This window comes from Gymnoscopelus braueri (genome assembly GCF_963280865.1).
Source record: "Gymnoscopelus braueri genome assembly, chromosome: 6".
NCBI classification, from domain to species: domain Eukaryota; kingdom Metazoa; phylum Chordata; class Actinopteri; order Myctophiformes; family Myctophidae; genus Gymnoscopelus; species Gymnoscopelus braueri.
This window is the reverse complement of record NC_137607.1, coordinates 49,716,174-49,787,772: the sequence shown is the minus strand read 5'-3', so window position 1 is coordinate 49,787,772 and position 71,599 is coordinate 49,716,174. Positions and strand designations below refer to the sequence as shown.

Below are 71,599 nucleotides of genomic sequence, written 5' to 3'. Positions count from 1 at the left end.
GCGCATAGCATATCCTTTCAAACATACCTGGTATTCAGAATGTGTACATTGTAAAATTGTGAGTGTTAATTTAACATTTGTATACTCTTATAGATTAACACTGGAGATTTTACCGTGTGGTCTTGCTATGGTGTAATTAATGTGTAATAACTGAAAGCATTGTAAATCCAAAGAAATTTCATGAGCCAAGCAATGACATCACACCTGATTATATTATCCAAAAAAAAATCTAAACATATATATTGTACAAAGAACAAAATACCCACATAAAATAAAGCATCATCCACACATTCCTAAGATATAGCAATCATGACCTCACTTCCAAAACAACAGCACACACACAAACAACAGCAACAAAACGCACGCACACACACGCACATGTACGCACGTGCGCGCGTGCACACACACACACACACACACACACACACACACACACACACACACACACACACACACACACACACACACACACACACACACACACACACACACACACACTCTCTCACACACACACACACACACACACACACACACACACACACACACACACACACACACACACACACACACACACACACACACTAACCAAAGACAGGGAGGTCTTATGCCTGCCTTTAAGTGGCCAAATCTCAGGAGCTGCACGCCGTTATCAATAAGTAGTAGCCTACTTTGAAATTGATTGGGGGGGGGGCAGAACAAAACAATTACAATACAATACAAAACGATATAAATACCTATCAACTGTACAACTATTACAAAAGGAAAATATAACACCAGGCTTGACAAGGAAACCATGTATTTCAATCCATTTTGACCAAGTCTAGACCCAGACGCAGACTTCCTGCAATCTTTTTTTTGAGAATCTAGCAAAGCGAGCATTACAGGAGGGGATCTGGAGGGAGATAGCTTGAACCTCTGCACATTATGCCCTCCAGGTGTAACCCATTGCTGCCAGGTGAAAAGAAGCTTGCCTTGTGAGTCTTCTACACACCTTTAGCACTAGCCTAGACCCCGCCCACTCCACTGAGTGGACTGCTTGCTATATAGTCTGATATTATCAGGCAACTTTTTCACTACAAGATGGCAAAGTCAGCCCGGGGTTTGATGGATATTAATCTCTCAAGACAGATTCAATTTAGCAGCTGAATCTGCAAATTCAAACCGTCTTCTCCTAAACTGGTGGCGAGCATGTTTAAGGGCGAGCCTTCTGGTTACATTTTGCCATGCAGACCACGTCCGTTCCCCTGTTTCCTGAGAGGTAAAGGTGGGGTCTGAAAGAACTCTGTCCAGCTAAACTGGACAGAAAAAAAAAAAAAAAGCTAATATTTTCCTGATGCTGCACGGCCGCACCAGTATCCACTATCTTGTCAATGCTATGGGTTATGCCTGGGAAAGAAAAGACTGAGTATTAGACCAATACACCATTACTCAGCAATTCACTTGCGACACATTGTGAGCTTGTAGATCTGCTATTTTTGAAAGATTTTTAAACATTTGAGTAATCCTTCCACCACTGAGTAAATGTACAATATTTGCCTTTGAGATGTAATGGAGTAGAAGTAGAAGTATTGACAATACTCCTGTAAATCTCACAATTGCACATGTAGGCCTACTTAGTACTTTCCATCACTTTGGACTTAATACAGAAAATGGTGCCTATAAAGTTTCCAACTACTGTAGTTTCTCAAACAGTGCTGAATCATGACAACAGCTCCTCTTTAATTAGTTGAATTAAGTTTGAGAAAATACCACAGTATGCTTATGGCATGATGAAACCAACCACTTCCACTTCATATATTTATTTCAACAAACACCACTTAATTAAATACAAAAACACATGCGCTGTGAACAATTTAGGCTAACAAAGTTTTTTTTACTACAGTATTGTATAACTTTTTATGACATTGTATTGTATGACTTCATATACTATACCCATGCCAAAGTAGGAACTGAAAGAGACAACAAGCTGCACTCCTTTCTGCATCAACTCCAGGCCATGTGATGTAGTTGGCAGGATTTCCCTGAAAAGGAGAAATGAAAGCAACAATTAGAAAAATAAGCATACAGTAATATGAAATGAATGAATAAAAATAAAACATAATAGTACAAACCAAGTTAAAGCTGCACTATGTAACTTACCTCTTCTACCCGGATTTGAACCCTGGTCTCTGCGCAAGAGCTGAAACTTTTACCTTTGAGCTACCTTATAGCCTGCATTTTCAAACTTACTTTGCTGAGAAAGTGATTCTGATTCTGATTCTGATTCTATTCCCCTGATTCTGAATCTACTTCAGGTCTATTTCAGATTGTGACTCAAGTAATGAGTATAGGCCTACTGACATCAATTAATGGTCAATACACTGAAGTTGAAGCCATTGTTAAGAGAACAAACCAATCTTGTCTTGAATGAACCCCAGATGTTTGTTTTCCCTGCTGAAAAAACCAGCTTAGACCAGCCTAAGCTGGACCAGCTGGTTTTAGCTGGTCTTGGTGGTTGACCACCTTAAGGTGTGTTTTGGACGTCCAAAACACACCTTAAGCTGGTCTTGGTGGTTGACCAGCTTAAGGTGGTAGGTTTTGCTGGTTTAAACTGGTAGCTGGTTTAAGCTGGTAGCTGGTATTTTTGATGGTTTAGCTGGTTTAAGCTGGTAGCTGGTTTAAGCTGGTAGCTGGTATTTATGATGGTTTAGCTGGTTTAAGCTGGTAGCTGGTTTAAGCTGGTTTAAGCTGCTATCTGGTATTTATGTGTATTCAAGTGTATTCTGATATGCAGTGACCAACTTTGCTGGAGAGGATGCATGATCATGGTGAATTTCAGCCAGGTGCCCACAGCACGTGGTATATTTAAAAAACAGTAGCCTATATAAAAGTGAGCAAAATCCACAAAGGAATAAATAATCATGAATCAATTTAATAAATAACAATAATTTATTAAACTCTTATAAAAAACCTAAAAAACATTCAAATAACAAATAATTATGTAAATAAACAAATACATTCATAAACTTCAACCTGAGGAACACACACACTGTGTTGTGTACCGATTTGTGTGATGTTTGGAAAACATCTGCAAAACAATTTTGCAAAAATCGGCCTGCTGGTGGCGCTATAACGCATTACCCCCATATCACCCCCCCCATACACAGACACACAATTTCTTGTCCTTTCTATTGATGTCCTGGATTTTTTTCTGAAATGTATCTCCCCATGGCCTTCTTCCTCTTTGTGAGATCTTCCCCATTAATGATCTGCCCCTCCAGCCACCAATGGAAACAGTCTGAAAGAAAACAAACAAGAACCCCCACCAATAAAACAAATATAATTAGCTTAGACATGCATGGGGTGAGTTGTATGAATTGTGATGTTTTGAGAATAACTTAAAGGGTCTACACCATGAAAATCACCTTTTTCTTGTTTTTTTGTATTTTTTGGGGTCCCCAGTGTCTCTTGTACCCCAAAAAATGTTTTTTTTTTAAATTCAGTCATTCCTTCTCATTTCATGGATTTCCAGAATGGGCGTGTCTGAACAGGCGATCTCAGAATGGAAATGTTTCTGATGTCACAAACATTAATGATGGCAAACCCAATGTTAAATGAAAAGTGCCCGAATCGCTCCGAAACTTTTTCTACCCCCCCTAAGTGGGGGTCTACGAACAAATACTTCGGGCTCGGATTTTGGCTCCGCCCCCCGGAAGTGGGTGAAACAGGCACCTCAAACACTTGGTGGAATTGTTCAAAAATGTTCAAAGTGTTTTTTTTTCGATTTTGTATTTTTCTTAGATGCTTCTTTTTATGCAGAATTTTTCCTTTTTTTGGTGTTTTTTTTTTTAATTTTTTTTTTTATTAACAGACAGAATTGCTCAGTAGCCCCCCCCCTGCCCAAGAGGACGTTTTGGTATTGCAGCTGAAAGTGCTGTATAAGCCAGAGACAATTGACTTGGGATGAGTATATCTGAGTGATGATTTAGGCTCAGAGGGACATACACCATATGATATTAAATATCAAATATTTTTTTTAAATTCATGGTGTAGATCCTTTAATGTAACTTAAACTTCACCCATTTTCAACCTTATCTTCATATAACTGGTCCTCGCTAATGTTCATTATACAATGGCAATATTTCTGTCTACTCGTTCAGAAACCTGCCTACCAGTGACATCACCAATGGAAATTCCAAGCTAATAGAAACTACAGTTTGTCTCTGCCTGGAAAGTTTGCATGCCAGAAGTAGAAGCCATTGTTCTTGCATTAACACATCGACCGCCAGAGGTTAATCTCATAATGTACTCACCAGTGCCAAGGTGTTTTTGTTGTTTTTTAGTTTTTTTCATGTCGCCATAGATCTTGTTAAAATCCTTAAGATTGAGCCGTACAAGGTCTGTTTACATCCGCGACATCCCACTGTATCTCCCAGTGAAGACCACGTGTCAAACGGGGTATCCATGTTGTAGTTAGAGCGGATTACGTTAAACAGTGAAATGCGAGGAGAAAAAACTACAGGAAGAGAATTGAGTTTCAGTTTCGTCTGTAGAACGAGAGCGGACGTGATCGTCAAAACCGGATCCCAAATAATTCTATTTCCGGTCATCAAACCGGAAACGGAAGTGGATCAAAAAAATTCCGAAAGTGAACCCGGAAGTGAATAGCGCGAAAAGACCGTGGACCGTAGGGCTACGGTCTCGGCGCTTAACAGTTGGATTTAACGGACCGTAGGACTACGTTCTTGGCGGTTAATGTGTTAATAATTAACAAATAAAAAAGTTAAAAATGTTGTTCAAAATGACCAAACCTGCCTACCGATGATGTCAAAGGTAGGCAGGTTTCTAAACTGTCCACGAACCATCAATGAAACACAGAGTGAGTAGACATAAATGGTGCCATCTTAAAATGTGTATTAGTGAGGACCACTTATATGAAGATGAATTGAAAATGGGGTGAAGTGGTTTTTTAAACCCCTGTTTCAGTTATGGAAAATGCATTTGAATGGAAAAGGTGGGTGGGCAGTGGGCAGGCAATAAGCCAGATGGCTACAATGGACAACAACAATTGGGGGGAAAAAGCTACCCCTGCCACACATGCATGTAGGGCTGCCACTATCAATTATTCTACACGATTATTCTATTGATAACTTTTTTGATCTACAAGCTCACAACGCGTCCAACAAGTTGCAAGCTTGTAGATCGGCATTTTTTTCAGCCCTAAAATCGATTATTTTATTACAATAGAGTATTTTCTTTTATGATTGATTAATAAGCTTAATAAGGCTTGCATAATAAACTAATAAGACTTGCATAATAAACTAATAATAGGCTTCTGTGCATGACTGTAGTTCTCTTTTCCAGAAGGTGACATTCCCATTTCCCGTTCAGTTTTTCATAGCTTCAGTTGATTGGCTCGGCAGCAGATATACATTGGAAACACCCAACATCTCTATATGTGTTTCTGGTTGAAATTGATGCCACTGAGACAACCAAATGAAGGTATGAACAGTAACGCTAACAGGAATTCCACCTTCTGGAAAAGAGAACTACAGTCATGCACAGAGCCAAAACAGATTGAATTATGAGATCAAGTCATAATGAAACCCCCCCCACCCCCACCCCTCAGTAAACATACCTCTGAGTCCTAGGGTCAGGAGGGTTTGACCTCGCCCTTGCTAGTGGGGCATTCTTTGTTTGTAAGGCTCGTGGTCTTCAGGTTCTTGTTCCCCAAATGGCAACAGCAAGCTCCTTCATGAACAGGGAGTCCTTGGTGTTTGCTGCCACCATCTTCCAGATCTCCTTTTGGAGCCACACACCAGAGCCAATGTGGACCTGAAACAGAAGAAAACAAGACATGTTTTAGAAATTAAAACACATTTTACCATGACATTTCCCAGACTTTCATTTTGGACAAAAGCAGGCACACTTCAAACAGAGTTTACTGTAAAGAAATGACATTTTCATGTCAAGGACCCCCAAATGTTGACCCCATTTGTAAAAGAGTTGGTGCCATGGACCTCCAATAGAGAAGATGTTAATTGTTGGATTAGATTTAGTACAGAATTCTACAACTGTCTATACTGTAGGTGGGGAGAGTTACATTAATTATTATACAGTACATTGTCATTGGATTACATTCTAGCTGGTAATAACCCTTTATGCCTGGCATCCCTATTTTGTGCATGCCATAGGCAAAACTGTTCAAAAATAGTTCAGAAATAGCTAAACATAGCTGATCTACAAGCTCACGATGCATCATGACACGTTGCCTATTTTTGAAATAGTGCTTTTGTGCTTAACTGTTTCTTATTTAGCTGGGGACACTGTGGAACCCCCTGGGGACCCTATTTTTAAGAACCACTGTCCTACACAGTATGTTTCTTCAATACCTCGTCACCGTTGGTGTCAAACATCCCAGGTGTCGATGCCAAATCGTCTGACTCAGGGGAAGAGGAAACGGAGGGAGTTGCAACTGAAAATGTAGAGAATCATATTTAAGCTCCTTTTGGCAGTATCACAGTACTTATATTGTACACATTGTCACCATTTTCCATAGAACAGTATCACTGTCTAAACACACCTATGCTGTCACTGGTTTGCTTATCTGCAGCAGGGATGTCAGGCTTTGCTGCAGAGCTATATTGGGGCCCTTCCTCCAGTTTCTGTTTTGCAATCTCTAATTTGTTGCATCTTAAAGCATGAACAGGGTACGGAAAAATAAAAAATAAAAACTGAATTGATGTATGCCTTAGTAGGATACCAGTTTAATAATGAACCTAGCATCTGTCCACTCCATATAACATGCTTTCTATATAATGTTTTTTTTTTAACATTTGTGGTCAAGATCTAAGTAAAAAAGAACATGAGAACAAATAACCAACATATAGATATATACAAAAAGAGAAGAGCAAACTCATGCAAATGTTTCGTTAACATTTGTCATTGCTTACTTAGTTTTAAGATGCTGTAGGTCCAGGTCCAACTCTTTGGCCTTCTTCTGGGTACGACTGTACTTGACATTTCGTCGTGGATAGCTTGGGGTACAACAGCATCTCCACCGTATTCAGACGAGTCAGAGTCTAAAGGTAGTGCAAGTGATATATTTTGGATTAAACAAGATGTTTTTTTGTTAGAAAGTTTAAGTGGAATAAAATGTAATTTTATGCAATCTGTATCGTAGAGTATATTAATACAATATAACTTATACAATCTGTATGTTAGAGTATGTTAATACAAATAATACTATATAACTTATACAATTGGGGTGGTTGTATTTCGTCTCCCTGCTCTCACCTAGACACAGACAGGATCTGACATGAATTTTGATCTCATGGTCAAGATTCAATGTATCACCTGAGCAAGCAGGCAGGCTCTATTAGCTCAATGGTAAAAGGTTACAGCACTTGAAGAAGAGGAAAGTTACATAGTGCAGCTTTAACCCATTAAGACCTGAGGCCGATTCTAAAAATGTTCTCTAAATCCTAAAAGTTTTTTTGAACATAAAAGGAAAAAGATTTGAGGTACAAATGTTCGCTTTAAAAAATATGTATTCAAAAATAGCATATCTACAAGCTCATAGCACGCCACTCGGTGTCACGCTATGAGCTTGTAGATCTGCTATTTTTGAATAGCCAAAGAAATCAAAAAAAATTACACAGATGCGTTCCTGGTCTAAATGGGTTAAAGCAGGGGTCTCTCCATCTCTTTAATTAAGTAGACAATTCAGTTTCAAATTGTGTATGCCCACTTCTTTGTGTCATCACTTCCAATTGCACTTATTTATCCTGTATCCTGTATGAGTTCTGATTGGTTAAATTTGGTATTCCTGGACATGCATTTTCGGCTTACTAAATAGGTGGAGAGTCTGGGAGACCCCTGTTACTGAACAAGTAATGATTACTTTAATATTTAACAAAACAATATCACTTTACCTTCAAACTGTTTTCTTCTCTTTGTGGGAGGGGGGTGGCAAAACACATAATGGTTCTTTCTTCCTGGGTTCTTTTTTCTCTCTCTCTCTCTCTCTCTCTCTCACACACACACACACACACACACACACACACACACACACACACACACACACACACACACACACACACACACACACACACACACACACACACACACACACACACACACACACACACAGAGAGATAAGCGAATCATTAATGTTCAGAGTTCACGAGATAGGCTATTAAAACACTCTGTAGCTTCATCACTGAAAGCCTGTGTCCACACACACACACACACACACACACACACACACACACACACACACAGTACAGACAGTAGCCTATATCATAAATTATATTGTATATCCCACTATCATTTCTTGTAATTATTGTCTTAATACCTTTATCAAGACAAATTAAATAACTAAACAATGTGTCCTGACCATAGAGTTGGGTCATGATGACTTGTGATTGACTTCAAAAACATCCAGACATGCAGCCTACGCACTTCAATACAGTAATAGTAGGCTAAAAAGCCTACATAAATAGTATTTCTGTGTGTCAACACTCACCTAAAATGTCCGCCGCTTCTTCTTCTTTCTTTTATCTTCTCTGAAGCCGGTTTATAATTCTTTTGATGAATCCAAAGCAACACAATTTATCTAACTTTCTTTAGACAGTCTTCCCATCTTCCCGCTGCGTCGCGAGCCAATCTCTCGAGCCCTCAGCCAGTGTTGCCAGATTGTGTGAGAGAAATAAGGAGCCAGGTCTATGAAAACAAGTCTGCACTTTAAACCACACATTGGCTCTTTGAAAATAGCCGATCTACAAGCTCACCGTGCGTCGCATTTGCGACACGTTGTGAGCTTGTAGATCTGCCGTTTTCAAAAAGAAAAGGTGAAATATTTGGAATATTATTTGAAACAGATGGGGGTCTGCGGAAAAAAGACATTAATTTGAAAAAAGACCTTGACCTTGACATGCAAATGTTTGAGAACTGGTTTAAACAAATGTTTTAAATGGAAGCAAGCCCAAATAACTACACTTTAGAAACAAGCCCCCCCAAAAAAGCAACCCGCAACTACCAATATTTACAAGCAACTTTACAGAAAAACAAGACCAAAGTCGCTTATAATAAGCAGATATGGCAACACTGCTCATGGCCCAGAATGCATTGCTTGTAAAAAACAAACAACAGATCTACAAGCTCACAACGTGTCGAATTGCGACAAGATGTAGATCTTTAGATCTGTTCATTTTGGTCACCAAGTGTTATTTAGAATCAATCTAGCATATTATTTGCCATTTGCCATATTAAGTAAATAAGTCATTGGATGCATGTTGTCATAATAATAATAATAATAATAATAATAATAATAATAATAATAATAATAATAATAATAATAATTTATTATTATTATTATTATTATTAATATTATTAATATTATTATTATTATTACCCTTTTTAAAACTAATATTAATAATAATAATAATTATTATTATTACATATATTATTTGTGTCACATCACAAGAAAAGGACAAGAAAAAAAATAATAATGATGATAATAATAATAATAATATGCTGTATATATACTGGTTGGGGCAATTGTAACTGAAGAAAATCTTCAAAGTCTAATGTTGGCAGGTATGATGTCTCCCCGGATCCAAACAGTTAAAATAGCAGATCTGAAGGCTCACAACGCGTCCCGGGCTTGTAGATCTGCTATTTTCACTGTGTGTGTTTTTTATTTATTAATTGATGGAATTTCTTCTTTTTTATTTATTAATTAAATTATTTTGAGAAATCTTAAATATATTTTTTTTATTTATGAAGATTTTAGATTTGTGGGTGGGAAATCTTTTGAAAGAATAATATAATATATTTTTGTAGGAAACGGGAAAAAAAGGGACCTTTCCTGGGACAAATAGGTCCCAACCAACTGTTTGGGAAACAGTGATCTAACCCAGTGGTTCTCAACACTTTTCTTTTCTTTTTTTTTAAATATACTTTACTGGAATTATTCAGTGTTTACAAAAAATACACATTTACATGACATGCAAATAAGCATTAAAAAGGTCTTAAAGGTCCTTAAATTATCACTTCACTGTCATCTGGGGACCACCCCCAAATCACGTGGGGACCCCCCTGGGAGTCCCGATCCACATGTTGAGAACCACTGATCTAACCAAACTTGACCAGCTGCTAAGCTGGTCTTTCCTGGTCTGTCCAGTGTCCAGCCATCTGACCAGCTAAGTCTAGCTGGTAAGCTGGTCTTTGCTGGGCAGTCCACCCATTTGACCAGCAAAGACCAGCTACCAGCTTGGCTTTGCTGGTCAGTCCAGCCAGCCAGCTGGCTGACCAGCAAAGACCAGCAGAATCCAGCTTAGTGACCAGCTAACCAACTACACTGGCAAACCAGCCTGACCAGCCTGACCAGCTTGTCCAGCCTGGTATGCCATCTAAACCAGCTTAAGACCAGCTAAGACCAGCTAATACCAGCTAAAACCATCTAAAACCAGCAACCACCATAAGCTGGTTTGTGCTGGTTTTTTCAGCAGGGTTGTAGGCCGCCATGTGGAGTGTTGCATTGTGGGACTGATCGCTGTGTTCTGTTTGGCTTGAATACGATGTTAACAATGTTTTTGTTGTAATGTTCCTGCTCTTTTTTTATTATCAAATTAATAAAGTTGCTGAAACCCCCGGGAGAACGTGTTTACTGTGTGAATTGCCTGGAAGACCTTTTTTTTTTGCAAACTGTTAATAAAGTATTCAATCAATCAATCAATCAATCAATCAATCAATCAATCAATCAATCAATCAATCAATCAATCAATCAATCACTCAATCGTGTACTGTGTATGCACATGTGTGTGTGTGTGTGTGTGTGTGTGTGTGTGTGTGTGTGTGTGTGTGTGTGTGTGTGTGTGTGTGTGTGTGTGTGTGTGTGTGTGTGTGTGTGTGTGTGTGTGTGTGTGTGTATATTTTTATATATTTATAATTTGATTATAATTTTTTTTGTGGGATGAGCAGTTATATGTGGGTTAGGGTCTTATAACTATGGTCGTGCCACACTACGCCTCTCAGCCATTGCAAAAGCTACGGTAAACAGTGACCTCTAGTGGCTTATTGCTTTATACATTTATACCGGTCCCTGGAAAAAAAACCTGCAAAAAAAATGCTTATGATGGTTGCTGGTTGCTGGTTTTTAGCTGCTCAAGGGTGCAGGGTAAAGATTTTCCAACAGATGGTTTTTAAACAATTTCACTGGAGGGTAAGCCCCTTGAGGTCATGCAGCATCTGGTTTTCAAGGGATTCCAAAATTGAACCCTCATAATGAACCCTGATCATGAGTGGATGTATTTGCAGATTCAATCATTCTGTCAAGGTGAGATGTGTTAACTTCAAACATCTATGTTATCAGAAATGCCTGGTGGTGTAAGAGAAAAGCTGAGGTTCCATAACCAAAATATTGTGAGTTTGAATCTTGGTCCCGGTGAATATTTATTTTTGGTCAAAGTAAAAAGTTCAATATTATATTGCACATTTGTGAGTGTTTGAAAATAGCAGATCTACAAGCGACTCGTTGTGAGCTTGTAGATAATAGGCGATGCATGTGCAGGTAGGTTGCTTATAATTGTGGTCTTGTTTTCCTAGACCTGGTTGCTTATTTCTGTCACAAAATATGGCAACACTGACGTCCGAGTCAGACGACGTCGATATGACGTTCACCGTAACCATCAAAAAGACATCCATACAACAACGCCGACACGCCGTTCATACGACGTCTATACGACGTCCAGGGTCAGACCTCAGAAACCACCAAAAAACCCAAAAACCAACCAGACATCTTATACAACGCCGATACGCCGTGCCTACGACGTCTACACGACGTCCTGGTCAGACCTCAGTAAGTGGTCTCATGTTGTTAACTTGTTGCCACGACACCTGCTGGCTGAAAAAAATCAATGCATTGTTTTATGTCAAGGACCCCCGAATTAATGTATTTGGCCGTGGATGTGGACCCCCATACAAGATTTGTGTTTTTAAAATGTTTCTAAACTATTTAAATACAACACTGTTTGAGAAACTAGTTGAAAACTCCATAGCCACCAAATGTTTCTAAAGTGACAATAAAGCCACTGTTCATTCATCTACTTAAACGTTCGGATTTCAAATATAAAGTTTTTGACCCTGGCAAGGGTGGAAGTTGAGTCTGACTTCTATTTGCAATTTTGCTTCACTATTCATAGCTCAGTCGGAAGAGATCTTGACTTCAGACCATCATCATGATCATGATCATGGGATCGAATCCCAGCACAGCAATCTCTGCATTTTTCGCCTTTATCATAAAGGTTGCTGGACAATATATAGAGGATGAAATGCATAATTTATTAAATAATATAAAGGTAATATCAAATACATTGTAAAACATGAGAGACATGACGCTTTATTAGCAAGACAGTCTTTTATTATTATTCCTCATTTTGCTGGTTTCCCCTGAAATCCCTTTACTGTTACAGAGTAGAACTGCGTTAGAATCACCACTGATGATGTGGCCATAGCTGAATGGTTAGAGAGCCTGCCTGGCAAGCCATTAATCCCAGGTTTGATCCCAGGCCTTAGCAACGTGTCAAAGTGTCCCTGAACAAGACACTTCAAAGAATAGTTCACCCATTAATTTTTGTCTCAGACATATTGGTTGGATCGGCGGTGCCACGTAGGTGTGAGGGTAGCGTAGCGGACAGAACCTGAGTCTAGTAGAACATAATCACGATTCAAATAACCACTTTTAGCACTATTTAGCACCATTTTTGTTTAGTGTGACATATGATCTACACATTCTACAGCCTGTAGATCATGTTTACCTGTAGACTACACTCAAAGCAGTTCCTATGAAAGTTCCCACCCACACCCTAACTCTAGTCCATAGCGTTAGGAGTTTTCTAACACTATGGACCAGAGCTAGCCCCACACCCTACCAGTTCCAAGTAGTTGCCTGTGTAAGCACCCCCAATCCATTTGTAAATATATATATATTTTAGTTTCCCCCCATACTTATCTAGACCTGGATATTACTCAAATCAAATTCCATACTGGAACCCTGTTCATAATATGAACTTGATATGAACTTCATATCATGAGAATATAGATGCATTGGTCTAGAATTGATAAAAGAGGGAATATATACTGGTCTATAAATGATAAAAGGGGGGAAAAAACAAGGGACAGGATTTAAGAAGGTCACAACTATGTTGTTTATTTCATGATAACTGATACAGGATAAATGTTATACATTCTTTTTTTTTTTTTAACACTGATATTTTGCTTTTATTTTCAATGTCAGTATGCAAAAAAAGACAACGATCCAAAGTAAAGATTTGGTGAAATCATGAACATGATTCAGATGCTTTAGGTGATGCTTTATAATATTAAACCAATCTTAATTAATTGTGAGGACTTTGCATCACCCTGGTGCTAGTTTTAGATTAGCTATGATGAAAGATGAAGAAAATAAAATGACAAACAATATGAAAACATCAAGAATTGGCTGACAGCAAACACTGTAAAGAACCATGATCTTCAGATGCATCATTCAACATACTCATGTAAATGCATATATAAAATACATAGTCACCATTGTATATATGCACATACTGTAATGTAATTACTACAGTTGTAGAGTCTGTACTGTGCATACAAAAAGACAAAATGAAGAGAGCAGACACATACATACACACATTTATCATACCTCTCTGTATAAACACACAAACCAACCAACAGGCAAAAGGCTCTCTGGCTTTAGAAGCTAAAAACTACAATGGGCTTTAAAAAAAGAAAAGAGACATTCACATTTCTCAAACAAACATGATTTAATAATCTCCCAACTGACCAACTGTGTGTCTGTCCATCAGTCTGATCAGCTTGCAGTGCTGATTGCCACCAGAGAAGCAAGGATGATGATGATGTAGTGCTGAGGATTGATGAATAGCTCCTGGGTGCCACATCAAACCCATCACAGCCCCAATATATCAATTAGGGCCAGGTTCACTCAAGTTCAGGCACACTGTCTCTCTTAGCCCCGTTCCCCACAGCTCTCCTTCTTACTGTGCACTCATTCACCGACAGGCCACACAGTGGACTGGATCATGTGCAGACCACGACGGGGTGAATGAGTGACTGCGTTGTGGAGGTGGGTAGAGAATTGGGACTGCAGCCTTAGACTGTATATTATGTAGTGTAAGAATGTATGTCCATGCATTTATCCATGTGTATATGTCCATCTCTCTCCATCCTCTAAGGTGAGACAGGTGGTTTGCTACTGCTGTAATGAACTTGGTATCTGTTGACTGTTTGCCCTTTGACCTCGGTGGACAAACAGGTGGTCTTGCAGGGGATCATGTCTTCTTCCTCTTCGCCCATTAGCCAATCCTGGACCGAGCGCTCGGCTGACGCGGTCACGTGATTGGCCAACCATCCCTGGTGCCACTTGTCAAAGCGCTCGTGCTGGTTCGCGGCCACTCTGTGCTGTGACTGTGGGGAAAGGGAGAGACAGAAGAAGGGACATGAGACTGTGGTAAGGGAGAGACAGAAGAAGGGACATGACTGTGGTAAGGGAGAGACAGAGGAAGGGACATGAGATTCTAATCCATTAGCCAAATGTACAGAAAGATAAAATACTGGACAGTAGTTTGCTTATTTAGCTAGAACCATAGCCAGGGGTTGAGAATTCTCCATACAAAGACACCCAATTCATTATGAACGACTAAAAGTGATATCCAAAAGCTGTAATGGAAATGAACAGTTTACCCTTTAGAACCCATAGTAGTTGGGAACGGCTGCTCTAAATCCTACTTTAACCCCATATGGTTGACCCTCAGGGCTCTATACTAGTGTCTTTTCTGGTTCCTATAGTGGGGAAAGCTTTGGCTGAGAATAGCCGATCAACAGCGTTGTGAGCTTGTCAATCGGCTATTTTCTGCAAAAGCCTTCCCCACAATACGGATGCTGGGGTTTATGTGGTTAAAGGATAAAGCCCTTTGCACACCAAGCCCATTTTTTCCATCAGAAAATATTGGACACACTAAAAAAAAAAATGCGCTCATGTCATGTTCATTATCACTTACACACAAACTGAAACGTTGTCGTCTGTCAATTATTTGTGGAACATGTTAAATTTACTGTGTTGGTTTGCACCGACCATTAGATATTTGTGAAAAACTAAAACCAATTAGGATTGTATTAGCAATAGGGCAAATACATGTTTTTCTATAGCCAACGTATGGTGGCTTTCTGTTACACTATGATCTGTATTCCTTATCCTCTACCCATCCCTGTGAATGAGTGAGTGAATGAGTGAGAGACAAATCAGGCTGTCGCTCTAATGTCTGACAGGTTCGATTTCTGTCCGGCCAGACCATTTGCTGCATGCATGTCACTCCGCTACTCGAGATCTCCATGTATGGGTGTGTTTTTATTTGGACAGAATTTGGACACAGACTGATATAACTACAGACAACTTGAACTTTAGATAGATCCTGATCAATATTGTTTAAACGTTTGACTACTTGCCATTGAATTAATGCCATGTTTTTTTTACAGAAACAAATACAAAATTGCACGCTTTGAATTAAATTGGAAATGGTCATCATTGCTGTATATACGGTAAATACTTTATGCAACACAGTCAAACAGCATTAATAAAGGACATTTTGAGAGAACAAGATAGAATATGGAAAATGACAATAAACCTGTATAGCATTGGACTTGCTTGCATAATTAAAATATGCCTTTTTGCATATTACATTTTCATGATGGAGCCGGTGTGCAATGGGCTTAAAGCCAGCGTTCTTTTTTTTCTTATTGTTGACAGTCTTACAAATATTGTCTGTATGACAACTTTATGAAGCGATGGCAAAAGCACCAACCTCCATCACTGCGCATGTGCGTTGCCTTGTTTGCCTTCTGAAAGATTTTACTCCTCTACTACCTTATATTTGGTACCATATTAAAGCAACAAAAAACAAAAACTTCCATCTTCAGTTTTGAATTATATTTTGTTTATACTTTAAAATTATCAGTGAGCTGTAGCAACATTTTAAATTTTCATTGGGGTCGCAAGGGTTAATTTATATTTGAAAATATTATATATATATATATATACACATAATTCCCACCTTTCTGGCCTTTACAAGGGCTCCTCGGCGGTACATGTAGTCCTCAGAGTTCATGACAAACACCATCTTGTGGGTGTTGAGTTTAAAGCGACAGTCCAGGCTGCCAGCACTCTCTACGCCCAGCTGACGGTGCCACTCTCTCCTGCAGCGCATGGCCTCCACCTGCCGTACCTGCCAGCGACGGAAACGCCGTAGATTCCTGAATGAAAGCAACAATTGAGACTGTTGAGCCAAACAAACTGCTTATGTACTTCTAGAAAAAAAAATATTTGAGAATGAGAGAACAATGAATAATGAATTGTATACTGTATGTATGCTTAATGTGTCATTCACATGGCACATATGTGTATACAAATGTATTGTACTTATTGTTCTTACAGGATAAGATAAAAGGGAGACCTAAGGTATGAGCAATAATGTGAGGATACAGCAGGCTAGTTAGTACCAACTTAATTTAAGAGGAGTAATTTGTATTCCCAAGAATGACATGCACAGCAAAAGTAGGCGAATAAGCAAACAGCAGTAGCTATAAACTCAGTGTAGTTGTAGTTAAAAATTACACCTCACTGTCCTACATAAATGTTTAACTCCTTCTTACCTGGGCAGGAAAACGGGTTTGAAGAAGTAGCCATCTGCCTGAGAGCACAGACTGGACTCTGTCCCGACAAACTGCTCCATGTAGCTGGACAGGCACTAAGGTAGCAAAAACAACACTTTATGATGCAATAAACATTTACAGTGAAGGGAACCTTTTCTATGGTGTGTGTGTGTGGTAGCACACACATACACACACGGTGGCCTAGGGCACGTGCACAAGTTGGTTGTGAGGGGCCTTCAAATGGCCGGCCTCTCCAAAAGGAGGGCCAAACAATTAGCAAGGTACTGCTCAATATCAGCTATTATAGGAAGCCACTCAATTTGGAGGAGGCGTTGTGTCCTTTACCCATGATTGTTGTCTGCTGTGTTTGACAAGTATGCCAACATTATTGTATGCAACAATGTTCTGCCTTATATGCACTTTGTAACTGGCTGTTTTCCCATTATCTGACTGCACTGGCAGTGTTTATGTCCTTTGTACAAGGTATTCTTCTTCTTCCGTTTATGTGGACATAATTAAATATTTGAAATGTGTTTTACCTGTACATCTAGTGGGTCATCAGCCTGGGCCTCCTCAGTGTCCAGGAGCTCGATGGTCAGTGTCACATGACCCTTGTTCTGGATAAACATCACCTGTTAACATAGATGGCAGCAAAAGTAAACCTCAAGCAAACAATATTGATTGAATATTTTATTAGACAGAAATGTAAAACAGCACGAGTACAGTCAAACACTTTGTTTAAAAGGATAACACCCAAAAAGTCCTTGCCGTCTTGTTTCCATTGGGGTCCTAAGTATTCAATCTCTCATTGGTGGGCTGTCGACAGTTCAGAAACCTGCCTACCAATGACATCATCGATAGGGGATTCCAAGATGTGACCCCATTAATAGAAAATTTAAATAAAAGTTTGAAATCTTGTTTGAAATGACCAAAGCTGCCTACCGATTATGTCACTGGTAGGCAGGTTTCTGAACTGTCCACAGCCCTCCTCTGAGACAGAGGAGTAAATAGAAATGGTGCCATTTTATAATGAGCCTAAGTGAGGACCAATAAGATGATGCAGTGGTCCTTTAAGCATTCTGGAGATCTAAACAATGCATGTTTTTGATGAAAAGTAAAAGGTTTTGACAGTCATCAAGCCAGATTAGGACAAAGAATGTCTTAATCTCTTTACGTAAATAAATAATTAAACAAAATAAACATCCCTTCGAGCCAAATAAGCTCATGCACAAAAAATATCTCTACTGTGAAACATCTGAGAAAAACTATATGAAATGAGTGGAAAATATTTTTGTTTTATATCAGTTATGATTACTGTGGTGTAGTTCTTTGCACTAGGAAGCTCAGTGTTTCCCATAGATATAAGTTATGTCCGGGTGGCTAATATTTGTTCGTGTATGTGAGCGAGTGTTCGTGGCCGTGTCCTGACCCTGCTGTGTGTGTGTCTGCCTCGTCTTGGCTGTCTGTGCGCGCTGTAGCTTCAAGCTTGGTGCAGCAGAGATATTAGATATATTATAGCAGGCCTCATTTGTTTATGTAAACAGAATCTACTTTGTTTGCATTTGTTTTATGTGATTAAAGTGTGATTTTGAGATAAAGATTATAGACAATACTTACAGCAGTTAGAACACTCACAAATGTGTATGTATGCACATATGCGGTAGCGTCCCCCCCTGTAAACTATGTATTTTTGGGCAAATGAACATGACCTGTACTTGCCCAAAGGGAAAGTGCTTTTGAGACCTTCGTGTCAACCCCTGCCTAAGGCAATATGTGAGTTGTACTGAAATAACTGGCCAGATAGTGGACGCCTTCACTTAAGTGAAAGAACTCACACTATGCCAATGTTGATCAAAGGAGACACAGACATTTCAATGACAGAGTGTGAGATTGTGTATGTCAGCACAGCTGAACAAATGTCTTGGACAGCAATATACATTTTGACAGGGAAAAGACATGTTTGACCCGATTCATTGTTAAGGCAGGACATTCTGTGATGTGAATGAGAGAGAGATGGGGTATGAAGGAGGAAGAGGAAGAGAGAGATGAAAGGGCAAGAGTGAGAGCCAGATGATGGAGAAGTGTGAGAGAATGAGATGAAAGAAGAAGAGAGAAGGGAAGGGGTATTTGCCGTGTGGCATTTTGGCTCCCCAAGTCAAATCTACTTCATCACACCTGCTCTACAGTATTAATTTTTGGTTGACACTACAAGTTGTTCAAGAAAAGAGTTCTGGGGCCTGATTCAGCAACATTTTCAAAAGAGTCTTAAGAAGCTGTTTAAGGAGCCGTGTCCATAGAAAGCAGTTTTGAGGGAGGAATGCTCAAAGCACTCTGCCATCATGTCCAGAGTGTGTCTTACTAAGGGCGTGTGTTTTGTATGTCCGCAACGTTATTAGCACAAGTAGCCTAGCTGAAATAATGGGGTAAACATGGACATCTCATGGTTGTGGTAACGATTCAAAGTCAGGTCATAAATGACCGGGTTGTCAGACACATCCAGGTGGATCAAACGTGATATTGATGAGTTGCACTACCCTCCAAAAGTTGAACTATTTTCTGCTTGAAGCCCCCAGGGCGCTCTGCCACAAAACGCTGAGCGTGCTGAAGCGCAAGGCGTGGTGCTGGGAAGAGAAGAGCTTCAGCGGGTCTTACCATAGAATCCCAAGGCAGCCAGCTCAAAAAATGCTTTCTGTGGACACAGCCGCTAAAAAGTCCCTAAGATTAAGCTTAACTGAAATTCTCTCAACATAAAGACAAAAAACATAAGTTCACCCTCATAATATCAGTGCTGCCATTGAAAATTAACAGTTAAGTTCTTTTAGTTTTTTCCAACGTTACTGTGGCTTAAGACCTCTACACACTGCCCGACATTTGAAATGGACGGCGAGTGAACAGATCGTTAAGCATTTCACGAGTTTCTCTCTTGAAATCGGGCTAAACATATCGTTGTGATTCTCGCACGATTGATTGGTCGGCGACAGGGGTTCACTGATTGCAAGATATTTCACCACGATGTGATCCCGACCCAATACATACATTTGTTTTTATTCCAAACGTCTCACGAAAACGTGAAAGGCTCCCGTGATATATGCGCGAGACCGAGACAGGACACTAATGATTGACATTAAATAATTCTCAATTTCTCTGTATTTCTCTCTCTCTCTCTCTCTCTCTCCCTCCCTCTCCGAAACAAACGTTTCAAAAGTCAACCAGAGTCCAATTCAGATCAGAAGCAGTGTTGCCGTGTCCGCTTATTATAAGCGAGTTGCTTGTACAAAATATTGGTGGTTGCGTTTCTTTTTAGCTTATTTCCAAAGTGTAGTTGCTTATTTGGCTTTATTTCTTAATGTTGCTTTTTTTCTTTGAAAATAGTTGCGACGCGTTGTGAGCTTGTAGATCGGCTATTTATTTGTATATAGGTTTAAAGTGCTCATGCACGATTCCCGCAGGGGACGCTGTTGGCGCTGGGGGCGTGTTCTCTCCTCCGCGTCATCAGTGCCCATACCCTAGGTGGGGTTGGCGAAAGGGCCTTTCTGTGTGGAGTTTGCATGTTCTCCCCGTGTTTCCTAGGGTAGTTAATACCCTCACAAAAACATGTAGTAATCCTGGTCACTATACTGCCTCCCCCTAGTCAGCCGGGGCGCCTGATGGAGGGGAAGGGAACTGGTTGGAATAACGTGTTCCTTCCACGCGCTACATCCTACCAGGGAAACTCCCCCCTGTCAGGTGACAAGAAGGTCAGTAGGCTCTCATGCATTGAAGGAGGCATGAGCTCGGCCCTGACCTCCCTAGGTTGGCAGAGGGAAGGTAGTGCCCAGGATTACATAGACAATTGGCACTGGGTGTAAAAAATAGGGTTACAAAAATCGTGGGATAAAACTTTGTTAAAAAAAAAAAAGTGCTCATGCAGCCTATAGTCACTTTTGTTGGGCTTTCATAGACCTGGTTGCTTATTTCTCGCGCAAAACCTGGCAATACTGTTCAGAGAAAAATACGTGCGTGCGACACACACACACACACACACACACACACACACACACACACACACACACACACACACACACACACACACACACACACACACCTCTCTGTCTGCAAGCCCTATTCCTCTCTAATAATAAACAGCCCCATCGTCTAGCAGGCTCGCTCACTCTATCAATTGCTCTGATTGGGTGTAGCACAGCTCTCATCGGATCCGACAAACCCAAATATCCAACATGCTAGAAAAGTAAAAATTATCGGGAACCGCTCGCCGACCGCAATTTATCGGGGTGTTTCTTCTCGGAGTACCTTACACACTGCGCGATCAACACCTCTCCGAGGAACGCCCGATCTGGACTGAGATCGGTGGTTTTCTCGGCGATCACCAAAAAATATCCCAGAGAGCCAAATCGGGTCAAATATCGTACAGTGTGTAGAGGTCTTTACCGAGTGTGTTCAAAATAATAACAGTTCACCCATTAATTACCAAAATGACAGTCAACAAAACGAAAGTCAACAAAATGCAGAACATATATTTATCATCATGAAATAAATCTTTGCGGTTAGCCAGCTATCCATTGGCATCTGTAGGGGGGCCACAGGGCCAAAGAAGTAATGGTGGGGAAAACTGGACAGCCTTTGCGTGCTCACCTTGAAGCAGTTCTCCTCAGCCATGACCCTCTCTCCTTTCCACTGGTAGCTGGTCTCCCAGGCTGCCCTGACACACTGAGAGGACAGGTTGCCCCCCGCTGCCCCCCGTTTCCTTTCAGCCAGGTACAGGTCAGCCACCTGTAGGCACACCTCATCACTGACCAGGTGCTGCAGCTACAGAGAGATTAGGGGAGAGGTTGGAGAAAGCGAGGGAGACAAGGAGACAGTGGTGGGAAAAGTACTCAAATGTATTACTTACTGTAAAAGTATCAATACTGCAATGTAGAAATTCTCTGCTACAAGTAAAAGGCCTGCGTTCAAAATGTTACTTGATTAAAAGTGCAAAAGTATTAGCATCAAAATATACTTAAAGTACCAAAAGTAAAAGTACTAAAATGTTTGAAAATAACTACATGCTCACAACACGTCGCGATGCGACGCGTATAAAATAGGGCTGAAGTGGTTAATGTATGTTTTATAAAATAGTATACTAATTTATATCTGCAAAGTAACTAAAGTTCTCAAATAATTGTAGTGGAGTAAAAGTACAATATTTGCTGCTGATATGTAGTGGAAATACTCCAGTAAAGTAAAAGTACCTAAAGATTGTACTTAAGTACAGTACTTGAGTAAATGTACTTTACTTTAAGACCATTGCAAGGAGATTATAAAAGATGTGGAAATGATATAGACAGGTTATGAATTGGCAACCTGAGTGTTATGTGTTTGAAGGGAAATGTAATGTATGAGCTACCTGTCGAATGATGTTGTGGATAAGCTTGTCGATGGTGAAGCCTATGTAGGCATGGATGGTGAACATCTCTCGCAGAGTGTCTTCGTACTGTGTTGACTCGAGGTTACCATCCAGCAGGCTGCGCACCATGTCTAGGAAGGCTGGGTAGTATTCCTCTAGCTCTACCTCACCTGTAAAAGGCAGGGGAAATAACATTCACTTTGATTTCCTGTCTTTACACACCGTTATCAGTCTATTCTACTCCACTAATGCCATACCATGGCAGGAGGTAACGGTTTACCTCAATGTTATACCAGCAGCACCTATCCAAATCGGTTATCATCATTTTACCCTATTATGACACCTTACAATTTGGTGAAAAGGTAGGGCTCCAGACTAACTTTTTAGATTTGTTGTACTGGTGAGCCTAACTTTTTTCATTTAGGTGCACTAGCACATCATTCAGGTGTACCCAAAGATTTTCAACGCAATAATACGTTTTATATTTAAACTTTTTTTTTTGTCAGCTCTCACACACATTGGTAGTTTTATACACATTAAGTAAATTAGACCGGTGCCCTTTGGGGCGGCCATAGCTGAGTGGTTAGTGAGCCCGCCTAGGGAACGAGCTGGCCCTGGTTGCCCCAGGTTCGATTCCAGGCTATCCCAGCATATGTGCCGATGATATGAAATTTGTCCCTGAGCAAGACTCTTAACCCCAATTGCTCACAGGTTCTCATTGGAAACAAGACCGCAAGGACTTTCATGAACGACCTGTTAAAAGGAATTATCCTTTATCCTTAGCCTACTTGGGGGCCACACAAGTGGGGAACAATGTAATTTGGGAATGCAAACCCCACCCAGATATGCAAGACTTGTTGTACCTGTTGTCAGAGTACTCGCTGTACCCAGTGCGGTATCCGCTACTACCACAGTATTAATAACGTTAGATATAACAATCAATGGGTTATCTATAAATGTGGGAACGATGCAAGTTGGGAATGCAGGTCCTATTTGTACCTGTTGTGCAGTGTGGTGTGGTACCCACTACCATAAACCGATCAATCAAATATGAATATACAGGGATCATCGATGACGTCAAAACCTGCTAACATCGTGTTGATGACGTACTGTATATTGACATTCATGGGAGACAGACGGACCCGCAGACAGACATTTTGTGCACGGAGTAAAAGAATGGAGTTCCACTGTGCACACTACCAACATATTTTTTACTGTAACTGCCAGCAGTCTGTGTTGCGTTTTTCAATATGTTTGGTGTGACGGCATCTGTTTGGTTCGGAATTACCCGTTCAATATCAAATGTATTGGTCACACTGGTGTGACCATAAAGTTTAGTCATACTTCATAGATTTTTGGCTGCACTCTAGAGCCCTGAAATGGAGTGAAATAATAATTACATAATGTAATAATAATAATCCTATAATAAGAAAACAGAGTACCTTCGCAATAAAAATGGTTTCCATCTTTATTGTCCTTCCTGCCTTGATAAACTAACAACTCTGTACTAAAATATCTAAAATAATATATCTCAAATATCTCGCTCAAAACATCATGACTGATTGATCATTTCAGAATTACATCATTTAACCATAACTGTGCTACTTGCTGAACATACTAGGCTGTTTGAGGCGCAGCTCCATGGCAAGGTCACAGGCCTTGTCCCTCCGTCCTTCTGCCAATAGCAGCCTCTCCCTGCTCTGCTCGGCCCTGTGCTCCAGCAGCTGCCGCTCTGCCTGGCGGTACACCCGCAGCAGCCGTGAGCAAAGCGTCTGGTGCAGTCGCAGGAAGAAATACCAGTTGTTGTTTACAAAGAACAGGTTATAGACACCGTCCAGCTCCTTCTGGTGCTCGGCCTCAGGGTCGCGCAGGTCCACCTTCTCTCCGGCTGCTACCGAGCTCGTCTCCATAGGGGTGGGGGTGGTTGCTGAAGCAGCCGCCGGAGGGGCCCCCGGCTGTCCAACGGTGCTGCTGGAGGTGGTGGAGGCTTCTGTGTCTGCAGGCTGAGGAGGGCTGCAGCGTCTCCGTCTGGACTCACCGTTCAGCTGCTGCTGCTGCGGTTGGGGTTGAGACTGGGCCAGGGGTTGTTGGGATTGAGACTGACCACCTGTGGATACCCCTGCTCCCGCTGTGTTATTAGAATTACTACTTCCTCCTCCTGATGAAGATGATGCTGCTCCTCCTCTCTCTCCTCCCTCCTCAGGGTCGACCTCCTCGTCTGTCCACTCCTCGGTGTCGCTGAGCTCACCGCGGCGAGCGAAGAACAGGTCGGGGACAAAGTGCTGGATGATGCGTTTTATGTGGTCCTTGTCGTCCTTGTGGATGGCAGGCTGACGCTTGACGTGGTAGATGATGAGAGACGCGGCGTCCTCCAGGATCTGCTTGTCCTCGTAGGTGAACACCATGTGAGGCTCAGTGGCGGAACCCGTACTGGAGCCGTTACGGCTCTGCTGGCCCACACCGGCCTCCTCTGTGCTCTGCTCCTGCCGCTGGGATAGAGAGATAAATCACTAAAAGGTTAACACACACAACCATGTTATTAACCCGTTAAGACCTGAGGCTGATTCTACAAATGCCTTCTAAACCAGTAGTTCTTTCAAGATTTAAAAAAAATGCTCAAAAATAGCAGATGTACAAGCTCGCAGCGCGGCACGAAGTGACACGCTGTGAGCAAAAATCTAAAATGAAACAGTGGCATTCAGGTGGTGCAGGGGTAAAGAACCTGCCCACCACTGCCGTTCAATCCCTCCATGATGCCTCCGGTTAGGCCGGGGTTGCAAGTTGGAAGGCGGCAGTTGACAGTGTTTTCTGTTGCTACACTAGTAGGAAGGAAAATTGGGGAGGGATAGCATGTCCCTCCACACGAGTTGTGCCCCCCCGATGAAACTCCTTACTGTCAGGTAAAAAGTAGCGGCTGAGAACCCCATGTGTTGGAGAGATCGACAGTGACAGGCACTATTACACATGAGGGGAATTGGCATACAACTAAACTGGGGGGGAATTAAAAAAATAGATACCTTTTTTAAATAGTTGATAAAAAAATATTTTTATAAAGGGTTTTATCTGAGAATTACACTGTTTTTGCACGTTCAACTTTTTTTATGGGGGATGCGAACAGCTGACAAACATTTATTTTTGGCGTTTTGAATGGGATTCATTAGCATTAAGGACAGACATGGAATTGGTTCTGCCCAGCAGCAGAAAAACTAGGTCAAACCTTCAGTTCAAGTAATACATTAAAAACCCTGCAGGATATTTCTACAACAGTAGATCACCAGATCAAAATAACACAGGTAATGTAAAGTGCAAAGACATAATGCAGAAAACTATGCTAATCTGTCACAACATCTTCTGAATGTCTTTCCTGCGGCTGTTATAGCAGGTGTTGTGTAAAGGTGCTTGCATACTGTGTGTTTTTGGCTGTCTTATACATTCAGTACATGTCACACATGAAAAGGGTAGTAAACGTATTATCCACCTCAACAGACTGTGCAAGTTAAATTGAGTCTACCTGTCACATTGTGTGATGTGACTATGACCTACTTCAGTCAACGTATGCTGAGGCGATGTGTTACCTTTTGACAAAACAAAACAAAAAGAACGAGGAAAATTGGACCCTGTCCTGGCTTGCCAGAAGAGGTATGGGTTGGCAATTCCCTAAAGGGAGCTGATAATATCTCAATGACATTTTTCCCAAAGCTGTCTGCACATATATAGTGCAGTGGTTTTCAACGTGAGGGCCAGGGACCCTCAGGGGTCCTTGAGGGGGTTCCAGGGGGTCCAGATTGAAAGTTCAACTTCAACATTATTACAATACAATTGTGTGTACAAGAATAGCTATTTAGAGCAGAGTTTCACTGTCATCTCTATACCTTCAATACATAGACAGTAAAGGAAATCTGGACCAAATTACACCACATCGAACCAAATCATGTCGAACAACAAAAATGTTCTTAGATTAGCGTCTCAAAGATAAGAATCTTATCTTGCCTAAATGCCTAATGACATTTGGCCAAATGCCTATCAAATTGGGGATCCTTGAAATTAAACAAGGTTGACAATCACTGGACTATCGAGTCCCTTTACTTCAACACATGAAACAGGTCAAGTTTCCACTGTAATTGTTGTTCTAACGGTCTGGCATTGACCATTGTAGCACCAATGCAGCTACAATTTTGAACACTGCCAGAACTCCATTGTAGCCTACGAGTGTGGTTCGGCCTACGAGTGTGGTTCGGCTTGTAGGTGGCCGTCCCTGACCCTATCACACTGCGCTATCCAGGACGCTTACATTTAACAGAACAGTTTAACAGTCAACATGGAAACTTTGTCTGGGACAACACCAAGACTGACACTATCGTAGTGTGTCGTCCCTTTAACAGGCCACATGTTCTCACATTTGATATTTACCTCATCATAGACACTCTCAATCTCATTGAGAAGGCTCTTGGAGCGCAGGGCCTTCATGTCATTCTGTTTGAAGTTCACTCCCTGGTGATCCAGGGACTTGAGGTAGGCCTTCTCATACTGCTCCCTCCAGATCTTATTGAAACCCTGCTGGGCTTCCCTCCACTCCTCCTCCTTGGCTTTCAACCTGTACAAGAGGGGGACATGCAGGATGTAAACATCTCACACTCATCATCAACGTACAAGGCAGCCAGCTTGACTGGGAGAACTGAATCAGGTGTCTGCTGGAGTGAGTGTGAGTGCCTGAGCATGCATGTGTTGATTGTTTGCAAACTTGCAATAGATACAAGATTCTGATAAATAATTTTAAAAAATGTACCGAAGACAGCCAGCTTGACTGGGAGAACTGAATCAGGTGTCTGCTGGAGTGAGTGTGAGTGCCTGAGCATGCATGTGTTGATTGTTTGCAAACTTGCAATAGATACAAGATTCTGATAAATAATTTTAAAAAATGTACCGGTGTAACGGTTCACACAATTCACGGTTTGATACGATACAGAGGTGTCACGATTTTATACTGTACAATTTTAGAAATGCCAGACAAATGTCATTTTTCTAACTCTTTTTCTTTGGAACAATGATGGAGCTATACCCGACTCATCTTCTGGGATCATAGCATACAGTATAAAACAAAAACATCTCTGTATAAAAACAATGTTGTGTAGTATTGTAGTACCGTAGTTGTAACAAATAAGCACAATTCTGTTTTTAATGGTCTCATGAAGAAACAGTGTAAGGGCTCAATTAATTTAAGCCGGTTCATAGCGTGTGTTTTGCAGAATTTACTACAGAGTAGGGTCTCATATCTGCAGCAATAAATGTACCAAACGCTGAGGTGATTTATTTTACCCCGTTTGGCTGAATAAACGTTGCAGGGAAGGTTTGCAGCATGTGTGTTGCACCTTGTTTGACACACCGTGGTATGTCAGCTGATGTAACCTACACTTGTGTAGAATATGCGACATACTATTTTCTTTTTAACCACCAGTCTCTCGCCATCACCCTCATAAGTCACAGGGAACGCCCAGACCTGCTGATGTTTCTGTTTCTGCTCTCTCGATCTATGGCATTGTTAGTGTAGCACACCTCTCAGCATGTCTTACTGTAGTAGTGTTTATTTCTGGGGGTGGGAGGGGCAGACAGTATGTTGCAACATGCCTGTCGTTGTTTGGACTGCCTTGTTGAGCGAGGATTGTGTTGTTCGAAGTTAAAAACACACACACACACACAAAAATGTGTAGTAGTATGTACCGGATAGGATAGGATAGATCTATCCCCAGCTGCACGTTCTCACACACCGTTACCCACATGAAGCCCGCCTTTCACTCACACTGCTGCTCTCAGCTCTTGTGAGTCTTGTCACAGTATCAACTTGCTGAAGATGACAAGTGCACAGAGCCACCACAAATGGTTTTGATTGACAAATATGAGACGTGTTCAACTTCTCCCTAGCACATTTTGGCTTTACTTTCGTTCAGAATAGACAGAAAAGCAATACGAGTGCATTTTCAAAATATGTCGCATTTGAGGCAAATGTATAAGGAAGGATACCTGCAACCTCATACGCAAGCATACAGAGCAATTACAAACAAGGCTGCTAAAAGAAAAGTGTTTGTTTCTTCCGGATGAATCCAATGACTGCTTATATGTACTCTCTCTGTACTGTACAATACTGTACGTGTTGAAATCAAACACATCATGGAACATCCCCCAGTCCATGTGATAAAAACAGTCCTGTAATACAGTGTCAGGGTGGGCACCGTTTGCTTCAGCCTATAGGCGAGCAGGAGCAGAATGGAAGAGACATCCAATTTGCCGAATGGAGGACGTAGGAAGGGTTTAAAGGCATTGCAGAGGAAGAGTAGCAGTGGTCGAGTGAGCTATCTCCCCGTTTGTACAAACACACTGTCCTATATACGTTTCTATAATCCTATTTAATTCTGTTGTTGGCAGAATGCAGAGCCAATAGCTGATGTTCCAAATCAAAACACTTTCCCCCCCCATAAAATTATGAAATTCCCGGAAGCCATCTTAGCGAATTTCTATTCCGACACCACCTTGTGAATTAAAGGCTAATTTCGAAAAACAGTCCACCAAATCATACACTGCAATTCACGATTATGTTAATGCTTTGCCCATACAAAAACAAAATATTCAAAAGGACGGCTAATTAAATTGTCAAAAGAGAGTCTGAGGTGAAGCCAACAGAGGAGCTGAAATGCCAATCTTGACATCTCGTCATAGGAGGTGCGTTCTCTTCTTTGAGCATTTGTTTTTAAAAAAAAGGTCACCTCACCTTTTGAGCACCACAGGCACAGCGGTGGCGGGACTCCTCTTCAGCCCCTCGATGATCTCTGGGGCCTTGTCACCATAGATACGGTAAACAGCGCGTCGCTGGATGACCTCAGATGTGCCGCCCAAACAGTCATCCAATCGGAATCGGTCCTGATCCTCTGGAGAAAGACGGGAAAGTTTCTTCTGGACGCTCTCGAGAACCCGGATGGTTGCCAAGTTGGTTTCCAAGACAACGTCCAGCTGGGGAGAGAAAAATCATGGACACAGAGGCATAAAGATCAATTATCTTGAAAAGAGAAAGAAGGGGAAAAAACAGCTGTATTGAGCTTTGCAAACATTATTGACGCTACCACTTTAAGTGTTTGTACTGTGTGGATGTACCTAGTCTACCTACCTCAAACCTTTCATCCTCACAGCGGTGTAACTGTTCCTCATAGGGGGTTTTCTTGGAGCTAACAAAAGTGGAGTCCTCTGACCACGAGGGGAAGGACACCCAGGTGTCATTCAAAACCTAAGTACAAATGCACAGACACACAAATACATAAACACGTATGCACACATACAGTACACAATTTATCAATAGGGGGAGACTATCTCAGGGAACTTTAGTACATGCTTTATAGGGGTGTGCCGAATTTCACCAAACGATACGATACGATATTGGGCTCACAACTTCGATACGATTTCGATACGCACTTTTTTATTATGAAAATATATATAAAGCAAATAATATATATAAAAAAGCAAATGCAAACAAATAATTCTGTTTTTGCATTATTCAGACATGCAAACTTCTAGCTTTTCAGCTACAATAGCCGTTTTGAATCCAAATAGGGCAATAGTGTGACACCTGACCCGAAAAAAACAACATGTTGTCACCCTTTTCACCTCGGGGCTGTTTGCATGCCTGATTATTATTATTGTAAAAAAAAAATAATAATAAAAAAAAATTCAAAACGATTTTTTCCCCCCCCCAAAACGATACATATCGTCACGAAAACGTATCGCGATATATCGCGGGACGATATATCGGCACACCCCTAATGCTTTAGTATTATTTTCATAAAACTAATTAAACACATACGCTGAGTCTATACTAAAGGTTTACCTCCTTGCAGATGGCAGTGCGTCCGCTGCATTTCGGTTGCTGGTAGGTCTTGGGCAGTGCTCTGTAGCTGGACCCCAGACGTTTGCAAGAAGCATAATCCACCTCCCGGCCCCCTCCCCCCTCCATGTAGCGATCTGACAGTCCCGACACTACATGAGAGAGTTCTTTGTCCCCCAGAAACGACTTGAACTGTGTGTACAGTTCCGGAAACTTCCTGAAAGGAGGAAGAAAACATGAAGATGAATGACATGAATGCAAAGCACAATGGACATTGATCACACGTTTCAGCATCTCTGATAAATAAGACAAATCTCAGTAGGGCATCTGTAAAAAATACCACATACTGTGCTAAATAGCATTATATACACTTAAATAGATCTATCAGTATTCAATTTAGATAAATTGTAAGGACTACTCAACTGGGGAATTAAAAAAAAGATTGATTTATGTTTATGAGACATCAGAACGCTTAACAGTTCCCTGCAGCTCTTCCCTGCAGTAATATCTATTATGCACATTTTATGTGCCTAAATGTGAGCGTCGCCGACTATACTGTTAATAGTCCCTTGAACCACAGCATCCTTCCAAACAGTCATCCATTCAGCTCCGCTCATGGAACCTTTAATTGACAAATTCCATCTCTGCATATGACCCATCGGTCCATCCATCTCATTTTTCAGTCGACTCACCCCAGGAAAGGAGTGACTAGCTGCAGCAACTCAGCTCCAGAAACAACTTCCTGGTTAAACAAGGCGATACAGCGCAGGAAGTTCTCATATACTTCTTGGCTTTTGAACAGGCGACGAACCTTAATTTAAAGAAAACAGAGACTGAAACAATCAGCATTTCAGGTGCCACAAGGAGGATGACATTTATGGAGAAGAGATGGCTACAGGATGAGGGAAGGTAGCATCCAACTTGGTTAGAAAGTACCTACCTTATCAAAGAAAGAAAACTCTCGTAAAACTCCATGTTTACCAACTGCAGCAAAAGACTGATCTTTGGTGCATGAATACTTCATCTTTTTCTAAGTTAAAAAAAAACAACTGCAGTTAGATCCCTTTATTTTCAACACAGAAATATGTATAACAAATGAGGCGATCAAATTCTCCAATCAAAAAGGCAATAATATAGTGCACAAAATAGTATAAATTATCGTACAAATGAATCCTGTTGATTTTAACAATACATCTACAATGATTGATCTGAAATGATTCTCAACTCATTGGTAGGTCTAAGCTACACAGTGTGCTCTGTAATGAAGTACCTTAAGTAGAGGGGTCATATGTGGCAGCAGCATGGGCCTGGGTCTCTTCTTGTTCTGTTTGCTCATCATGTCTTCTTCATCTGGCCTCTTCAGCTGCTCTTTCCCCCCAGTCAGAGAACTGCCTGTGAACTGCAGGAGGAAAGAGGACACAGACCATTTATAGACAGATGACATATAGCACTTACAAGGTCCACATTTCAAACTAGCATGTGTGCTATAAAATCTACTTTTGCTTAAAATGTGTCCATATTTCAAGACTATGTGCATTTCCTTAACTTTTACATTAAACATATACAACACAATAAAATCAGTGTAAAAGCAAGAAAAACAGATCATTAGAAATTAAGAAATGTATAAGGGGTTTGTGTCCAATAGAAACCTAGAGTAAATTTGATTGATCTTTACGGTGTTCTTTTCAGCATCATTTTGTGTGGTGCATTTTGAAACAACTGCATAATACACATCATGGTCCATTAGCTACGTTTTTAGTAGGATTTAGTGACTGACCAACGATCTCTTGGCATCAGGCAAAAACTGCCCAAACTCAGCCAGCAGGTCTTCCTGTCCCTTGAAGAGACTGGCAACCTTGGAGAACACCTCATCCTCCGTCATCCCACTGCTGCCTCTGCCTCCCCGGCTCTCCTTCACCTCCAACTGCTCCTTCTGAAAGGTGGTGAAAGAGGAATAAAGTTGCTTTCCCAAGATAAAATAGCTTTACCCCTTTTCTCTCCAATTTAAATCGTTATGCCAATTATTTCCTCCCCACAGACGCACATTTCTGTATGTTGTCACTGCCGTTATATCCTACCGACTCACCTGCCAGTGAGGAGCCCTCACCAGGAGGACGTGGAGCCTCCGTCCTACTCTTCCCGCCCAACATACCCTGCTGACAGGTGCCGCCCCAGCCCGTCGGATTTCGTGCAGTGCCAAATATCACCCTCCCCACTCGGCTACCCTCCCCCTAACACGGGCCATTGTGTTTGTATAGATAGACGCTCGACAAAGCTGGATTCCCCGGGGTGGATCCAAACCCCCAGACTCCGTGGTGGTGGGCAGCTACCTCACCACTGCACCACCCAAGATTTGAAACAAATGTATCACCAATTCACCTTATACATTATATAAGTGTACAACGAACCAAAACTAAAAATGTAAATGTAAGTAGTTAAAATACAAACAATAGGACAATATAGAGCAATACTACCATGGTAAATCAGTACTTAAAAGGGCAAGACCACTTTGGTTGTGTTTTTACTTTTTTATTTTACTATTTGAATATTCGGATCTGCGGATCCAGTATGGGTTTTCTTCGTAATAAATATGGTAAAATCAACAGGGTGTTAACATTCTTATTTAAAAAACAAGCAGTACTGGGTTTTGTGATGTTCTATATCGTCTGAATCAGCTTTGTTTCTGTTGGTTTATGTGCCAAGAGAGTGACTTTGAGAGCAGTTTCAGCATAATGTAAGTCAATGAGGAGCATATTTTGAATTATCAATTCCTAATCAATGGAGCAATTATTTTTGATTTCTTGTCCACCTTTGGAGTTACATCATGGCAAGGTAACTACACGATCCAAACCTCTAGGTGGTCTTGCCCTTTAAAACACAAAGACACTTTGGTAGAGTTTTGGGTTGTGTAGTTACTATGTCATGATGTAACTAGTCCAAATGGCTAAATATCGTTAATTATAAATTGGTAATCCAAAAATAGCCTTCTCATAGACTTACATTGACAACCCAAAAATAGCCTCCTCATTGACTTCTACATTCTACGGTGAAACAGCTCTTAAAATCACTCTTTTAGCACATAAATGAATGCAAACAAGCTGATTCTGCCAATATATATCACCACAAAACCCAGTACGGCATTATTTTTTAAATACAAATGTCAACTTCATGTTGATTTAGCCATTTGTAGTAGGAAGAAGACCCGGACTGGATCCACAGATATATTGGCAGAATCAGCTTTGTTTGCGTTCATTTATGTGCTGAAATAGTGACTTTGAGAGCCGTTTCAATGTACAATGTAAATCAATGAGGAGGCTATTTTTGGATAATCAATTTCTAATCAACGGCGCAACAGAGCAAGATATCTCACCAATTGGACTAGTTACATCATAATAAGATCACTACACAACCCAAACCTCTACCAAAGTGTCCTTGTGCTTTAAGCAACAATATCATGGTAGATCAGTACTTAAGTAATAAGGAAACAGAGTTTGGCTTTTGCGATAAACTCAAATGTAAGATGACAGATATGTTGCAATAATGGTTACACAAAATTATTACATCTTTCAACAACACTCTTGTCCTCTAAGAAATGGACGGTTATGGGGATTATCGATACTGGACAATAATCCTTCATGTCTATGCCCCTTTTCCTTAAAACATAACATACTTGTTTATTCTTCAAAAATGTTAAATGAGGCCCGGACCGCTGGCCTTGCGGCTCCTAGAATGCAATGCGGGTTCGAATCCCGATCCCGACAACCTTTGCTGCAAGTCACTCCCTGACTCTCTCCCCATTTCCTGTCCATCTACTATACACTATCAATGAAGGCAGAAAAAGCCAAATAAATATATATATATTTATTTATTTTTAAGGAAAAAAAAGTTCAACAAATACTCCTCCCAAAAACGATGATTTTTATTATCAATTACTCATCCCGTTTTGAGGACCATTTTTGTATGAATTATTAGTGTGGTTGCCCTAACAGGGCAACCAGACTATAGTACTGGATGGTCTTTATTAATCTTCCGGATAAACAATACTTCAAACTGCTATTTCTCCCACAGTTTTTATTATATTATTATATTGTATTTTGCTAAGAGATTGGTTAAATAGTTTAATTGATATTGATTTATTAGTGCATTAAATTTCCCCATCCGCTTTAATGTAAAAGTGAAAAAACTCAAATTCAAGTATTTCTTTCTCAAAAACCGTAAGAGCTAGAGTTACCACATTTGGAGGGGAGGTTCATAATTTAGTCCAAAATTATTGAAAAAATAATTACACCAATCGGCCACATGGTGGCGCTATAACAGCCCCCTTTACGTTTTGGCCTATAACTCTTGAACCGTAGGTCGTAAAATCAAAATTTCTTTTCCCCTAGATTCCTTGGGTCATGACGCAACTCCTTATATAGGCCACGCCCATTTGCGTCTGGATAGATTTTTTGATATTGATTTATTAGTGCATTAAATTTCCCCATCCACTTTAATGGGAATTGCAAAAACTCCCATTCAAGTATTTTTTTCTCGGAAACCATAAGGGCTACAGTTACATGACTTGGAGGGGAGGTTAATAGTTTATTGCAAAATTATTTAAAAAAAAAATCACACCAGTCGGCCACATGGTGGCGCTATAACAGCCCACTTTACCTTTTGGCCTATAACTCTTGAACCGTAGGTTCAAGAGTTATAGTTCAAACGAAACCGCCAGTCAATCCCAAATTTGAATCACATGTCAAGGGTGGTTTACTCAACGGATCCCCAAAAGCATTTCCACTTTGATCCATAGGGGGGCGCCACAAATGCGCAAAATGTAACCGTTTAATGCAAAAACATTATTTCGGGGTGGATCGATCCTCTCAAAATGAAACGCAAGTGATCTCATGAGAGACGTGACAATGTAATTGGCGCAGCCTCCGACAGTATTCCTCCCAGCGTATTCCTCGAGTCCCGGCGGCCGCAGCCCACGACCGGCGTCGGCGCAACCACACTTTGCAATTGCCCTGAATTGCGACGCGTCTAGTTCCAGTTGTTCTCAAAGTGGGGTCAGGGGGCTCCCAGGGGTGCTTGGGGGGGTTCCAGGGGATCCCCAGCAAAATTAGTAGATATAGAATCATATCTTAACCACTTTAACCCCATTTATACTTTGGCTATTCAAAAATAGCAGATCTACGCGTTGTGAGCTTGTAGATCTGCTATTTTTGATATAATTGAAAAATCTACAGGGAGACAGGGAAAGACATGCAGCAAAGCCGCCACCGGGCTCGGGAATCAAACCCGGGACACGCTGTCAGGCATCAGAGCCTATGTGGCACGCGCCTTAACCACTCGGCACCCCAGATGTGTCCCTTATGTGGGTCTCTGGCACAAAATATTTTCAGAAGGAGTTCGTGGCCAAATACATATCAATTCGGTGGTCCTTAACATGAATTATTCACCCCATTTTGCTGGGAATATGCCTGCATGTTTTCACAGAGATCAGAGAGTACAAAGACCGGGCCTGGACCGCTGGCGTAGCGGTCCGGGCACCTAGGCTCCAAAGTAGCCTGACAGCGAGTTGCGGGTTCGGGGTTCGAGCCCCGATCCCGACGGCCTTTGACGCATGTCACTCCCCATCTCTCTCCCCATTTCTAGTCAACCTACTATCCTATCAGTAAAGGCATGAAAAAGTCCAAAAATAAATAAAAGAAAAAGAAGAGAGGGTACAAAGACTGTATCCATTTCTGATACAATGGATTTTGATCAGACAAAATGTTTTAACATCAAAACATCTATAACAAATTCTCAAACTACTCATGTAGAATAATCCAATTCTCAGATATCTAATTGTTTCTATTTTCACTCAAATATTGCTTAATAAACCATATCTGGCAAATCCTCTGATGCAAACCTCTGCCGATCCGTCCATTGAACTGAAGACCCGCCTCTAGCACGTTGTCGTTCATTGGTCTGCCGGACTCTGGAAGGCTGACTGAGCAGGACTCCTGACCAATGAACGAGCCGGATTGTGGGTATTCAATTCAACAAATGAGCCAGCCAATTGTGTAGTCGTCTTCAATTTGACAGGAATTGTTTATTTAGCAATACTTTAGTGAAAATAGCTGTGATCAGCATACAATTGGACACCTCTGACTTGGATTATACTGCACGAGTAGTTTGAGAATTTCTTATGGAAGTATGTCGTTTTGCTGTTGTTAAAAAGAATCTCTGATCAAATCTATAGTAAATGATACAGAAATTATTATTTGGGGAGTAGAATACCCTCAAGTTTTCAAGCACCGTGAAAACTCAACCGGATTCATAATGTGATTGGAATAACAAAGGTTTTTCCGCCTGATTTTCTGAGAAACCTGAATCCAATCTTTGAGACAACATGAGCCGAGAAAGAAATAGTACAACTATAAGGACAATGAACAAAACCAATGAGGCATGGAATGACTTGTCTAATATCACAGTACTTATCAAGCAATTTCATAATTGGCAGGCTCCTTTTGAATTGCAACCAGCCATTTCATGCATTGTAACACACTGTGCTCGTTAGCTCCATAGTACCTGGTATGTGTGCAGGATCTCCAGGAAGGCTCTATAGATCTCTGGATGGTCGAGGAAACGGTTCTTGATCTTGTTCACATAGCTGATAGCACTGTCAAACTCTACAGGGCTGGGCTCCGAGGCAGGGGGCGATACAGAGGACGTGGGTGCCTGATTCTGGCTCTCCCTGTTAGAGAGGGGAAGGGAAAGTCTACTGGGTGGTTCAGGAGGTCCTGTGGTGGTCGAGGAAGAAAGCGTCTCTGACGTCGCCGCCACAGTTTCACAGCTCGGGGCAGGGCCGGCCTCAGGATGACTAGATGAGGTACTACTTGAAGTGGCTGCCACTGCAGGGGGGGCTTGACTCTTTCCCTGCTGGCCTGGGGACACCTGGGCACCATGCAGAGAGTGATGTTTAACAGTACATACAGAACAGAAAGTAGATAACAATATTTTAGGGCCAACTTCTCTTTGCACACAATACAGATGAGTGTAACTGAAAAGAAAAGATGTAACAGAATTCAAGAGCACTCACTTATGGGACACTTTGGGACAACCCAGAACACAGGGTGAATGTGGTGAAGTACAAGTCTGATGCACCAAATGTTACTATAGAAACAATCTTTGGCTCTGAACATTTTGCTTCTTTAAAATCTGTAATCTGTTAAATCAGTGTCTCACCTGGGTAGAGAACGGAGACTGGAGGAAAACCATTCCATTCTTAGGGATTTCGATTCGATACCCCGGTGGTAAGAAGGCATTGAAGCCTAAGACCAGGTCTGGGTGCCCATGGAAGAGTTGTGATACACGGTTTATAACTCCTGGTGTGTCAATGCTATTTGAGAGAACAGACATATAGTTTTAGTGGCACAGGTTTTGACAGAGGAATTGTGACAGTGCAGGATAAGAGCATCATACGACTTTAGTGCAATTTCCTATTGACAATATTTGCTAAATAGTGAAAGCATGGGAGAATTGTAATGGAAATAATGGATCCCCAGAAAGGGGCAACTTTTTTAAAGAAAGGACCAATTGTAGAGGATATTAGAACGTTAATTTCATTAAGAGACTGGACCACTAAAGTCAATACCCTTTCAAAGCATGGATGGAGGGATCTTTAAAGTGTGTTTTAAATGTATGAGTAAAACTTAGCCAGTGCTAATGGCACTCTTTTAAGCATCTCTGCTAAATCAATGGTGTAAGAGGAAATTGCGATATCTATACCTCTGTGACTTGAACTCTTTCATGATGTCGAGAAACTTGTTGTATATTCCAGGGTCATTTCCAAATCGTATTTTGACTTGGTCCAGGTATGACAAGGCATCTTCAACCTGGGCACACACACAGGGGAAAACAAATCCAATGCAACATCAGATAACATCTCTAAATAATAGTGAAACATCTTACTCTTCATGACGCAAATCCAACACGGATCGTGTGTTTTCTACCACACGTCTAAAGCTGTGATCAACCTGTGTTACTACTAACAGTCATACCCTACAACATAAACATACGAAAAATGAGCACTGCAGGGTTTTTCTCAATGCCATCCGTGCAAAAAAGGGCAAACGTAACGTTAGACAGCTAACGTTAGCGGACTTCACTGACAAGTGCCATATATAAACAAATACAACACGAATCAAATAAATAAATAAATAAATGCAAATAATTCAGTGTATACATTAACAGCGTGCTTCTTTAGCAACCAGATAGCTGTCAAAAAGCCCTCAACGCTGCCACAATAAGGGAAAAACGGGACAATTTGTTCGCACAAAGCATTGTAACAATTAATCCATGACTGCGGTAGCAGCGATTGGTAGCCCTGGCTAACATTAGCCAACAACCGGTGATGTGACAAAACCCACAACTATGCAGGTAACACAAGTCAAATAACACAAATACAACGATAGTAACAGCCACACACACACACACTACAGCTGGCTATTGTTGATGCCACACCGCCTAAACCGTGGCGATAATTACGATGCTGTAGGGAAAACCATCCACTGTCACATAATAATAACGTTACAATGCAACAAAGAATGCTTTTTTCTCCTCCTCTCCTCCTTTCTTTTTTTCAATGAAGAAGCAAGAGCAACCGGACGAGACCGTATTATTAGCGTAAAGGCTAATTTATAGTTCGTCGCGCCACCGTATCACCCAATAGAAAAATGATGTTATTTTCAACCAAAAACACGGTATTTTCAACTGGGAAAAGTGTCGACGGGCGTCGCGTCGACACTTTTTTTCCCAGTTGAAAACAACGTCGTTTATTTTCCGTCGGGCTGAACGGACGGCTCATGCGACAAAGTATAAAGTAGCATTTAAAAAAAAAAAAAGGAACAAGGAGGAACTTCCAACAACAGCCGAGGTCGTTGTTAAGAGCTGCTTTCATTATTGACACTGTTGTGGAACATTCCTCCCTCTTACTATCCACCAACTTACTATCGAAACGTCGCATCAGAGTCGAACCATATAAATCGCCATGTCCATCTATCTTAGACACCACATACTTTTAATAAGGCCAGGGAGCTAAACTAAGCGTTACGATAGCTGGATCGTTACCTTTCACTTTACATTACAGGAGGAAAGCCTCCAAATCTCATGCAATGGGATGACGGAACAAAATGGTTGTGACTGCCTGGGAAGGGGACGACTTTCCCCTTCTTCTCGTATGCTCGTTGTCTTACCTTCAGCTTCTGGAAGTGCTGTTGTTGCACTTGCTTCTGCGTTACAACGTAAGGCTTGTCTTGGATTTGGTTTATTTGCTTCGTGTTGCCTGTGTGTGCCTGGATCTTCGCCATTATATCCCGGGCGACGGGGATCGAGGCTTTGGAAGCCCACACACACACACACACACACACACACACACACACACACACTACTACCACAACTTAACGAGGAAGCTCCGATCGGTGTCTCTTGCTTGTTGGCTGATCCGACAGATCTTCCTCCTGGTCGGGGTTGCCAGCCTTGCAAAGCAACGTTTAACGTTACTTCCCTTCAGCTGGCCAGTCCTTCTCAATGCAAAAAGAAGGAAAATCCACCCGAGTGGAGCGGAATGACAAGCCCAAGCTGCTATCCGATGCGAATGTAATTATTACCCGCCATTATGGATTTTTAACGAACAAGTAATGGGGTTGCTGTGATAACACGAATGCTCGGAAAATGAGCTTTTGAGACAATGGTTGCCGATTATGTTATTTTAAATAAAGTATCGCCTGTCTCTTTAAATTCGGCGGCAGCAGCCTCTCTTGGCGTCCGGAAGCCAGAGTAGGAGTGAAAAACTCAACTCAGCGTTGCCAGGTTTTGCGAGAGAAACAAGCAAGCAGGTCTATGAAAACAAGCCCAAAACAAACGACTTTTAGCACTTCAGCACTTTTAATACTATATACATCGGCTATTTGAAAATAGCCAATCTACAAGCTCACAAAAAATCTTGGGGAAAAAAGGGAAAAATTTAGAATATTTCTGAAACATTTTAACAACACAAAACTTCTATAGCATTAAAACAAAATCAGGTGTGGGGGTCCGCAGACAAATACATATTAATTTGGGGTTCCTTGACTTGAAAAAGTTTGAGAAAATAAGTAACTACGCTTTAGAAAGAAATAAGCAACTACACTTTAGAAACAAGCCCCAAAAGATATTTACAAGCAACCTTACAGAAAAACAACCCCAAAGGTCGCTTATAATAAGCAGACCTGGCAACACTGACTCAAGTGCGCAGCCGCATAGAGAGGCGGAGTCGACTTCACAAGACATTCAGATTATTCAACACCCCCACCAATGCTACAAAGAAACAACCTACTGTATATTATGTGTTGTGTAGTGCAATGGCTACAAACGTCTTCGTAACCTAGGCTTTAGTTCAGTCAGTGGTTCTCAAACTTTTTCTTGTCAAGGACCCCCAAAATGATATGCATTTGGCTGCGGACCCCCATCTCAAAAATATTTTGTGCCAGCCAGGGATTTAAAAATAAATAAATAGCAGATCTACGAGCTTGAATATCTACTATTTTTGAATAGCCAAAGTATAAAATATGGTTAAAATGATTGTGACTCTTGACAGACAGACAATTATACACTACTCTGCAGAAAACATCAGGGGGGGTGGACTTTGACTTGGGCCAGTTCCGAATTGCAGCCACCTCTTTTAGAGCAGTTTGAAGGACAGTAAGGATTCACATGTTTTTGTAACTGTACTGTAGTTATAAAACATACATGGATGTCTTTGTGGTGTAGTGTATCTTGTAGACCAGGTCCATTGCACGTTGCTGTACTCTGTCCTCTACCCTGAGCCATCCCACCCTAGAAAAATGAGCAGGGGTTAAATGAGTTGTAGATGTGAGGCCAAGCAGTAGCCTGACCAGTTTATTTAGGGATGTCTGGAGCCTTATTTTTAAGGCCTTTGTGGTGCTATGGTACCATGCGGTGCATGTGTAGTCGAAGTGACATTGGATGAGTGCTCCTGTTAAGAGTCCTCAATGTATTCTTACTGACCAGAGGAGATCCTGTACAAAAATCTTGTTCTTTGGTTGACTTTTTTTGATTACTTTTGATGCCATTTTTTCTCTGGTAAGATTTCCCTCTAAAATGCAACCCAAGTAGGTAATTTCCTCTTCTTTTCATGTGATCACATTGTCACCCACTTTTACTGTGAGCCAACATGAGACATCCAGCATGTACAAGTCAAGATATACCTGCATCTTGTACATGATTTTCTATTCGTTCAGTGCATTTCACGGATGGCAAATGACAATTGATTTAAAACGTTTTATTTCAAAATAAAAAGGTTGGGTAAATTGCATTGCAATTGTCACGTACATTAATTACATTGTACAAGTACAGTATAAAATAGGGTAGATGATACCCCTATGGTTAAAAAATATACAGTAAGTAAGGTAAGTAAAGTAATTTAAACAAAGCATGTAAAAGCATAAATACCCATGTTACTGTAAACTGTTAATAAAGTAACAATCAATACCCCTCCCATGGGATATTTATGTGTTTATAACTACTGCAATCTGGTTATTCTTGTTCTGACCACCTATTGAGTAATACAATTCATAGCTCTGCAACTTCCAGGACACCTTCTTCTGAGTCTCTGTTTACAGTATGTAGTTTATTATGAAGTCTTGGCAGCTTGTTTCCACCTCTGTAACCACTGCTGAAAAGTCAGTCCTCCTTTATTGATCTCAGGCAGGGCATGCTGGGCTGGTTGATTCCACCTGTACATTGGAACACATACACACATGGGGGAAATAACAAAGACTGTTATTAATGGTCAAGATCACAAAAATGACAACTATATTGTAAAAAATAAATAAGTCAGGAGTCTCTCGCTGCATGTTGACTGGAAATTAATTACAAATGCTGAGAATAGGTAATGCAAATTACAATACAAAGTCAATGTTATTTAACCAGTTGTAAGTGGTTCACAGTAAGTTAATTTATCTAATTCATCTACTAAAACTTTGGGTTTTATAAAATATTATTGACTCACCAGTGATAGACTGCAATTTGGACTTGTTTGCCATAAGACAGACCCTGTGCACCATGCTTGGAGAGCTGTCTGACTCTTGGTATCAGAGACTTAAGAAGCTTCTGATCCTCCTCCGCAACTCTGGACAGAAAGGCTTCGAAGCACAACAAAGAAGAGGATGAGAGAGTTCTGTTGTTACATACATAGACCGATTATATTATAACACCAAACATGCTTATTCTTGCATAGTATGCAATGCAACTTATGCACAGCAACCAGCTCTCAATACGAGACCCGTTTCAGACCCCTTTAAGAAAAATGAAGCTGAATGTTTCTGATGATCTTCCTCGTTTTACCTTGCTGGTCAGGTTCATGTAGCAGCTCTCCCTGCTGCTGTACTTTCTGCAAAGTGGTGGTATGGAGCTGCAGCAGGTGACGGAGAAAACACAATTCAAGAAGCTGGGAGCGAGTCTGGGAGTACAATTCCTCTGGAGCCTGTAGGAGGGATAGGGAGTGAGACAAGCAGTAGAAGAGCATATTTTAGATAAATTGAGGCTCACAGCACCAAGACCAAATCCACACAATTACACAGTGGATTTGTACAATTAGATGCTCAACAGAGGCAGCTGAAAAGCAAAATAATAGCATCCTTTGTAAAAAAAAAAAAAATTAAGACTCATCTGTCAGTGTAGCAAACTTGCTTAATTTATGTTGCCTTACCCCAATTGCCAGAAAATGTAAGAAAAATAATGTAATGTAATTTCAATTTTGTTAGGTTAAGATCTTTGTAAAATATGCAGGGGCTTACTTACCCTGTACAGTGGAAAAGCCAGGCTTTGACACAAGCTGTGGAAGCAAGAAGACTGCAAACGATGGATGGACAGCCATGATGCTGGTATTCTTTGCGCTCTGAAATAATAGAGAAACTTTGTTACCCAACTAAATGGAAAAAATACAAAGTTAGTTTCTATTGATTGATCTGTTGAGATAGCTTAACAACCAGATGCATGAAACTCTCCTCTTACCCTTCAAAAGTTCTACGGTCCAGAGCCAAAAGTGAAACTGTTCCAAAATGTCTGGCCTCCTGGGAAACCGAGTTTCGTAGGTGGTTTGTTGCTGTGATGACTTCTCCGAATTGCGGCACCAGCTTTCCCTGGACAAACTGCACTAACTGAATACAGAGACACAGTACAGTAATTGTAAAAAAAAAAATCATTGTGACATGAAGTATTCAACTTCCATTCACTGTAGTACAAAAACAATACAATAGAGGACATCCACACCTCTCTGTGCAGACGGGTCAGCTCAGTCTTGGCTGAGGAATTCCCTTTAATAAGGCCCCTGATCTGCTCCTGCCTGACATCCTACAGAAAAACAAAACAACAAAATGTTACTAATACAGATATAGATGGAATGACAGGAAGGATAAGTTATATGGCTGCAACTAACAATTATCATTTTCATTGTCAAATAATCCAATAAATCTGCTTTGATCGATTAGTTGTCGTTTTGACGTTTACAAAATGTCAGAAAATGTGCATCCTCAAATTGTTTAGTTTTTCAACCTGGGCCTTATTTTCTGAGTTGTTTCTATAATGGAGTTCAGTGTGATTTTTTAAATTATTATATGCATTTTTTCAATGTTTAGTTTCATGTTAATTAATGTTCCTCAGTCAGCATTGTGGGATTGTATTCTATAGCTGCACAGAGTGGTGATTCATGTATGTGACACTAATCATGTTTAAATACGTAATGAAATGTTTACTGTAACATATCAGCATGACTAGGAAAATAATGCCCAGGTTGGAAAAAAATTAAAACAGACATGCTTTAAATAAGTTTGCTGAAAGGCTACCCATCCAACCTTACCACAAGCTGTCTAAAGTCCAGGATGCTCTGCCATTGGTTGTGGAGGTTCCTAAGTGCCTGCTGCTGGCTTTTAGCTTCCTGATTAAGATGGAGACACTGTTCTCTAATATGGTCTCTCGCTGCTGCCTGCATCACACACTTAAGTTCCAGCTCTAACACTGATCTGGAAGGAATGCAGGGAAAATGGGCATCACAGAAAAGACGTGGTAAAAAAAAAAGAAAAACATCAATTGCATGGACCATGTACATACAGTAAGACTAGAAGGACTTGAACAAACAGCTTTGTTGCAGACAAGTTAGGGTCCAACAAAGAGTGAAGTGATCCAAACTTTGAGAATGGACAAAAGGAGATGCAAGACAAAAAAGGTCCCAGAGTTTACTTACAAAGCCAAAGTATCGTTGTGGAGGTCATTCCCCACCAAAGACACCTCCTGCATAGAGTCCTCCTTGCGGGCCTGCAGCTCACTTTGGAGCTGCTGGACCCTGGAGCGGGTCTGGTTCAACTCCACAAGACTCTGCTCCACCACCTCCCACGCAGACTGGAACGGCACAAACACATAATAACATCATCACTTACAATTATGGGGAACACATGAATGCAGTCTTTCGTAGTTTACATGTATAATATTGAACATTTGTATGTCATATTTTACAATTGTGTTTTATTACATGTGAAGCACTTCAGCACTTACAGTATGCACTGGTTGCTTCTAATGCCAATTGCCTTTAACTAAAGCGTGTGTGTGTGTGTGTGTGTGTGTGTGTGTGTGTGTGTGAGATACCTGCATTAGATGCTTCACAGGTGGTAGCTCCTTTTCCTCTTCTCTGCTGATGTCCAGTAGGTGATTGCTCTCATAGCGAAACCTGCAATAAACATAATTGAATAAATACTTGCTTGAAAATTATGACCTTGTTAGGGGTGAGGTGGGGTGAAATGAGGATGACAAAACAAGCAGTAAATAAAATAAAGTAAACAGTGGCAATTTCCATTAACTCTTTCACTGCCACACTTATTTCAGACTGTGTCGTCCCAGTGCCAGGAAAAAGGTGCATTTTTCCTCCGTTTGTTTTTTAACATTGAAGTGAATGTAGCAGCAATTTTTTGGATAGCGTTATCTCCTAGTTCCTTTTTAAAAAAAAAATATTTTCGTTTTTCCGTCATTGGCCATGATAGCCATAGAGCCATCGGACGGGAATTCCCGTTTTTGGCAGTTAAAGAGTTAAGACTGAACAGTATTCCTAAAAGGTAATAATAAAAAAGAAATCTGGAAACTTCTATATCCATTGGTTTGGTAATTATTATTTGGGTCATAGGATAAATTGTGTTTTTTTTAAGAGAAATTCGACACATGCTAAATCACAACTCATATGCCCACATAAGAGTTCCTATTCCTCCTAGAAACAAGATGGCCATAAATACATTGGAGTTAATCATACCGTAATGCTGTCACATCCTGAGTCACATCCATAGAGGTTAGTTTCTCCTCCAGGTCCCTCTGTTGTCTAAAAGCTAAATGCTGCAAGGCTGAAAGGATTTGGTTTGGAGGATAGCCACATAGCAGTTCCTGATGATGAGACAGACAACATCAATACATTGATATGGTGTGAAAATCAAACTGACCATATCAGCTATCACATATAAATGCCATTAAAATGGTACCAACCTCCACAGCACTTAACCAATATTTAAACATGGCAGCTCGTTGTTCACGGGTCACGCTGAGAAAGAGACAGATTAAAAAAGGATTAAAAGCAAAAAAAGGAACGGAACCCTTCATCTTTTTAAAATCTCATCCACATCTTGGTCCTTTTGCTCACTTTTAGACAATTCTATTTTTGTTTAGTGCTATGTCTCAGAGGCAGGCTGTGGATAGCTAGAAAATGTGCCTGCCGATTTACCTGACATCATCTGCGATCCCAGCAGATGATGTCAAGCTAATAGTAACTACTATTCCAACAGAGAAAGGCTGTCCCAGCCAGGAAGAGATAGGCTGTTACAGCCCTTCTCTTCCTGGCGTGTTGAATAGTAGTTAAAATAGTAGCCACAGTTGTTGCATCAATAATAAAAATTAAATCTAGTTTGAAATCCCTGCCGATGATGTCATTGGCCAGTTGAGCCATTTAATTGTACCGTCCTATAGTGAGCATTATTGATGACCAATAAATAAAGATACCATTGAAAAAAGGTGAATTGTTCCTTGAAACAAAGAAAAAGGTACCGATATGATCAGTGACGAGCTACATGCACTGCGTCCTTACTGTGAGGCACCGGTCTTCTGTTCGCTCTCTTGTAAAGACTGGAAGAAGAGGACTCGCTCGTCACACAGGTCCCTCACCTCACGCTGTTGCAGAAACACCACAACAAATAGGATAACTTGTTTGAAAATTCCAATTGATTTAGTTGGGGCGCTTGCCGGGAAAATGCATCTCACACCATAACAGAGCCACCAAATCTCATCACTGTGTGAAACCTGAAATCTACCTGAGCAGTCCAGACGCAGAAGGCCAGATCAGATGTAAAGTCCTTATAAGATCTTAATGTCTTTCATATTATTTTGTTCCCCTTTTTGTTATCAATAGTGCTACTACATCTCTGTACTTGTTAACTACCCATACCTGTATCTTTGATTCTTCCTTACTGTGCTGCTGCTATGATGAATTTCCCTCAAGAGATGAATAAATGTCTATGTATCTAACATGCACGATTCACACACAGTCAAGAGTAGACATTTTGTAAACTAACTGTTCTTGATTAGTCACGTTTACTTAGCGTGGCAAAAAAGTATAAAATACAAGACAATTATTTGGATATACACGTTTTAAAAGATGTGTTTTAAATGCTTTATAAAGTTAATATGATGTGGCCTTTACAGATTGCATTTGTCAGCAGCGCAGAGCGATGTCTCCGGTATGTGAATGCCTACAGTGTAAAAGACGTGACAAACTTTTCATCTTAACTAATCAGCATAATAAAAAACAAGAGGGAAAATAGGGCCCATGTTGCAAAAAAATAAAAAATAAAATAAAAAACCCTGTCTATTAATGTCTTGGTAATAGAGATAAATAGGGAGCATTTACCAGGATCTGAGGCTCTGTTGCCGTGGTGAAGTTGGGTTGGACTCCACCACTGCTGCTGGAAGGTTCATTCCCAAACAAGACGTCAACCTCTGCCTTCCTGCAGTGCAAGACAAAGACATACAGTTCGTCAGTGTATTGCAGTTGTCACAGACTGAAACTGCTACATGATTCGAATGTTGCGTGTGCATGCATGTCTCTCCCTTACCTCGCCAGTTGTTCGACATTCTGGCATTGTCTCCTGATTTTGCATGTGTCTTCGCGCAGAGCCTGATGGCCCACAGAGCAGTGCTGCCTGAAGGCCTGTAGCAACACCTCTCTGCGCTGGCCGTCTTCAACCTGGGCCCATGTACGACTGATGGACTGCTCTGTTCATCAGAGAGAAGTAGAAAACACAGATATGGGTATGACAAAACACATTTATGTAAAATGTAGAAGAACGTGTCCTTTAATGCTTTAACACAGGGGTCTTCAACGTTTTCAGGCCAAGGACCCCCTAGCTGAGAGAGAGACGAAGCAGGGACCCCCTCTATATTGTATAAAATGTGTGTTGCAGATTAAACTATTTTATATATAAACTTTTTTTTACTTGGTCTGCTCTTTTTTTCCCCCTCTACACCTATACCTCTTTGCCAAAAATAGCCGATCTACAAGCTCTCACAATCTACAAATCTCACAACGCCTGGCAGCGTGAGGCGTTGTGAGCTTGTAGATCTGCTATTTTTGGCTAAAGTTCTCCTCAGAAATGGGATGCTAGTTGTTAATGTAAAAAATATCATATCACACTAAGATTTGGCGGCCCCCCTGTAGTAACTCTGAGGACCCCCTGTTGAAGACTCCTGCTTTAACAGGCTGTGGAAAAACAGTGGAGAAGATGTGTGTAGGGATAACCTAACCATCTGAGGCCAGTTGGTCCTCTGCCCCACTGATCTGAGTGTCCAGGTGATTGATCTCAGCTCTAAGGTGTTCTATCTGCTCCTGGAGCTCTCTCCGCTTCACGGCCTCACTTTGGCCTTCAGCCTGCTTCAACTGAGGATGAACAAAATGCAGGGGAGATAGAATGCACAATATCATCCGAGTGGCTCAGGTAAGGTTATCATGTCATGATGACTAGATATTATTCTACACAGTTGACTTATTATTACCGTGATCATTTAGAATGTATTCATCAGTACAAACAAATACATGTCCAACATGACCTTCTGTCAGCAGGCTTATCACATGACCCATGTCTGCTCTAAACTGGTAATTCTGAGGAATCTATTGATTATTTCTTTGTGGGTCTAATGTCTAATTGTGTAGTTTAAAAAAAAGCTGTACCTCCTTGGCTTGCACCCCTTTGTACCTGAGATCACAATGTGAAGGAAATAGCTAGATAGAAACATTTTGCAGTTAAAAAAAATAGCACATATAGACTAGGTGCATAGATGGAAGTGAATCTGCACACTGCACAAAAAAATACATAATTTTTCACGTGACATTTTTGTTTATTTTTTACAGTGCCAAACAAACTATAAGGTGCAAGTGAAAACATGTTTACAAAACATTGAAACAGGAGATATTTCAGCACATCAAGCTCGACCTTTCAAACAAGAACTTTGTGAAACCATAAAAAAAGGATACCACTGAAGGTTACCCTGTATGATCCTGACTTTCCTGCAAAGAAACACAGGCTGGGGGTTATCAGAAGGCAAGACCACTTAACCTAATATCAGTTTGAGGTGCTATGTAGAAGAAGACTCACCGCTGTTGAAAAACATGCTGGATAACATATTTCCATATCGATGATCCTTTGCCTACGCACAACCTAAAACAAATAAAGAACAGTATATATACATATTACGGTGGAAAAAATTGGATTGGTTCTGATGACTGAATGACTTGATATGGACAGACAGGAATAAACCAGTGGTGGAAAGTAACTAAGTACATTTACTCAAGTACTGTACTTAAGTACAACTTTGAGGTATTTTTACTTTACTGGAGTATTCCCAATTTTCAATACTTGTACTTCAACTCCACTACATCTGAGGCAAATATTGTACTTTTTACTGCACTATAATTATTTGAAAACTTTAGTTACTAGCTAATTTGTAGATTTGAATTATTATTACAAAACATACATTAACTTCAGCCCTATATTTGAACTTTGGCTACTTGAAAATAGCAGATCTACAAGCTCACACAGCGCATTGCATTACGTTGTGAGCTTGTAAAACCTGCTATTTTCAAAATATTGTAATACATTTTATACACAATTATGACAATTATGATACCTTGTAAAATGGGACGAGTTCTTTTACTTTTGGCACTTTAAGCACATTTTGATGCCAATACTTTTTTGAACTTGTACTCAAGTACATTTTGATTACCGGACTTTTACTTGTAAAAGAGTATTTCTCCATTTTTTTCATAACTGGAATAAACACCTACGTTTTCAGATAGCTGTCATCTGGGAGAGACTGGGGAGTCAGGTTGAACTCCTCTGTCGCCCACCTCTTCAACTCACGCACAATGTTTCCGTCCCCCATTCTGGACAACAACAAAACACACACTAATGTTTCAATAAACAATCGATGAGCTTTACATAATTTACTCGTGAAAAGACCTCGCATGAACAACAATGTGTTCTCGGACAGGAGCTATCTAACGTTAGCTAACTATCAGTGTTGCCATATTTCGAGAGAGAAATAAGCAACCGGGTCTAGGAAAACAAGCCCAAAAGAAGCAACTTTAGGCCACGTGAGCACTTTTAAACCTATTATGCAGATCAACAAGCTCGCGATGCGACGCGTTGTGAGCTTGTTGATCTGCTATTTTCAAAAAACTCTTGCAATAAAATGTGGAATATTAGTAATATTTTTGAGACACAAATGCTCCATGGCACAAAACATTTATGAAAATAAACCATGGTTTAAATAATAAAATTGCTTAAATAAGCAAGTACACTTTAGAAACAAATCCCAAAAAAACTGCAACCCGCAACTAATATTTACAAGCAACTTAACAGAAAAAGAAGCCCAAAGTCGCTTATAATAAGCCGACATGGCAACACAACACTATTAGCTATCTGGCTACTTGTGTACTACTACATACAGTATGACTGCAGTTTAATTACTGACTAATACAATACGGACTTGCTTCATTTGTTGCTCGTACGAATGTTGTGGCTCTTTTTATTCTCTCAAGTAAAGGGAGTTCACGTTACCTTGGTGTAGCTATGGACTATGGAGGTTTATGTAAATAACTGTGTGTTGTAGCTCAAAGTGTAGCTTGTCAAATTTTCAACTTCCCCGCTCCTCTCAATGTCCGGTCAGGTGTTTCCGCTGTTTTAAGTGGGCTGAGGGCTCCTCCATAACATTGCATTACTGCCACCTGCTGGAGCTATTGAACTCCTACAATGGCCACTCTGCTAGATTTCTATCTTCTGGAGCTATTGACCTTCTACAATGTCCAGTCTGCTAGATTTCTACCTTCTGGAGCTATTGAACTCCTACAATGTCCAATCTGCTAGATTTCTACCTTCTGGAACTATTGAACTCCTAAAATGTCCAGTCTGCTCGACTTCTAGTCTTGTTCTCTTCAGAAAAGGTGATCAAATACGTACCGACTGACTGGCTACCCGTGTCCATTTCCACCATACTCCAGTATAACCTTTAAACCTGCTCCAGAATTACTGCCTATGGACTCTGGACTCTGGACTGAACTATTGATGGTCATGAACTGTAACCGACAAATTATTTGATGATGACCCTCTCCCACCGACTGTTGTGGTTGCTGCTGGGGCTGGCTGGCGAGGGCAGGGTGGTACTGAAGGGATTGTCAGGGGGAATGGGACATACCTGGGCCCAGTGTATCCAGGGTATAAATACCCCTTTCTTCCTTCATTCCATCTCCTCTTCTCCCTGGGTTGTTTTTGTTTCAAAGGCCTTCCTTTTGGTTTAAACCTTAGTAATGTAAGTTGCACTTAAACTCACACCCACACACTGATCTCATCTACATTGACTGATATTTTGGTTTTGTTTTATTATAAATTGATTTATATTCTTTTACTCCTTCAATTGTGCCTGTGTCTCCCTTTCTCGTGAGCCAGTTTGTGACACTACATAGGGGCAATGTCTATCATTTCTAGCAATAACATATATCGTCAGTGTCCAGCCGGGACCAGCTCCTTTTTCATTTTTTTTTCTTTTTTCATAAATCAACGCTATTGAACCCCCTCTACATCTGTGTAATTTTTTTTTTAATAATAACATATGAAAAGTATTAAAAAGCGCCTCTGACGAAAACTCCTAACTCCATTGGACCCTCAAACTGTCCGTCAAAAACAAACAACTCCCCCCTCCTCTCAGGCTCTCGAGAAGCTCTGCTCTGTATGAGGCAGACAGGAAGAAGATTTTTCAATGCTTTTGGGAGAAAATAAACTGGGAAGAGAAGAGAATGTATGTGCAAGGTTTGATAGATGTCACCCCAGTAAAGAGGAGAAGGGTGTCTTCACAAAGGTCATCTGCTCGTGTTTTCTTTTTAAATGTTAATGGACAGAGAATGAGTGTGTGCAGGAGTTTGTTTCAAACATCTCCAAGAGCTCAAGGAGATCATGCCAAAAGACTTTCACAGCTTTTGTGACAATCTAAAGCACTAAGAAACACCCACCACACACACGCAACACACAACACACAACAGTGTGATAATAAAATGTTGATAGGTACAGTATAATGATAGGTAAATTCAACTGTGGTTGTTATTGTTAGTGCAGCAGGCTACAGATTTGATAGGCTAAAGATTATATTTTTCATGAATGTATTTTGTATTTATATGCCATTTTTTTATTGTTGGTGTGCCATGATCGCCTTTGTTAAATACATGATTGAGTATTGAGGCAGAATTGTTTGTTGCACTCAACTGTAGAAGAACAGTGGTAACAGTTAGATCCATGGTTGTTTACAATGCATGTTAAAATAAAAGTTGTTTAAGTACAGAATTCAGCTTGATCTATAGTATATGAGGATGGCGCTCACCATAAATAGCTGATCTCCAAGCTCACAATGCGTTGTGATGTGTTGTGAGCTTTGAGATCCATTGCCAGCTGTTCTTATCAATGATGGACAAAACCTCCTAACTCCACTTGCACTGGATTTGGGTAAAGTGGTGATAATATAATGACACATGCAAGTATCTGATAATATATAAAGTCACAATACCAAGTTTGATGAGGCAGTATTGCTTTGTTTTAAAAATATAAGGTTTTCTTCATTTTCTGAAAAATTGATATTTTGTTTTTCATTTCCTGAACAATTACCATTTTGGATTTAGCTGGTTCCGGCCGGACAGCAGAGATATATATATTAAACCAAACTGGCGAAACTCTAATCAGTAATAGTTCTGGATGGCAATAGAATGCCTTTACTTTTAAATTCAATGCACTTTGATGATCATGAAACCAACCACTAGAGGGTGACATTGATGACTTTCCTCCTCCCCAGAGTAACATTGCCAAACAGGACACATAAATCACCTGAACAAACTGCTGGTTCTTCAGTTACATCACTTTTTATTTATTTGTTCACTACACAGAATCAACCATGTAGGCTGTGAAGATGTCTAGATGCACAGCATTAGACTCTTGCAATGTTTCAGCCACCCTACACTCAGTGTAGTCTCCTGAAGGTTACAGTGCTAGTACATCCCAATAAGTAATTCTAGTTAGGAAAACATGGCATGTATGGCATTTTCTTTGATTTAGTGTTTTGCTGCCAGAAAACTTATGATTATTATCACATTGATCTTGCCTTAGTTTGATCATGTTATAAATGTTGCAAATAACTTAGACCTGAGAATAACACAAACTACAGTAACACTTAGCCTGGTAAACCCTCCCTCCGGAAATCTCATTTCTATTTGATTCCTGGAGTGAGTCTGGCATGAACCGCCTCTCTGCAATATTGGCTGTGTATGCCAAACGGCCGCGCCTATCAGCGTCGTCGCTCATTGTTCTGTGATTGACAGCTTACGTTGGCCAATCAGGTGGCGAGTTCGAGTGAGCCCAAAACACGAACGGCAGCCATCTTTTTCTTGTGCGGCCAATTCTCCGCTATTTTTTTACTTCAAAAAGCTCTCTAACTTCTATTTTGAGGCACGGAATTTACTTATAAGATATCGTTTGGATAAAATTTAGTTGTTTAACTTCATATATGTGGTCAATTAATCATGACAAAGCCTATTTAAAAAAAAAAAATTAGAGAACCGGTAGGGGCGGGCAGTGACACCATTGTACCCGAAAAAGGCAACCCATTTTGGGTATGGCTGTCTCAAAAGTCCCGTCGCGTCACATTAAGACTGGTGAACTGCTGATTGGCTGAAGGGGAAAAATTATCATTGGCTGAAGGGGTTGTCAGTCAACGGTATTACTCCCGCCCAACTCCAGCACAGCCAATATTGCAGACAGGCGGATCAGGCCAGACTCACTCCTGAAATGAAATGGAATTGAGATTTCCGGAGTGAGGGTTTACCAGGCTAAGTAACACTGGCTCCACATTTCAAACTCCACACAGTAATGTAAATGGCATACAGTATAATATATTGTAAGTAAGGCTTATGGATTTCTTATAGTACTGAATACAACATCAAAACACATGAAAATCAACCCATACATACATTTAAAAATAAATGTAGAAAATAATACATTCATTTTGAAGGTACACGCATATCAAAGAATTCCTCAACCATTTCAGCTGTAAGCAAGTAAAAGTAAACATTACCGTCATTGCTCATTATTCTCTGTAAAACGTATCAAGAGATTGCATGGATTGCCCGTCTTTAGCACCATCACGATGACTGAATGTCCAAGCTAACGTTGGGATTTACTGTGTCCGTCAACAACAGAGCATTTTATTTACTCAATTACCTTATCCTGGTAAAGAGATTTAAAACAGACACAGACTCCTGGGGAAAAAGAAGGAAAAAAAACAACATTGGGAAAAACCTGATTAATTGATACATTTTCCATTACAAGTTTTCTCCAACTACCCATCATTATCAACTAGCATCCTTACCTTGGTCGATCGTGTTTTGCTGAACACATTCCAGAAACGTAACGTCTCATCTCCCGCCCCTGTGACGATCGCCTCGCCATCAGGGGACATAGCCTGAAGAAAGAATATATGCTGTTTAATTTATGATGCTGCAAACTGCTGGAGTAGTGTGAAAATCAAGGAGTGCACAATATGACATGCACCAAAGCTTGCACTCTGCCCAGTGTGAACAGGTAGCATTTCCTTTAACCCATTAAGACATGAGGCTGATTCTAGTAATGTCCTCTAAATCCTTCTAAAACAGTTTTTTGAACAGCTTGCTATATCAGTGGTGCTCAAACATTTTCATGTCATGGACCCCCAAAAGGATGTATTTGGCCCGCCAACCCCCATCTCTATACATTTAGTTTGAGGGACCCCCAGAAGCAAAGATTTGAGTTAAAAATGTTCGCTTTAAAAGAATATATTCAATGATTTGCACAAATGTTCACGATTTTCGTACCGTGCTATGAGCTTGTAGATCTGCTATTTTTGAATAGCCAACCAATGTGCTATATATATAGCTAAAATCTAAGATGCTTTCCTGGTCTTAATGGGTTACGCAAGAGACAAATAAACAGACTCACACCCAGACACATAAATATGAAAACACTGACCAAGTAGAGAACTCTGTAGGAGTGTCCCGTGAGCTTGGCCACCTGAGTGAGGGCTGGATATTTCCACACTAGGATCTGGTTCTGAGAGTAGCCATGGGTGCTCACCTTGAAAAAGAAAATGTGTTAGAGACAGTGTCAGGGACCGCATGATAATGATAATCATTTTGTCTCCAATACGAAGAATCATGCTCACTGTGTGCAAACTAGAGGGTAGCACGGGTTAAAAAAATGGGATCCGAACCGAAACTGACCCGTGGATAATTGGGCTGGCACGGACGGACCCGAGAAAACATTCTAAATGACTGGACCCGGTCCGAAACGGACCCGTGGATAAGTGGACCCGGCCCGAAACGGGATCGAAGCAACTGTAACCGGTCTGAAACGAACCAAGGATATTAATAATAATTAGACCCGGTGCGACCTGGTCTCTAGACCCGTACTGGACCCGGAGCTCATTTAATGCAAAAATCACTGTGGGATTCAGATTATCCATGTGTGTAAGTCACCTCCTGCTTCCCCCGCCCCAACAAAGTAATCACAGACGAGCTGCGTCCTGTGCGTTCTGCTCTGTGTTGCAGACAGACGGAAAACATTTTTGCTGACTTTATACTGCCCGTCTCCGCAGATTATGTCCATAAACATGCTCCACACAGATGACGTTCCAACTTGCATCTTCCCCGTGGCTTTTGTTTGCGTTTCACCTCGCTAAAAAACCTCCATGGTGTTCAACTTCAGCAGCAGTGTAGACTGCGTTTCAATCAGCTGTTAATGTTAAACGGGGCTCATTTAATAAGCGAGAACAGACAATATGGATTCAGGAGCGTAATTACCATGCATATGTCTCATTTTAAAACCGAAGGTTAAAGAGATGAATATAATAAGAATAATAAAAATAAAAACCCGTGCCCGAAGGACAAGTCAATATTTTGGCCCGACCCGGTTCGGTTCTCGGTTCGGATCTTCGGTTCCGTGCTACCCTCTAGTGCAAACTACAACAGCTGTGATGTAGTATGTGGATCTCAAGCGTTTTCATGTCAAGGACCCCTAAATGTATATGTGTTTTTTTATAATTTAAAAAGATTTTGTGCCAGCAAACCCCAAAAGAGAAGATTTGTCAATATCTGTCAATATTTGTCAACATTATTCAAAAATCTACATGCTCACAGCGACGCTCTGTAAGTTTGTAGATGGGCTATTTTCGAATAGGGACATGAGTGCTTATGCTCATTTGGTTAGAAAACCCCCTCAAGATGTGATGCTTGTGAAGCCACTCACCAGCTCATTAGCATGCTTGGACCAGGCCAAGTTGCAGACCTGTGAGCCTGTGTCCATACACTGCAGTGGCTGTGAGGTTAGGGTGTTCCAGAAGCGAATGCAGCGGTCGGCGGTGCCGCCCCCAGACGCCAGCAGCCCATGCTGGTGTGGTGACCAGGCAATGGCCTTCACAGCAGCCAGGTGGTCCATATACGTTTGCACTGGACTCAGTGCAGAGTGGTTCCAAACCAGTAACTGAGATGGTTAAGGGCACAGACAGGTGTTATTATATTGATATTATTATATCGATATTGTGATGAGACTAGATATGTTGTCATGTTGTTACTGTGGTGTTTTTATGTGTGGGAACCACAGATGTTTACATGAGATTATGTTCAGTTGATTGAATTCACGTTCATGTATTGAAGAATGTTCATTAATGTATATGCATTGTCCCGTCTAAAAAATAAACAAATAAAGTAAAGTAAAAAAAGCATATTGTTTGGGATTTTAGATATTATATCATGATATGGCATAAGTGTTGTCTTTTCCTGGTTTTAATCACTTATATAAATTAGACTTATTAATTATAAAATAATATATATATAATAATTATATAATAATATTGCCGAGTTCACCACTGAACACAATTGAATAACAGGGAAATCCCTTTCCACCAATGACTCCACCTTGTTGTCGTTCCCTCCGGAGGCAAGCAGCTGGTGATCAGTGCTCCACTTCAGGCCGCACACTTCCTGTCGGTGTCCCTGCAACCGCCTTTCCGACTGTAGCGGAGGGGTCCGCACGTCTCTCTGAAGAATCATACGATCACGGCTGCCTGAGGACAACTGGTCTGCATTCCACGCCAGCGCTCCTGCAGACGGATGCACAAGTTTGCTTTATTTAATAACATAGCGATACAACATAGAATAAAACACAGGCATAAATCGCAATTGCAAACAAAAAATCTAATCTATCTCCCCCCACACACACACTTTCCCACGGCGACCATCTTGGTGGTATAGAGCACCTTTAGGCAGAGAGCCTGCAGCATAAGCGTGAACAAATGACAGACTCCCCTTTTCTACCTGACAGCCAGCCGCTCACTCCTGATTCCTTCCGACTCTTCCTAACTCCTCCTGACTCCTGCTGACTCCTACCCGACACCTGCCGACTCCTGCTGACAAGGCTGGGTCAACACCTGGCTGAGCGTTATACTTATGCAGATTTGTGGGTGATAGTGTCTATAATGTGAATTGCTGGATATGAAATGTTCATCTGTAATTTAACAGCAAAGCGGCACACACACACTACTCAACCCTGTGCTGAGTTCACACTGAGAGAGGGGGTTGGGCAGAGAGAGAGATAGAGAGTGTGTGTGTGTGTGTGTGTGTGTGTGTGTGTGTGTGTGTGTGTGTGTGTGTGTGTGTGTGTGTGTGTGTGTGTGTGTGTGTGTGTGTGTGTGTGTGTGTGTGTGTGTGTGTGTGTGTGTGTGTGTGTGTGTGTGTGTGTGGTAATGAGAGAGAGGAAAAAGAGAAGTGAGCATTTCTGTAAAAAATAGAATTAAAATGTTGGCCATGTCAAATGTTTTAGTATTGCAAGCTTTCTCACCGACTCTGGCTGTGTGGCCTTCCAGGGCAAAGAGTTTCTTCCCAGCACCAGCATCCCAAATCTGTACATATCCTTTATGAGTTCCCACTGCCACCAGGTTACCCTAGAGACATACATAGATAGCACAACCCAAATCAAATCATGCAATTTGTACTAGGGCTTTAATACAGTTGTAGACGTGAAGACAGGACACAGGATCAGTACCCACCCTTTCTGACCAGCCAACTGATGTGACCGAGTCTCCCTCCACTGATAAGTCACACAACCTTGTTACCTAAGGAAAAGGCCAGAAAAGTAAGAGGTTCTCTAAGGCCTTATTGGCCTCTCAAAAATAAAGAACGCCTCAAATAAATGTACATATATCCCATAGTTTGACAGCACGTTGTCATATTATACTAAAACACATCCTGATACAGACGCAAACACATTACGCACACACATGCATGTACACAAGCCATACCTGGCTGGTGCAGGCACTCCAGAGGTAGACACAAGTGCCCAGGCCAACACTGAGCACATTAAGAGAGGACCAGTCGACCAAATTGAGGTAGAAGTCATCCTGCAGTTCAGGAGCATCCAGAACCTTAAAGGGAATCTTTGAGATCTTACGGGTTGGTTTCCTTGGCGAACGCAGCAATTTTTGACTAAATGAGAGAGGGCAGATGTCATGAAACCTTTCCTCCTTCCACATGTCAAAGTGAAGAATTATCACACTTGTTTACTCAGTCAACTACATCAAGTGGTTTTAAAATTATTCTAAATTAAATGTGAGCAATACATGGTCTTATTTTGTACCTTTTACTACTGACAGGTGATAAAGAGTAGGGTGAGATGCTGTTTCCATCGTCTGGTGAGGACCTCTTGGCACTGAGGGAGTACTGCAAATAATACAAAAGTATAGACCAGTAACATTAATGTTCAGCAGCCCAATCAATAGGACTGGAAGTTTGACTCAGTCGTGGAATCAGTACTGCTGCCGCTAACAAGGTTGTCTAATGTCTATACCTATATACAGAACCTTAACCTTGAAGGCGGGCCTAATGAAAAGAACCACAAGAACACTGGCTTTTAAAACATATCCTTTTCTTCTTTTTTAAGCTATTCTTTTCGTATTTTTATGCTTTGTTTTTCCTACATAGAATAGTGTTGTGGAGAGACAGAAAACCAAGGGCAGAGAGGAGCAACAAGTGAAGTATCCTTCCCAATATTTAAGAAACATTTAAAACAATATCTAATTTCTTCTTTACTGTAATCCATAGATTTAGCCATCTTTACAAAATTGAAAATTTGGGGGTATTTTTCTTTTGAGCAGTTTTTGTGTTTTTATTTCTTTATTTGCACCAATGCTCCCCTTGCAAACTTGTATTATTTTGTATTGTTCTTAATGAACTTTTAATCCTGTCGTTTAATGACTTCTCCCATGAAGGAAAGGATTCCAAATAAGCCAGCCGGCTTCTTCCTTTCCTTGCACAGCAACTAAACTAAACTAAAGTGTGACAAGACCAGGAGTCAGATTCGAATTTGGGTCTTTGCGGCTCACAAGGTCTGAGCACAAACTGGATGAGCCACCCCTGTTAAATAGCATGTTCTTTTCCCATTGTATCATCCCCCTGTGCACCCCATCTAATTTTAGTAGTATAATGTAATGTATATAATGCATTTCTGTCAATAAAAACATCAATCAAATGATGTAATATGGAACACATCAGATGAATATTGCCAACACACCCACATCAGTAGTGTTAGCTTAGATTCACTATAATTGGGAATTTTAGTGCTGATGGAGTATTTTGTTAGTGCCTCCGAGCTTGTTGTTCGAGTGCACCAATTTAGTGCCCTCAAACTAGAGGCTACTCTCTGAGCGAAGCTAAAATAACATTAAAATGATAGGGGCAGAAGTAGCTAAACTATTCAAGCCCAAAGTATCGCCTATTTAAGAGCAGAGATCAGTTAATTAAAATGACAATTTTGTGCCCCTATAGAGTATTCTCTGACAATGTACAGTATCTACGTCTGGTATGACATCTGCTATGGTTTTTACATGAAAAAGACTCCTCCTTTCAGGGGTGGAGGGTTGCAGCCGTCTGTCCTCTGTCTGTGGGTCCTGGACCTTCTCTATGCCTGCCCCCAGCAGCTCATTCTTCAGCAAAGCTGAGTAGGCCAGCCCATCCGCTGCACACAAAGTCATTTGATATATTAATACAATGAAATTACATAGAATACAATGCCAAAAGTTGGTCACCAGGATCTGTTCAGTGGACAGGAGACACGGTGTTAGTTTCAATCTACTTGTTAACTGCCAGAGGTATTTTCATATTTTTTTAGCCAGTGCCAGACTTTTTCATTGGAAAAAAAAAAGTACTCAGGAGCCGAAATACAGCATTTTAAAGTTTTAAGTTAACAAGGAAGTGGATAGGAGTCTAGATCTTCAACTAATCATATCTCCTTGGTCTTTGGGTGAAATTGGAATTTTGGAATTGGCAGTGAATCAGTTAATGTTATTCATTTTGAAACCGTTATTCACCTTTGCTATTATCAGAAGATGCATCCTTTGTTTTTCTATTTTGACTTGGTGACTTCTCATTTTCCTATTTGAAAATCACAAAGACAACGTTAAAGTCTGGCGATAGGAGACTTGTTCCAAACAAAACAATAATACTGCAACAAATGTCAGCACCAAGGTGATACAGGTTAGGAGGACAGCTTGATCTTCCATTCAACATCTCATTTACATAATGCTGCTCTCTCAGACACACATCTACCCATTCATTTGTAACATGTTCATACATTGATTCTGTGGAAGTTGATATTCCAGTTGGCCCCTGCTCTTGCTGGGATGAACCTGTCTCCGTGTTTACTTGGGGATGACAGGGGGGAGCTAGTTGGTGTGAGACCACCACGCACCACATCGGTCATTTTCTGCATCATAGAAAGGCACAGGCTGTTAAACTATTCTCTCTTTGTTATTATTAGTCAATCGATGAGCTCAATATTAGTGACTATAATACTTCAGTGAAAAAGCATTCCTTTAGACAACAGCAACATGAGAATGCATTTGAGTGAAACAGTAAACTAGGACTCACAATCGAACTTGAGTTGTCATTATGGATGTTGATCTGTCGAAGGAGGCGCCGTTCATACTCTGGATCCATGCTGTGTCTGGATCACACAGCCACAGGCTGGGATGGTGTTAGCTAGACGCAAGCAACTTTTATGTTATAATGCTATCTGGCATGTAAAATGCAATACCAACCCTTGACAGCCCATTCACTGAAACCGATCTGATCGAATTAAAGACAACGTTAAAATCACCAATATTGCAGCTGTACGGAAAGCTTGGGTTATCCTCTTTGTATCTGTCAAGTTTTTGTTTCATAAAAATCTACGTAGACATGTTATGAGCTACTTTCTGTCAATAAATTCTGTGCAGGTGATTATTTAGTGTTCGAGTTTGGAAGCACTTGTTTTCGATAACGCAACGTCCTGCTGCCTCCTGCATTATGTTATGTACAATTTAGAAACAGGTGGTACCAGGACCTTCCCAACTTAAACACTTGGAAAAATTATCATTTGCACGAAATATATTGACAGACAGTAGGTCATAAGTTATGACTTACTTTCATAACATGTCTACGGTGGATTTTTATGAAAATAATACTTGACAGACACAAAGACAATAACCCAAGCTTTCCGTACAGCTGCAATCTTGGTGAGTTAAAGTTGTTTAATACAATCAGATAGGACTTTTCTGTTTCAATGAATGGGCTGTCAGTGTCAAGGGCAACTTTGCATTGCAACGGCCACAGACGGTATTAAAACACTTCTTTATTGAAAAATACGGACTAATACATCGCACAAAGACTCCGGACCGCTAGTTAACATTTGGGGCAAGCGGGTAAGTACCTTATATATATTTCTCTGTATTTTTTTGTACATGTACGGAGGAAAACGGGCTTTACTGGGGGGTAAAGTTGTCCAGTAAATGTAATGGAGTAAAAGTACAATATTTGCCTCTGAGATGCAATGGATCGAAGTAAAAGTATTGAAAATTGGAAATACTCCAATAAAGTAAAAAAAATACCTCAAAATTGTACTTGAGTACATGTACTTAGTTACTTTCCACCACTGGTCATGGTAAAGAATGCCAGTACAGTAGATAATGTTGCTGATAGCCTGGCCCTGTGTCAACCTTACTAACATTAGCCAACTTGCTAATATGTTTGGTAGCGACACAATCTGCGTACTGTTACTACATACCTCCAACAAGCAGGACGGCACCCAGTATAACCACCGAGCAACACCAGACAATAAACTGTCACAAGACTAGCTAGAAAGTAGATATGACAAAAAAAAACTGCGTGTTTAATCACTATCTGGAGATAACGTAGTAGCTTAACTGAGGGGCTGGTTGCCAGTGTTGCCAGGTATTACGAGAGAAACAAGCAACCAGGTCTATGAAAAGAAGCGATCATAGGCTACATCTACAACATGAGCCCTTGCTAATTGAAAATAGCCAATCTACAAGCTCTTGTGAGCTTGTAATCTTTAAAAAAAATCTTGAAAATGTGGAATATTCTTTAAACGTTTTAACAATCTTGAATGGGGGGGTCCCTGGCACAAATACATATTAATTTGGGGGTCCATGGCATGAAAATGTTTGAGAAGCACTGGTTTTAATAGCCCTAGAATGTCTGTGATCTTACATACATTTCAAGTATTCCAAATACACAGTCATAGATCTCTCTCGGTCCCCCACTGTGTAGTGCCCATCTGCGCGGCCATAAAAGTGCTCTAAACTCCGTCTGTACTCACCCAATAATTAATTCCTAAGACGTGTAGTCATATTTTGTCCTCTAGTTTCATATCCATGTGAAAGTTCTGCCAGAAAACGTGTGTTTAGTCAAATATCTCCACTTTTTCACGAGCTGCACACGGACATCTTTCTGTACGACGCGAGGGGCCAGGAATGATTGCAGCACTGAATATACGTAACTTCCTTTAGGACGCACAAATGTTTGGGACACACAATTGGCAGGTGATGATTCATTACCCCGCAGCAATCACAAGCACCTGTCAATTGTGTGTCCCAAACATTTGTGTGTCCTAAAGGAAGTTACGTATATTCAGTGCTGCAATCATTCCTGGCCCCTCGCGTCGTACAGAAAGATGTCCGTGTGCAGCTCGTGAAAAAGTGGAGATATTTGACTAAACACACGTTTTCTGGCAGAACTTTCACATGGATATGAAACTAGAGGACAAAATATGACTACACGTCTTAGGAATTAATTATTGGGTGAGTACAGACGGAGTTTAGAGCACTTTTATGGCCGCGCAGATGGGCACTACACAGTGGGGGACCGAGAGAGATCTATGACTGTGTATTTGGAATACTTGAAATGTATGTAAGATCACAGACATTCTAGGGCTATGGTTTTAACAACACCAGGAAACAAGCCCAAATAAGCAACTACACTTAAGAAACAAGCCAAAAAACGCAACCCTTAGCAATATTTGCAAGTGACTACAGCCCAAAGTAGCTTATAATAAGCGGGCATGGCAACACTGCTGGCTCCTTATTGACAAAATGACAGTGTGCATTGTGGGAAATTCTTTGAGAACTTCACGTGAACTTTTCAAATCAAAACAAGGAAATGCCACTTTGTTGCCAAGGGAACCAGGGGGTTTTAGTAGAATATATCTTTAGTAACCTGCTGGAAGGGAAACTGTTATTAAAAGCTGGAGAATAAAACATATATATGCAGTGCTCGTCTTGTTGTAGTTTAATTTTGGAAACTTATACATGATTATAGCGGAGAGTGATGGAGAAAATGCAATGCAGAGCTGGTCCATGACCTCAAGGTTACCAGAGATCAGATATAAATTGCCTCTGTCTGAAATAAAACCTCTAATAAATGTAGATTATTATGCTGAAACCTTCATATCATAACATGCACTCCTCACTTGTGGTAGTACAGTGGATTAAAAACTTGATGTTTTTAATCCAAGAAGTTATGGCTGGAAGACCCTAGTTAATACTTGCACTACTAAAATAACAGCACACTGATTGCTTGTATCTTAGATCTTACATTATTATATTAATTATGTTGGGATATATTAATGTAAATAAATTCACTACGACTCCAAATTTAATGTGAATTAATTAATTATTTAATGAAAGAGACAACTATATACAACAATACAATAATATATATATACACACACACAACAATATATACACAACAATATATACATAAACAACTGATTAGAAATAGACTGATTTATATTACTGTAAAAAAGTCCAGACCAGCATGAAGAAGGGTAACCGGAAGAGTAGGCATCTAAACATTGAGGGCACCCCAAATTGACTATCTTTTTCCAAAATGTAAAAAATAAAGAATTTGGAAAATGGTCTGAAAGTAATGTGAAGTATATATGATTTGAACATGCACGGTACATCCTTATCAGACCTAAATTCTTCTGGTTTTTGCCCATGTGATTGGCTGGTCACAGGTTTGTTGCAATTATAGAAGTATTAGGCCTTAAATGTCGAATGTTCAAGCATGTTCAGATCCTCTATACTTTACATTACTTCAGACCATTTTCCAAATTCTTTATATTTTTACATTTAGCAAAGAACTGCCAATTTAACATTAAGGTGCCCACAATGTTTCGGTGCCCACTGCACTCTCCCTGTATCCAGAAGAAGGCACGCCACGGTGGTGTTCTCTTCAGACAGGGCATCATCTAGTTGAGCATCATGGCAGACAGCAGTCTCGTTTGAATGAGAGGGTTCAGAGGAGAAGGCGTGGCAAGGTTATCGGCAAGTTCCGGGCCTGGCCTGCATGGAGTGGACTGGCCTGACCGAGACAGGTCAGTATTAAGTGAGCAGGACTCTGGATATCCAAGGCATCGATCAGTCTGCTGCTGTTCACATTCTCAATCTCATCCCCCGTCTGTCCGGCTACAGAGTCATTATCATTATGGCTGCTGACAACAACAACGCACAGGGAGGATCCTCCGCTGAACTCCTGGGCGCCGTCGGACGTCTGGCCGCTCCATGAGGTCCGGAGGGCGCTTATGTCACACTGGGGCGTCAGCAGGTTCTCTTCAGATGTACTGAAGTACTTTGAGCCTACAGAGATGAGTGGGACAGTAGGGTCAGTCTAGGATCATTTGCATTTATGTTGAACCTCTAATTCAGTGGTTCTCAAAGGGGTCCTTAAGGGGCTTCCATGGGATCCCCAGCAAAACTTGTTGATATAGCATAAAAATCTGTTCAACCCCTTTAAATCTAATACATTGGCTAATTGAAAATAGCCGATCTACAAGGTCACAACGCGCCGCGATGTGAAACGTTTTTTATCTTCAAAATATGTGAAAAATGTGGAATAGTCTATTACGTTTTTTATAGATACTCACTCTTGGACTTGCTTCCCTTACGCAGGAAAGCCGGGCTGAAGTCTTAGTCTTGTTGGCGCTGAAACTGGAACCACTGCTCATACTGTTCAGACCAAGGGTGAGCAGAATGGGGAATCTCCTGAATGGCATAAAAATGACAAATGAAAGATGAAGGATTCTACTAAGTACAATAGATCCAGAGATTACACTTTTGTTAGTCGTGTTAGTTGTGTAAAAAGAGCCCTGCAGATGTTATACAAGTGCAATATCATGTTAATTCTGTGCATCAGTACCTGGTGGCTCACACAGCTAGAGCATGCTTTGTGAATCCCAAGGATTCGAGCTTGAATCCAACTTGCAATTCTCGCAAGTCTCTTCTTGCAAGTTCTCTTCTTGCAAGTTCTCTCCTCTCTCTGCTCTGGGGTTCTCTCCTCTCTCTGCAGTAGATGGTCTGTCTCCTTACACTTTCCACTCTAAATAAAGGATATAAATGCCAAAAATAAACCCTAACAGCTCATGCAACCTAAGTAGGCAAGCTCAGTTAAGTCCATCTGTTGTCAAATATATTACATTCTTTCATTTAGAATTTTATAACATTGTAAAATCTAAACAATTAGGAATGAGAAAGTAAATGTGTCATGACTTGTTCGATTACAGGTGACATTACATATCATTTCTTTATCAGAAATGTGAATGTTTTTCAGGCAACCACACTTACGTCTTGAGCTGGCAACAGATTGCTGGCCTCACTGCCCAACGCGGCTGCAACTTTCTTCATGAGGAACAGTGGTAACACACCTATTACACAAACCAGCACAAAAGGTCATTGATTAGTTGATCGACACATATTAATCAAACAACAGTTTTGAAATCATGCGATCAAAAATGCGATCTACAAGCTCACAACTGTGAGCTTGTAGATCAGCTATTTTTTGTGACGAGATTTGGTGTAGAGGGAAAAAAGGAGGTGGCCAAGTACAGATCCCTGGGGTACCCAGGTCAATGAAGTATAGGGTTTAAATGGTTAACTGTCATTCTGTTGTCTAAATTGATGGCATAGATTAGAAATGAACTGTGACGTCTAGAGTCGTACCAAAGTCCTGAGAGTTCTCTATGTAGCACTGGATGACTGCTGTCTGCAGCTTGAGGCGTTGTTCTGTGGTGGCCATGTTCTCACTTCCCTCTCCAGAGGGAAGGATGTTGGGAGTCAAGACCACAGACAAGTTAAAGCTGTCCATCAAGTTCTCTGCACTCCTACGGTAGGCACAAACAGCAACACAGAGTACAACAATTACAATCTGAATCCATTTATTGGCTAGGAAATTTGACTAGGTGCATTGATCTCACATGAACAAATAAGCAACATCTGGAAGAATATGAAGGCAAAAGTAAATAATATGCATAAAAGCAACGCTGACAATTGGGTCAGACCAAGTGTGAGCACTGCAGTATAGGCAATGTTAACAGGGACGTATATATATAAATGATATACAAGTCATGTATAGGCCTGTCACGATTACACACTTAAGTTGACGATTAATTGTCATACAAATAATTGTGATTAACGATTTAATTGTGGTTTTGGCATTGTCTGGCTTTGGAACATTATGGATAAAAAAATATTAGGCTTCATAATCAAAAATTGCACAGGGCAGATATGACAAATAACTTAAATATACAAAGAAACTGACAATAACACATATAACTTTTTTTAAAATGTTAAAATAGCAGAAATAGATGATCTACAAGCTTACAACACGTTGTACGCTTGTAGATCTGCTATTTCTGCTGATTTTGGAAAATGTATGAACCCTTTTCAACATGGAAATGAATATGACGATTATGCAAAATAATTGCGATTATCTCAAATGATTGCAATTAGGTGATAGACAGGCCTAGTCATGTAAGAATGAGTTCAGTTCAATATACATTCGTCTTTATTTGATCTGCCCTCCTTCTTCAAGATCAGAAAACAGTCTGTTCTTGAAGGTCAGACGGACGAAACATAATCAAATAAAGATTCAAGTGCATATTATGGAGCTGGAATGTGTGGACATAATATTTTTTCATGTGTTTAATATTACATTTTCTATCCATAAGATTAAGCCATGAAATAAAACAATTCATTCATTTAAAAAGCTGGAGAACACACTTACCTCTTGGACACACTGTGGAGGAAGTCAAACAAGTAGCTCAGTACGCTGAGGTTTCTGTCAGGCAGCAGGCAAGACAGCAGCAATGTGGCGGCGGTGCGGTCTGCCTGGCTGGTCAGCTGCTGGGCTTTCAGGAAGGCTTCTTGCATCTTTGTGGGCAAGACGGCTTCTGGCAGCTCCCTAAAGAACTGCTTCACCAAGTCGGCCACAAGATGCGGCTTTGCCGTGGACAGACACTGCTCGCCTGCATCCAGCTTGACCTGATGAAACAATGCAACCCAGTTGTGTTTATTTATACTTCAACAGTGTCAGTGGGGCAGGGCTGTCACGACAATGGAATTTTACTTGTCGATTCATTGTCATAAAAATATTTGCGATCTAATTGTGGTTATGGTATTGAACATTGGAACATATTAGAAAAATTACATTTCCGTTTGGCTTTTAGGCTTTTTAAGCAAAGATTAGGTCGCCAAATGAAAGCAAGGTCAACGTAACCCATCACTTACCCTGAGAGCTTTTCGAGCAGCAATGGAACTCGCCTTCCTGAACAGACCCTCTGTGTCTACGTGCTCCAATAGAATCGTGCAGGCATCAACGAGAAACCTGAAAAAGCGCACACACATGAAAGAAAATTAGCAAAGAAATACAACATTAACTGACATCATTTGCTGCCTTTTTAAGACCGGGAACTTATCTTTGACATTTTAGATTTTTTGCTATAACCATAATTTTATACTTTGGGCAATTAAAAAATAGCAGATAGATCTGCTATTTTTCTTTACATTTTGAACATTTGTGCAAATCTTTGAATATATATACATTTAAAAAAAAAAAATTACTCAAATCTTTGCTTCTGGTGGTCCCTGGAACAACATATTTTACAAATGTTTGCTTTAAAAAATATATATGAATTTGCACACATTTTGCACACATTTTCTGCTATTTTTGAATAGCCAAAGACATCTAAAATGACACAGATACTTTCCCAGTCTAAATGGGTTAAACAAGCTGTCTCCACTTACCTTGGTACGGCTCCATGTTCAGTATTGTACTGAGGTAGGCTCTCCAGTGGTCGTCCGAAAACAGTCACCTAAGTGAGGAAAAATACATTAAAACTGAATATTTGATTTCACAAGACAAATGGACAAATTATATAATCAATCACATTGATTGAATGTGCATTGCTCTCAAGCCCTCTCTAACATGTGATCTTTAATCTGGGATGAGTGAGTGTGCTTGGAGTTCTCTAAGATTCAAGAGGTTTTAGACTAGTTTGTGCAGTGAAATGTTCTCTGTGAAGGTTAGACTTTCCTTTGCCAGAGGCTGTCAGGTCACAAGGTGTAAATGTTTTATTTTTTAATCAAATGGATAGACAGTTGGGCTAAGTCTCCCATCTCTGGATGTCAGTGGGTGTCATTTTACAAAACAAGTCCTTTAAAAATGTGGAGATGCACATTTCAAAATATTATAGGATTGTAGAAGCTCTGGTCCATAGCGTTAGAATGAGTTCTCCTCCTTCTAAAGCTATGGACCAGAGCTAGTATAAGAGGCTATAGTAATAGCAGTAGGCTATAGTAGTAATACGTTTCCTGATAGGTTAGAAAACCAGCAGCTCTGCTCAAAACCAGCAATAGGGGGGAATCCTAGCCGAGCGTCATGTGAACCATGGCTGGGGGAATCCTAGCTCTGGTCCATAGCGTTAGAAGGATTCTCCTTAACGCTATGATACTTTCGAGCCGTTGCAAACACACCCACGGTAGCGCAGGCTGCGCAGCCTCTCGTCTGTAGTAAAAATAAAAAATACACTTTCGCTACTAACCAAATCAAAGACGGATTTAAAATGTTGAAAGCCTACTTTCCTTAGTGGGGACACTCGGAGCCCCCCACCTCACGTCTAAAATACACTTTTTGACGAGAGAAGAAAATATTTCACCGGAAGGAAAAAACGTTGTCAATAGAACAATTCCATTGACCAGATCTGTAGAGGGCGCAGTGGAGTAACTCAAAATGTTTTTCCTTCCGGCAAAATATTACATTTTCTGGCCAAAAGGTGTATTTTAGACGTTAGGTGGGGGTCTAAGAGTGTGCCCACTAAGGAAAGTAGGCTTTCAACATCTTAAAACCGTCGTTGTCACTGAATAGCGAAAGTCTATTTTGTATTTTTACTACAGACGAGAGGCTGCGCAGCTTCTGCTACCGGGGGTGTGCTGACAACGGCTCGAAAGTAACATAGCGTTAAGGAGAACTCCTTCTAACGCTATGGACCAGACGGAGCTATTTCAGTTAAAAACTCAACATGCTATCAGTAGTATGCCCCCCCCACTCCCCCTACCCCTCCCCTGAATCCGTTGATTCAGAGTCTGACACGACGTGAAAAAATGACACATAAGTAATGACAACCGTGTTCTTCTAGTCACTCACCTGGTTCTTCTTGGTAGATCTAGACTTGGCCCGTTTGGATTTCTTCCAGTTAGTATTAATTCCGTAGGCGGTTTGGAGCTGCTGTACAGCTAGCTCACGTTCCGATTTGGACAGACACATTTTAAGATGTATTATTACTAATATTAATAACGGCTAAACAATTGAAAACAATCCTCTGGTCAGACTCGGAGTTCAGTTCAATGTTGTTCTCTCAGCTGATGTTGTAGACGTTGTGAGACGTTGATCTGAGATCAGTTGATAAGTACCGCTCTGTGCATATGGGAAACGTCAGAGCGTTGCTTTTTGAAAATAAACATCGTCAACGGCAGATCTACAAACTCACAGCACGTTGCAGGTGCTACGCATTGCGAGCTTGTAGATCTGCTCTCGTCTGTTCTCGCGGCACGCGAGAGGGCGGTTACCGTTTTGACTGGCCAATCACAGCGGGTCTTCAGCTGTGACTGTGACGTATGACAGCAGGTGTCTTAGATGATGTGGTGATGCTGTAACGTTCATCAGTCAGTCTGTCACATCTTCTCTGAGAGCTGGACGTTTGTTGAGAGAGACCTTCTGACACAAGCAGACAGTTGACTGACTACTAACTTCTTCTTCACTTCAACACCAACGACGTTACTTGAGACCATGGAGACGGTATGTTAACATCTTTATTAATATAATATGGAGGCTGTGAATGTGTTATAATGTTCTTGAGAGCACGTCGTTTAAGACGGTTTGTTGAGGCCCTGTCTGGTGAAGGCTCATCTGAACGTTAGTTAGCAGTTAGCGGTTAGCGCTAGTTAGCATTGTTTCGTTCGATGTCGTATGTGGTTCTCAAACGTTTTCATGTCAAGGACCCTCAAATTGACACTTATTAGCCCGCGGACCCCCATTTGAAAAGATGTGTCAGGGACCCCCATAAGAGAAGTTTTTTTACGGCTCTCTAGCAGTGATTCTCAACCGTTTTAATTTCAAGGACCCCCAGTTTGAAATGCATCCATTAGACTACGGACCCCCATGTAATGACATTTATATCTCTGGGACCCCAATTTATATTGTAAAATCAATGTTAATTTAACTCTTGAGAGTGTACAAATGGAGCCGTTAGGGTCCATTTGGTTCCATTTGTACACTGTCTGAGTTACAGAACCATAAGGGTTCATTTGGTCACTATCTATCATTTAGCTGGGGACCGCCTGGAACTCCCTCAAGGACCCCAGGGTGTCCCCGGACCCCACTTTGAGAACCACTGGACTATAGGATTAATTTACTTTGCACTTTTTTCGAGTCGCTGTGCCTGTGGATACATTATGAGCGTCTGCTAAATGCCTTCATGTAAATTGTAATAATGGGAGTCGTTTTATATTGTCCTGCATCTTTCAAACGAGTTGCTGTTCGTTCCATAGGCCTATATTACTCGGTGTTAATTTAACTCTGATACTGTACACATTTAGCCAAATAGAGTGGTTCAAATATTATGTACCCAAATGTTAAACGGTTACATTCGCTGACTCACAGAGATACGTACAAACGGCCATTTAACACTGAGGATGTTACTGTTTAAATGCTGCTCAAGTGCTTCTCAAACTTTTTTTTTGTCAATGACCTCCAAATTAATGTCTTTGGCTACGGACCCCCCATCTGAAAATATTTTGTGACAAGGAGGGATCCCCAATTATTTCCCCCATACAAGATTTGTGTTGTTAAAATAGTTTATTTTTAATAGTTGATCTACATGCTCACCACGCGTTGCACCGTGACACATTGTGAGCTTGTAAATCGGCTATTTTAATAAGCTGATGTAATGTATATAGGGTTAAACTGATTTTGATACTATATTGTGCTGGGGACCATAAACAGTATAATCATTCACTCTCAGAGTTACAAATGAACACTGAGGATTTTACTGTGTAAATATGAAATAAATAACTGTATTATCTTCCATCCATACATCTTCAACCGCTTATCTGGAGTCTGGTTGAGGGGGCAACAGCTCCAGCAGCAGAGAGTTCCAGACTTTCCTTTCCCTACTAGTAACATTAGCCACTTCATCCTGGGGTTTCCTAAGGCGTTCCAAGGCCAGCGTGGGGATATCTGGTTCTCGGCCTCCTCCCAGTGGGACGTTCCCAGAGGAGCACCCTTGGGAGAGAGGAAGCGT

At 40.8% G+C, this 71,599-nt stretch overlaps 4 protein-coding genes and 1 long non-coding RNA gene across 9 annotated transcripts in view; 1 reads left to right on the top strand and 4 right to left on the bottom strand.

Annotated features, from left to right (window-relative positions):
* Positions 1-2,935: 2,935 nt before the first annotated feature.
* LOC308087062 lies at positions 2,936-8,065 on the bottom strand. The gene is made up of 5 exons (XR_013933275.1): positions 7,914-8,065; positions 6,933-7,061; positions 6,372-6,454; positions 5,618-5,814; positions 2,936-3,277 (listed from the first exon to the last, which is right to left on the bottom strand). It is a non-coding gene; the product is annotated as an uncharacterized lncRNA (long non-coding RNA).
* A 5,115-nt stretch (positions 8,066-13,180) lies between these two features.
* Positions 13,181-39,748, bottom strand: sin3b (SIN3 transcription regulator family member B). 3 transcript variants are annotated; one of them, XM_080431639.1, is made up of 19 exons: positions 39,182-39,748; positions 37,716-37,822; positions 37,173-37,326; positions 36,516-36,881; positions 31,738-31,893; positions 31,231-31,359; positions 30,901-30,990; positions 30,653-30,771; positions 29,964-30,177; positions 29,250-29,366; positions 28,857-29,095; positions 26,504-26,687; positions 23,712-24,582; positions 22,094-22,263; positions 21,340-21,513; positions 17,247-17,339; positions 16,708-16,802; positions 16,110-16,308; positions 13,181-14,466 (listed from the first exon to the last, which is right to left on the bottom strand). In XM_080431639.1, the coding sequence occupies exons 1-19, from the start codon at positions 39,293-39,295 to the stop codon at positions 14,230-14,232; spliced, it is 3,828 nt and encodes a 1,275-aa protein (XP_080287765.1). In that variant the 5' UTR covers positions 39,296-39,748; the 3' UTR covers positions 13,181-14,229. The 3 variants fall into 3 exon arrangements, with proteins under 3 accessions (XP_080287765.1, XP_080287767.1, XP_080287766.1); XM_080431641.1 differs by lacking the exon at positions 39,182-39,748 and adding an exon at positions 38,937-39,043; XM_080431640.1 differs by lacking the exon at positions 30,901-30,990.
* Positions 39,749-41,262: 1,514 nt separating this feature from the next.
* On the bottom strand, positions 41,263-50,237 carry haus5 (HAUS augmin-like complex, subunit 5). Of its 2 annotated transcripts, XM_080430308.1 has the most exons (20): positions 50,129-50,237; positions 49,354-49,452; positions 48,665-48,727; positions 48,544-48,576; positions 48,241-48,265; positions 47,817-47,949; positions 47,129-47,288; positions 46,924-47,020; positions 46,105-46,187; positions 45,510-45,564; positions 45,283-45,410; positions 44,628-44,709; positions 44,230-44,384; positions 43,846-44,008; positions 43,260-43,340; positions 43,002-43,147; positions 42,789-42,885; positions 42,333-42,471; positions 41,998-42,130; positions 41,263-41,722 (listed from the first exon to the last, which is right to left on the bottom strand). In XM_080430308.1, the coding sequence occupies exons 2-20, from the start codon at positions 49,449-49,451 to the stop codon at positions 41,620-41,622; spliced, it is 1,974 nt and encodes a 657-aa protein (XP_080286434.1). In that variant the 5' UTR covers position 49,452; positions 50,129-50,237; the 3' UTR covers positions 41,263-41,619. The 2 variants fall into 2 exon arrangements, with proteins under 2 accessions (XP_080286434.1, XP_080286433.1); XM_080430307.1 differs by lacking the exon at positions 50,129-50,237 and having other exon boundaries at positions 49,354-49,664.
* Positions 50,238-52,470: 2,233 nt separating this feature from the next.
* Positions 52,471-61,874, bottom strand: LOC308086443 (fizzy-related protein homolog). 2 transcript variants are annotated; one of them, XM_080429965.1, is made up of 14 exons: positions 61,730-61,874; positions 60,556-60,666; positions 60,260-60,391; positions 59,997-60,060; positions 59,514-59,644; positions 58,268-58,350; positions 57,933-58,116; positions 57,681-57,746; positions 57,473-57,575; positions 56,551-56,735; positions 55,883-56,116; positions 54,608-54,712; positions 53,973-54,065; positions 52,471-53,862 (listed from the first exon to the last, which is right to left on the bottom strand). In XM_080429965.1, the coding sequence occupies exons 2-14, from the start codon at positions 60,622-60,624 to the stop codon at positions 53,821-53,823; spliced, it is 1,491 nt and encodes a 496-aa protein (XP_080286091.1). In that variant the 5' UTR covers positions 60,625-60,666; positions 61,730-61,874; the 3' UTR covers positions 52,471-53,820. The 2 variants fall into 2 exon arrangements, with proteins under 2 accessions (XP_080286091.1, XP_080286092.1); XM_080429966.1 differs by lacking the exon at positions 60,260-60,391.
* An 8,212-nt stretch (positions 61,875-70,086) lies between these two features.
* Positions 70,087-71,599, top strand: part of LOC308086993 (uncharacterized protein) — a gene marked incomplete at its 5' end in the record, with an annotated part of 4,982 nt that continues 3,469 nt past the window's right edge. The window contains one exon of the mRNA XM_080430632.1: positions 70,087-70,095. Within this exon, the coding sequence (XP_080286758.1) occupies positions 70,087-70,095 (9 nt within the window). The remainder of the gene's footprint in view (positions 70,096-71,599) is intronic.

Excerpts from the sequence above, each read along its gene's own strand:
- LOC308086443 (XM_080429965.1), bottom strand. The coding sequence starts at position 60,624 with ATGGATCCAGAGTATGAACGGCGCCTCCTTCGACAGATCAACATCCAT. Across the intron at positions 57,747-57,932 it reads GGAGTGCCTGCACCAGCCAG|GTAACAAGGTTGTGTGACTT; the intron begins GTATGGCTTGTG and ends CCTTTTCCTTAG. Across the intron at positions 53,863-53,972 it reads GCAAAACACGATCGACCAAG|GAGTCTGTGTCTGTTTTAAA; the intron begins GTAAGGATGCTA and ends CTTTTTCCCCAG.
- sin3b (XM_080431639.1), bottom strand. The coding sequence starts at position 39,295 with ATGGCGAAGATCCAGGCACACACAGGCAACACGAAGCAAATAAACCAA. Across the intron at positions 37,327-37,715 it reads AAAGAGTTCAAGTCACAGAG|CATTGACACACCAGGAGTTA; the intron begins GTATAGATATCG and ends TCTCTCAAATAG. Across the intron at positions 16,309-16,707 it reads AAACCCGTTTTCCTGCCCAG|GAATCTACGGCGTTTCCGTC; the intron begins GTAAGAAGGAGT and ends GCTTTCATTCAG.
- haus5 (XM_080430307.1), bottom strand. The coding sequence starts at position 49,535 with ATGCGAGGTCTTTTCACGAGTAAATTATGTAAAGCTCATCGATTGTTT. Across the intron at positions 47,021-47,128 it reads AATGTCGAACAACTGGCGAG|GAAGGCAGAGGTTGACGTCT; the intron begins GTAAGGGAGAGA and ends CTTGCACTGCAG. Across the intron at positions 44,385-44,627 it reads CTGTGAAGCATCTAATGCAG|TCTGCGTGGGAGGTGGTGGA; the intron begins GTATCTCACACA and ends GTGCCGTTCCAG.